This window comes from Parus major, chromosome 10 (genome assembly GCF_001522545.3).
Source record: "Parus major isolate Abel chromosome 10, Parus_major1.1, whole genome shotgun sequence".
Classification (NCBI taxonomy): Eukaryota; Metazoa; Chordata; class Aves; order Passeriformes; family Paridae; genus Parus; species Parus major.
The window spans coordinates 9,054,026-9,126,114 of record NC_031779.1 but is presented as its reverse complement, the minus strand read 5'-3'; the positions used below and the strand labels follow the sequence as shown (position 1 = coordinate 9,126,114).

The window sequence follows — 72,089 nt, the reverse complement described above, 5'->3', positions numbered from 1 at the left end:
AGGCCCTAAATCAGTTTTAATGGTGAAGAGGTTTTTCAGGATAGTACATACCCAGGCATCCCTGTGAGTGCTATAGTGATCCTATGGATCCTATGTGATTGGATCCCTATGGATCACTGAGACTGCCAGCCCAGCACAGACCCCATCGACTCCTGGTTGGACACTCTCCCCATGGGAGAAACAGAGTCCCAGTGGTGAGATAGTGCAGAATCCACAGGAATTTTATTGGTTTCATGAAACTGTAAGTCCTGTAGAGTAAGACAGAAATTAGTGAGAAGTTATACTGTATAGTGGTTGATTGCTGGGGCTGGCTGTGGAAAGTGATTTTGAAGTTATGTAATATTTGTTGTCAAAGAAAGGTTAAGGCACAGGGAATTTAATAATATTTTCTGAAGTGATAGATCACAGAGATAGAATATAAAATTATTATATATACAGGAATATGCTATATTTCTATACATATACAACATCAGCAAAGAATTTGTGATTAATGAGTAGGCTCAGTTTTTCTCTCTACAATTACTGATAAAGAGTAAGTAATGACAAAGAATCACACAATCAGTTCAATCAATGGCAAACTAAATTTTATAAATATAATTTACACTACGAATTATTTCCCAAGCTACTCATAGGATTAATAGTAGCTTACAAAGTATTTAGTACAGGTACACAGAAACACCACAGAATGAACTTCTCAGCTTCAGCTAAAATTTGCACTTTGATAAGTGAATAACACCATAAACCTATATGGTTATTATTGTTGTTGCTATTGTCTAAACAACTACAAGTTGTTGCTTTGGAATGTGTTGTACTAAGTAACAAACTTTCACTGAGGATAATATTTATGTGTGCAGGGGTTGGTATTTATTTGTGTGCAGAATGTGATTTCACATGAAAATGCCACATAAGATGAGCTGATATTCACCTCTTCTAGTGAATTTCCATTGATAAGGGTAACAGCAACAGTAACCTGAGCTTGGACAACTAATTTGTGTGGTCATTCTAGCCTGGAAAAGGGCTGAGACCTGCAAATCAAAGATTGATATTTAAAGTCTTCTTTTTGTCCCCGGGAGAGCTGTAGCTGTACTTGAGATCTTGAGGTCTTGCCCTCAGTTAGCTTGCCTGAGAAATTATCCTTGGATTACCTTGGATCATTGATTCCACTAATGTATGGGCAGTAGACATTACCTACTGCCAGATTTAAGATTTAACTGAACAGTTACAAGCAAGTCTGAGTCTTGCAAATGGCCATACAACATTCTTTAATGAGTAGCTAATATTTCTGTTGAGCAGGAAATGTAGATTACTCTTCTCAAAGAGAGACTGCTAAAAACTTTACATTTTCTGCTAAGTCTTTCTTCTAAAGCAGATGTATTCATGTTTAAGATTGGTAATATAATCCTAGATAAAAAATAGTACCCTTAGAGGATCTGTTTCTCCTTAACAGCTTTTTAAAAATCTAGTATTGGTTGTATTAATCTGCACAAAAGGTTTAAAAACAGCCTACTGCAGGCTCTGCTTTTGTGTGCTTGGCAGAATGAATTACGAATGATTGCATCATTTACATTCTAAGTTTAGTTTTCAAGTATGGTTGATTTTGCTTAAATGAGAATCCTGTAGCTATTTAGTAATTAGGACTGATAGTTCTATGAAGTTTTTAATTGGTCCCCAAACAGGTGTTTCCTTTCTTCTAAAAAAAACTAGGTGTATTTTTGCCCCTGCTGCATGTAAGCTCATGGAAATTTCCTGAATATAAAAGCATGCAATGTTTATAACAACTTTTTATCATAAAATAAAAAAATATCCTATGTACCTGCTCTGCTAATGCATTGGATTTGAAGTTCAGTCAGGCATAATTTTGTAACAGTGCTCTGCACCCTTGACCATGACACAGTCACCAAAAACTGCAATTGCTCACTACAGATGGTCTGATAATATTTTATGGCAGTCTCCATAATAAGTGTTCTACATAATAATTATGAGCAAGTTAGATATATAATGCTGTTTTTCAATATAGATGGTGTCTACTAAATATAGAGAGAAGGTTTTGGATGTATTGAAAATAAACCTGTTACTGCCTATAAAAATCAGGTATCATTTACACTGACTGAGTGTCAGGGATGACACAATACTTGAAGGGGTTGCTCCTTTGAAGTTCCTATAAATTGTCTTAGCTGTATTATCTCAGCTCTTTGTCTCTACTTTGAAAATGGCAGCAGCTGGCAATCATTTATCATATTTGATTGTTCTCCAATGATTCCAGCTCAGAGAAGTTACCTTATCATCAGTGTAGGCAATTTTTATGTAAAGTACCAGTATTGACTACAAGAGATCTGATGGCAGTTTTAAAACATTTCTGCATTAACAGCCTTCTCACTGCATTTAAGCATCCTGTCTCTTAGATGCTGTGATGAATGTGACACTGCTACTATATGTTCTAAATACCCACTTTTAATGGTGACAACATCTATTCTTCAAAATGGTAATTGCCTAGTGCTAACTATCTTTGCAGCTTATGACCACCTTGGGAAAAATTCTCCTCTAAAATTGCACAAGTGTTTGGTTAGAAATACATAATTAACCTGTTACCTTGCTGGAATTAAATTAGGATAGAACCATGGAATCATAGAGTTGTTTATGTTGGAAAAGACCTCTGAGATCATTGAGTCTGTCCATTAACTCAGCACTGCCAAGGCCTCAACTGAACCACGTCCCTAAGTGACACATGTACATGACATTTTTATACCTTCAGGGATGGTAACTCCACCACTTGCCTGGACAGCCTGTTCAAATGCTTGACAACCCTTTCAGTGAAGAATGTTTTCCCTAATGTCCCATCTGAGCCTCTCCTGGTGCAGTTTTAGGCCATTTCATCTCATCCTATCACTTGTTACTTGGGAAAAGAGACCCACCCCCACCTCTCAGGTGGTTGTAGAGTGAAAAGGTCTCCCCTGAGCCTCCTGGGCTGAGCCCCTCAGCTCTCTCAGCCACTCCTCATTCACCACAGAGAATACTGAGACATGGAAACTCACAGAGGAAAAAAGAGTAGAGGGTGAACTCAGAGAATTAGAAACTGGTGCTAAAAAAGCTAAAAACCACAGGCCTTTTTATCCTTAAGAAGGAGAAAGAATTGATGAAATCTAGTCACTTTACATGAATCAAACTCATCTTTCTTGTAAAGTGGTTTTTTGAAGAGGTTTGTCAGCACAATACTGCGCCACCTCAGAATTTAAATGAACAAGAGAATTTGGCATAACTGTTAGATTATGTTTCATTATTTACAATCCTTTTAATTGGTGAGTAACAGTTTCAGAAAAGCATGTAGGAAGCAGTTACTTTCTATGAAAAAAACAGCTTACTGCCCTAAAAATGGCGGTTCCTTTTTCACTTGTTTTATTTGAAATTTGAGTGCTTTGGATTAAAAAATAGATTTAAAAATCAAATTTTGCTGCGGATAATTTTGATTTGTTGAAGTCAATTTAACAGTCACATATGGCCTTCTCTAAAATCCTTCACAGTCCCCAGAGAGGCTCCAGAGATGATTAAACTCCATCTATCTATGCTCAGCCTTGAGTGCCACACTGCTTTTCTCCAGTATTTTTTTTTCTGTGTTTGTGATCAATTGTTAACTAAATTGTTGATACCTTCTCGATCCAGGCAGAATGGTATTTGAGGCACAAATGTCTTATAGCTCTTAATATGACAAATACTTTGCTGAAACAGTATAGAAAGAGTTTGGAATATTTTGATGGAGCAGAAGGTAGCAACATTTTTTTAAACATGATTTGTGCATTATTGAGAGATAGAGAGTGAAAGAGTGAAGAATGAAAACTCCAGATTTCCAAATTTATCAACAAGCCTTTAAACCATCACAACAGATCCTGCTGATTTTGCAGAGCTGGAGGTAGAGTACACTCTCTTAGTCTCTGCTAAGGCCAACATGTGTCAAACTCCAAATCCTCTGGGAGAAATACATACATAAATGCTGGAAGCAATATTGCCCAACCCATCTGCAAGAGGATCAGCTCCATGGTACCAACACTAAAGCCAAAAGAGTTGAGAAGAGTTGACCTGAGAGGAAGTGCACAATGCTACAAAGGAGCTGTCACTCCAAAACTGAGTGTGAGTGATTGCAGGATTTCTTGGCTTTATGATCACATTATGACACTACACACCCCCTCCCTTTCCAAATCATGAAAATGCTCCTATTAAACATACACAAAGTCCTAATGGGCCACTGAGGATTTTGGTGAAGATTTCAATATGTGGTTCTATAAGGATTTATTATGTAAATGAGTGTATACAAGCCAAATTAATTAGATATTTCATGCATTTTATGAGAAAAAAGAAACTTCTTTTTCATTTTCAGAAGAAAACAGGTGGTAGGTGGTTTACAACATGTCTCTCCACATGCAATAGCAAGAAAAGAACTTATATCATACCAGGCAGTCATTCTCTATTTCCTTATAATATTTGTGAAGGAAAACCAAACCAGGCAAGGCTGCAAGCAGAGAAATTGCCCACAAGATGTTTTACCAGTTGAAGGAGGAAAAGCTTTGGAAAGGGGAGCAAAATACAGGAGAGCAAAAACAATTAGATATGCAGCACACTGAATTCAGAAGTGCCAGCAGGTGATGTGCAGTTCTGCAGAGCTATGGGAAAACACATTTGTCAGGTTTATTTATTTATTTACCTCACAGGTTAATTTTTTCCAAAGTAAAATTGCTTAGTAAACCTTTTAAAACCAACTGAGCCTTTCACTAATAGCTTTATGTACATCTAATGAAGAAACTGAAAATATGTTTGATGACAGAGATGAAGGGCACTCAAATTCAAAGAAAGTGCTCTCTTTTGTGATTACAGCCTCTGTGTTCTCTTTATAAGCTGGGATCAGGTGCCCAAAGCATTAGCAAGTGCATGACATCCATCCTGCTGAAGCCAATGATCTTTACACCACCCCCTTGCCACAGCTTCCCCAACAGCTCCTCTTATCCCTCCAGCTTTCAAAACGTGAAAGAGGAAGGTAATATTTTGTATTTTTCATATAGATTGCTGGTGTCTCAAAGCCATGATGAGAAATTCGCTTCAAAATATTCAAAGCAAGCTAACTGGGACACACTGAACCCTGGCTCTTCCCTGCTCATCTGCTGTATACAGCTAAAGCATTCAGGGTTTGACAAATTCTGTTCTCTGTCGAAAAAAACCATACAAATGATGCAGATATTAGCTAGATTTGATTAGATGCAAGTGAAGCCAGAGACTTCAAAGTTTTAGTAGAAGATTCTGCTCATTTGAGTTCATCAAGAAATCAGCTATTTTGACCTAAGGATGTGGTCACTTTTAATGATTGTTCCCTTTGCCTTAATAACTCCTTGCCAATGGAAGTGAATGGGTGAGAAAACAGTCTTTTCTATTCCTGCCATTTGCTGCTGTGTCCAAGTGCCCTACAGAGCTGTGGCTGCCTTGCCAACACCTCCTGCTTGCTAATGGGTTTTCCTTAGGCTTTCTTGCACAGCCTCTTTTCGTGACACTGGTCAGTCTGCATTTGGCACCTCTGGGTGAGTGTTGGTGTCCCGACACCTGACGTACACACTCTGCATCTATCAAGTGTGCTCTTCATACTGATGGAGACAGACTGCTGGCTAGTGATTTTGATTTCTCATCTCTTCATGTTGATTAAAGGTATATTTATCCAGAACCAGAATCTCTTCTAGACATTTAGTCTCTAGGGTGTCTGATTTTACATTTTGAGTAGCTCCAGCTCTCCAGACATATGTTAGCTGAGACAAGCAAGATTGCACTGGAGTTTAAAACTCTAACTCTTGTTGTACTGCTCTATGACTTTCACTTTTAAATATTTTGCTACATTTCTGTTTTCTGCTACAAACATATTTCCTATTTTTAATATGATTCCTCTTGAATTCTTACTAGTATGCTAACATGCTAAGGCCTGTTGCCTTCTAATGTGACTATTTTGCTCATGCTCTTTTGCTCAATGCTCATCTAAGCTTGAAGGATTTTGATTTGGCATCAGTGATTTCAAGTTACTTGACTGCCCTTTTTGACTGATTTTGTGTGACTTCCCTCACAAACTGACCTAGAGGTTGATAGTGGTTTAATGTCCACAATCAGTTTCTTATAAAAGTTTGGGCCCACAATTGCTCTGGGCAAGAGAAACATTGGGTTTTCTTTAATCTGATGAAAAAACTCAGATGTAACAGTATTTGGGACTTGAAGATAGGCACTCAGGCTGGACTCTGAGCAGACACTGCAGAGAGCCCATGAAGAGACTGTTAAGGATATGCAGTTAGCTGCATGTGCTTTCTTTCTGAGCTTTCAGACCTCACTCCTAGCCAGCTGTCTCTTCTGGGAAGAAATGTCAAAACTGCTGAGAAACTGTCAAAACCTGCATACAACTGTGCACTCTGCTTACCTGAATTCAACTGTTTTCTGGCATTCTCCCATTTGGGAGATATGTATACTGGCCAGAAAAACCATTTAAACAACAAATCACCATATACATTGGCAGTGGAAATACAGTGTATAATGCCAGCTTCCCAGGACTGAAGAGCATCTCTTGTGCTCATCCCATGTACTTAGACCTCACCAGCTTCATGCCAACATAGACAAGGATCCCTTCTTCATGAACAAACCTCATGTTTTAGTTCCCTGATAGACATTTTTTTCTGCAAGAAGTCAATCTACTCCAGCCAGTCTTTTGTTAGTCTGTCATGGGATTTTCCATTAACACAAAGTGAGTTTTGTAGGTTCACAGCCACAGCAAAATATAGCAAAATTTATAGTTTGATATTGACCTTTAACTCAGCTTTGCAAAGAGATGACAATCATGAGTTGTTCTTTTCCTTCAGATTCAGACATCTCACTACTAATCTAACTGTACCCTGCACACAGTCAACATGGCCAGTCTCAAATTCTCACTGGGTGACTCCATATTTGCTGAAATATTTTCACAATACGCAACATGTTCTTCCTCAGTTCATTACAAATCTGTAATGTGTCCTTACAGCTGTCCTTAACAAATATAAGGACACATCAGAGCTTTTTACTTTCCACTGCCTGCTCAGGGAGTCCTAGCACTGATCTTTACACCAGAGGATGCAGATTGGGCCTGGATCAGTCTCTGGCAGCAGAAGGCTCCTTGCTTGCTGTCCTGCTCATACATAGCAAACTGACCCTGCCTGTCTTACATCTTCCTGTGGCTTAGTTTCACCTACAGTTTCAATATAGGATTCAACACAGTTGTACATTTAAAAAAGTGGTGGTGAAAAACCAGCCAAATATTATAAAACAGAAGGAGGGAAAAAAATGAGCTTGAATACTTGACTCGTAACTAATAGGATTCTTCACCCATTGTATTTAGAGTAATTATCTTTGAAATGCCTGGGGAATTGAAGGAAGATTTTTTTCACCTGATATGACAGATGATGTGGTAGGTGCTATAATGCTTTTTCTATAAGCTACACATTTCTGAGATCTCCCACAGATATTCTACCAATCATTCCTCAGTCTATTTAACCTTCATTAGTGCAGTCATGACCGCTCCAGAAAGTAGAAGAGATACAAAAAAATTGTTTAATCTTAATTTTATGAATGAATTTAGTTGTGGAATCTTTTATCAGACAAGAATACTTTTTTGTGAAGGGCACTGCCAGGCAGTGCTGGCACCATAAAAGAATATTATGCTGTGTTTTCAATTTTATTAGTGATTCTCTGTGAATCAGTACTTTATACTGGAAAATTAGTTTAAAAACCTGTGAAAGGTATCAACATTAGCATCTGTTGGTGAATAACATATAGAATTTTTTGGTTTCTAATAACTTGTAAAAGGAACATGTAGAGTTTTATAGTGAGATCAGTATCTGTTGCATTAATCAAACTTAGTCAAAATGCAAATCTAGAATTCTGCAATGATTGCCATAAATTACCTCAGATGTATCCAGCTGTAAATCAGAACAGAATCAGTTTATTATATATTATTCCTTCTTTGTTACATAATTTTCAAACATTTTTCAAGCTCTTCTTTATAAATCTTTGTATATCCTTGGTACCTGTCAGCTCCTGACTGTAGTGTGTCCCTTGGGCATCTAAATACAACAAATGATTTACCAATTTCTAGTAAGTAGAAGTCTGTACAACATTTTGTCAGGCTACACACATACATATAGAAAGCTCTTCTGTATTCCAGATGTTTAAGCATATGGGAAAAAAGACTTGGTGAATTGGAATCTTTTGATGCAATTTTACTGTGACAAGCTCTCCAGCTGTCTACTTCACTGAGGATTTTCTGCCTTCCTGATCTGTCATTCAGTTCTGAACACGAGGTTTCTGAAATTGGGAGGAATAGGCTGGGGAATGATCTGTGTGCTTGTGCTGCATCTTACCCTGCTGGTGGGCAGCCTATAAATGTTGGGAACTCCCATTCTGAGAACACAGCAGAGAGAGAATTGTCTGTGCTCTATTTTTGAAGTAACATTATGTTTTGAAATTTAAAGTTTTTATTTGATTCATGAGCCTTTTCTGATGTTCTAGGTAATGTTGGGTAGAAGGTTATTCTCAGTAGTATAACTTTTATGCCTAGCTTCATCAATATTATTTCAGATCTATACCTGATTTTCTGGTACTTATTATCCATAGTAATAATATTATTACCAATACTGATAGCAACAATTCTATACACAGCAGGTTTCCTACAAGTATGACTGTCCATTTTATCAAGATATATAAAAATTTTCTTTAGAAAATTAAAAAGATTATATTAGAATTTTTCTTTTATGCTTCCTAGAGAAATCTCCTCTAGTTTCTCTCTTGCACATTTCTTTTCTGGACCCTCATGTATTTCATGAGACTTTAGATGTCCTCGAGAGCCATGTTATCAAAACTGATACAGACAGATTTTATAAGTTGAGTATTTTTAGAGAAGGTTTTTGAGATAGCTTGAGTTCTTCCATCTCTGTAATTTTCTCTTCATTACTGAATCCTTTCTTTTACTCTGCCTAGAGCAAGATTTTAGCTGAAAATGGTGTTTTGAAATACAGGCTGTCTTGCTGTTTCTTTTGAATACAATACTACTGGGATTCATATTTGAAAAAAAGAACCCATGCCAAACTTGCTAGAACTCATGTGAAAATGCCACCTTCCTCAGAATTGACAGCCAAGCCATTGATTGATTCAGCATATCCTTGCCTAGCAGACAATGCACAAAACTGGCTCCTCCTCTCCTCCAGACTGTTCTGGGCAGGTTCCTTTCTCCCTTCTGAAATGAAGTCTTTCCTTGTGAATGGTGCCTGACTGACAGCCCTGAAAGCTCCATTTTTCTGTACATAGACACCAAACTTGCAGTCAAAGTTTTCAGTGTGAGATTTCCCTTAGGGACCCAGTCTGCACTGGGTCAGCAGCACTCTCCAGTCTGGACCAAGCACTGCTTCAGTTTGCAAATCACTATTTCCCTGATGAATCTGACAGCTGAAATGGAGCAGGTATAAATGCCATTAATTTTTATGATATGACAAGAGTACCCCAGGAACTATGCTGAAACTACCAGTTTATTCACAGAGAGCTGGGGATGGCTTCTCTGTTATGCTTAAAATCCTTTGAATCTAAGCCTGATCTTTGGCATATTATTTCTATGTGAGTAATCCCCCAGAACACAAGAAACACCATTTACCATCTCTTTGTTCTAGGCAACCAAAAAACACATTTTTACTCTATTTTCATGATTATGATACAGATTTGTATCTCAAATTAGGGCATTTATGCATTCACAGCAATTCTGGGCTCATATGGACTCATTTTCTTTTCTCTCCTCAAAGGCTGTTATACAGCCAGAAGCTCATTTTAGACCCCTGGTAGAACAGAGTTCCTATAACCAAGTATCACATCCCCTTTAAAACTGGTGGTTTTCAGGTACCTCTGTGTGCACTAGATGCCCCAGGTTTAATTCATGTCTTTGGAGATCTACACAACCAGTCCTTACCTGACAGGTACCTTTCTTCCACAGAGTGAGAGCACCTGTGAGATTCAGTAAAAACAAAAAGAAAAACAGACATCCAAACCTCAGCAGTGAGGCAAAGCAGAAAAGCTTTGGCAAAAAATTTTAAAAAAAAGAAGTGCTGAAAACAACTGGAACTGTGCTAAAACTTCACCAGGTCACAGCAAGAGGCATTATGAACTTTTATTGTGTTCTGTTAACAATGAACTAAATTTGTGACTGTTTCCTACCTGCTCCTGCTGTCTCCCTGCTGGAAGGGAGGGCCAGGATCTATGAGCCCCTGGCCAGCTCCTGTGGTACCTGTGGCCTGGATCTCAGCCTGTGTCTACAGACAGTAAGAAATTGTATGCTGTCATATTCGATTTACTGAGTTACCAAATCCTTAAGTAAAAATCTATACAACAGAAGTGGATTTATTATTAAATATAATGAATGGCATTATCTCATAAACTGCACAAGGAAAAATTTAAATCTCATTTTTCTGTATCCAGCTTTTCATTACCATTTCGGGAAGAGTTAAAAGCTACAAGTCTCCTACTGCCTGTTGTCTTTTAATACTCTAATTCCCACGTCACTCACTATAGCATCAAAATAACATAAACCTAATGCTGTGAGTTTTATGTCCTTGCAGTAACAAATCCTAAAAGCTGGAGGCACACTTGTTGCTCACACATCCCCCTTAAGCTTTGTCTCAAGCCTGTTCTCCTATTCCTAAATGCAGTGTAGCTGGTGTAGCTCCTCACCTTCCCACTGTTAAACTCAGTACAAGGTGGGGCACATGGCTGCAAAATTCAACTATATTACAAAGAAAATATGTGTACTGTAGCCACAGAGAGAGGAAAAGCAATATTAAAACTATCAATTTCATTTATTCACTCAGTTTTGGATTAAGATGAGGTTTATGAATTCAAATTAGGCTCCTGAGACAATTCAAACAGTATGGAGTCTTTAAGGTGCTATGGGTGTGCAGGGTTGTTTGAACCCCTTGGGTTGAGAACAATTACTGCAGAATGCTATTAGTTTTGTAGTGTGCTTTATGCTGAATTCCATATGTCATAAAAAAAGAACTTGAGATAAACAGCTTTCTTTTTTGGGGGGAGGCACAGTGCAAGGCAAAGCAGCTCCCCTAGGATGCCAGTGTAGCTGGGGTGTACTTTAAAACAACTGATTGTAACTGCCCCATACAAAGTCCTGAGAATGCATCTCCTCAAATTTACTTACTGTTTCTTCCTTCTCCTGCTGTAACTACCCCCCAGCATCCACATCCCTGCAAACAGAATATGGAGCAGATCAGAAAAAGTTGTACAATGAGACATTTCCCAGAGCACCAGGCTTGGTGCAGAACTTTGCACTGATTGGCAAACAAATCACTGAAGACAATGTAAAGAAGAGAGCACTGTACTTCCTTCATAGTTAAACATTGCATGAAGATATAACAAACCAGCCTCGGGTAACTTCTCCCTTTAAACAATCCCAAAGGATAAAAGCAAGAAGTACAATATTTATCAATGTACACAGATGTGGTGAGGGAGGAGGAAGCTGCAACCATCAAAATTCTGTTATTCAGCTGGAATCAAGGTGAGATCCGGGCTATGAGACATGGAGGTCAGAAAGGAGAAAGTGGTACTAGATCATTCAGAAGCTGTTGGAAAACAAATACCTTAAAGTTATCCTGAAGGATTGTTAGGCTAGATGGGGAGTACCAGCTTTTAAAGAAACATTACCTTTTGAGGCAAAAATAGATACCTTGTGAGAAATGAAGGCACATTCTACTATGGTTCTCTCTCCAGTGCTTTTTTCACTCTGACTGCCCAATATTCTGCCTCCCTACAGCAATTCTCCATGGTCAGCTGGGTCACTTTCTGTCCCACATGACTGCGAAGTGTTCCTGCCTGGCATCACTTTAAGTTCCAAATCAATTGCATTTTAGTACCAAGGAAACAAAGACCATCACCTTAGCTTACTTTTTCCCCCCTGATACCTACAGAAATGATGTGGTTATTATTATCTTTGAATACACTCCATTTTCCTTATTTTCCTAAATGTGAATTTCTTCCAAATTAAAAAAAAAAGGTAATTCATAATGCATAAAGATTATTTTAATGGTCACTCCTGAGCATATTTTAATAAGCCAATTTAGTCACTAGGCAGTATTATGATTATATTTCAGAGGCAATTACTAATTTACTGACCTTTTCTGTCATTAGAAAATCTTCAGATTGATCATGATTTCCATTAATTTTTTCTATTAGCTTTACTCAAAAAATATCTTCTGCAACTTACAAAGAGCACCCTATGTCTATATGACAAATTTCCTTGAGAATATTTAACATTCCATATCCAAAACAGGCTGGGTGAAGAAGCATCATTGCTGCTCTGAATAATTTATTTTAAATCAGGAAGAAGGGTTAAAGAAGTGACTGGGTGGTTTCTGTTAGAAATAAGATAAGCAAAATTGAAGGAACAACAGATGACATTAAAATTTTTCCTTTCTGAGTTGCAGAAACATCATCCATATTCCTCAGAAGAAAGCAGGATACTGCAAAGTTTATTGGCTTTCTGAAGATTTTAAAGTTAGTTCATCTTATGATAGTCATAAAACATAACTCCAAAAGGACTAAAAAGGTAAATAGAGAGTTTGGATTTAAATCCTTCTCTCTTTTCTTTGCCTTTATAGTTTGACTTTAAAGCAACTGGCTTGGCAACTCCATCTCCCTTTGCTGATCTTTGAAAACAATTCTGGTTTAAATATCCAAACACAAAGCCAGGCACTGAGTTCTCAGACTCACTGTGGGAGTTGAACTCAGAAATATTTGGTCAAATCAAGCACAAACATATGTTAAAGCAACAACATAAAACTCAGAAAATATTTGATATTATTTACCTAGCTCCCTGTTCCAAATGGAACAGAGCAAAATTATAAGCTGGTATCTTCAGAATATTAGAAAAGTTACGAATTATTGAGCTCCCAGTATAAGTGGTTGTTAATTTTTTAACTTGTACTCTATGCATTCTCATGCCCCAAGCAAGGAAAGAATGATGCAGTCAGAACAAAAATTCCCAAACATATGTTGATCATAAAAACTAAACCAAAAATCTCTTCAGTCAGATTCATAATTTTGTAACACAATTTCCCACCCCTTTTGAATTTCATTCATATATAGCCATCCTTTTTTAAAAGGAAGAATAAGCAGGTAGACATCCCAGGCAGGAGCGGCACAGTGTACAAATCTGCACTTTTACCTCTTTGCTCTTAGCCACTTGTTTGATCTTTATTATTTTTTTACCACCTGCTCTAAATACCGTATTAAATAATTAGCTAGGAAAAAAAATCACTCTTTTTTTCCTCTTTGCACGTTTTAAGCTCCTAATGAAAATCTAGCAGAACAGAGAACAAGGTACTACAATTGCATGTTCATATCTTTTCTGTAACAGACATCCCATTCTTCCCTTGCATCCCACTACTAGCAGTTCATCTGAGCATAAAGGAATGGCATACATTTCTCTGTTTGTCAAAGGAGCTCCATTTACATTTCCATGGTGACATACACAGCTCTGTTCTTTGTTACTCAGGAGTAAAATGTGCAGGATCTCTGCCACATACTAGAAATGCCAGTACATGCAATTTTAATTGCAAAAAGTCCTTCTCTCCTTTAATTCTATTATTTCGGTTTTGCTCACTTGCCAACTGTCTTGGCATTAGTGACTGTTTCACAACACCCAACTTCTAACTGAGAGGGCAGGAAGCACAGCCTTTCCTAAGCATTTGGTACAGGTCCAAATCCTGCCATTCTCCCTTTTTACTAAATTCTTGTTCTCACACAATTCCCATTAACTGATGTGAGAATTTTGACCGCATAAACACGGAGCCGGGTTGTTCAGCCCCAGCCCAGCATCTGTAAAGTGCAGAGCTCCAGCTCTCATCAATAGGTCTGTGTAACCGAGCAGGAATCCCTGCACCTGAGCACTGCCTGCAGAATCAGCCTTCAGCACTTCAATCCCTGCCTTCCTCCGGAAAGAAAATGTTCCATCCTTTCACCTGACATGTTCGATTATGCAGACCTATGGAGTGGAAATAGGAGAGACATTGCAAATACAGAATAGATTTCTGCTTCTCAATAAGAAATGATAATATTTCTCCATTGAGGCGGTGAGATCTATGGACAATAAAATGTTGGTGGCTTGATTTTTCATGTCTCCCTCAAGTTACAGACTACAGAAAAAAATTCTTGGGCCAGATTCTCACCTTACAGACCCAGTACATCCAATAAAGAATTCAGCCTATTCTTTTTCAAATTCCATCATGATAATTCTTTTCAGTACAACTTTTCTTCTTCCTTACAAGGCAAATGCAATAGTCCCTTTCTCTAATAATGCTCCATCACTTTTCTGCAGTTTCAGAGGAAGTGAAACCTGGCTCCTGTTGCCTGTCTCAAAAACCAAATCAATCACATGCACGTTTTAAAATGAGTTTTGAAGAAATGCCCCAGGGCAAAAGCAGAAAGAATGTAAAATACCATAAAATAAATATTTAAAAAGCTAAATAAGACAAATGGATTTTTCATTTTGCCCTAAAAATAGTAAACATTTTACATTTTTGTAAAATGTAAAAAGAATCACATTTCACAGCTGTGGAGACTGATGAATAAATGGGTAGGGTCCATTAGGTACTGTCCATACATGTGGATGAGCTAAAAGCCTTTTAGAAGCTGAAAAATGTCTCTTGTTTAAGCGTTCAAAAGGCAGAACCAAGAGATGTAAACTCTTGTAAGCTGGGATCAAACTTTAAAGTCAAATCTTTTATTATACCAGGTCAATTAGGTTCTTTTCAAACCAGGCTAATACAATAGAAAAAATTTTCATCTGTGAAGCTATTTTCAGGACCTGATAAGGCTCTGCTCAAAGGTAACATCAAAGGCTGGATGTTGGAATATTCACAAATAAAAGAAACCCAGACACAATCAAATCAAGATTAAAGTTTCAGCAACTACTTTGAAAAAAGTCATCTGCTTTACAGAAACTGAAATATAGCAATGTGGTTTTTTTTTTAAATATAAAAAAGATAATTTCCACAGACTCTGCATAACTCTCATCTTCTCCCTACTGTCCCTGAAGAATCAGTTCTTATCCCACAGCCTCTCCCAGAATGGGGTTTGTTCTCCCTTTTCAAAAGTTTAGATTTATTTTCCCCCAAATTATGTTAAAATTATGGTCTCCTGGTTATGTTACTGGAAGTGTCTATATTAGCCAGTAAAAACAGTAAAAAAGCTGTATAAATCCAGCTTTATAATAAATAATATCCCAGGTAATGCAGATAAATCCTGGATTACAAAGTTACATTTAAAATCTCCTGTATTCCTTCTCTCTGGAGCTGTGTCAGTAGTGTGGAGAAGGGATCAGTAATGTTCTTAAAGCACAGTTTATTTAGCAATAGTGCACAGGCACTTAGGGAGAAATACCATGCAAACATAACAAGGAGTTTATAATAATGGCTGCCTTTTCCTGGGCTTGTTTAAACCACCTGAGTCTACCCAAGAGGCAAAAAACATCAAAATGAATAGTCTTGAGGTTATTTTTTACTGTTTTGCAAGTAACTGTAAAGATGCATTTATTCCCAACCATTCATTTTGGTTTTTTTTTTGTTGTTGTTGTTTTTGCTTTCCTTTTTTTTTTCTGAAAATGAAAGCAAAACTTTCAGCAGGTTCACTACACACAAATGTATGTGGTTTAAAATGAGAGCCGGATTTTTTGTGCTCATGACCTTATAGGGATTTTTTTTAACAATTTCTATTTGCTATAGTATTATTTAAATTTATTTCCATTTCTGTGGGATAAGGAACTTCTTCCTTTCTTTTCAGGCATCAAACGTGTTGCTACTCCTGTCTGTTCAGCCTGTGCCTCCTGGTTCCTGCTTTTGCCTCTGGCTTAGTCCTGTGATTCCTGTGTCCATCACTATATCAATCCTTAGAGCTGTTAAATCTCTACAGAAAGTGCCAGGTCCCAAAGCAGGCCCTCTCATACAAATCACAAACCGTGCTGAACAGCTTCATTCTTTCTGTGATATCTCTGCCACAATTTTCACTGTCATCCAAAATATGTTAACAAAGTTCTTCACCGGAGAATTTCCTAACAATTCCTAAAAAGGATATGTCAGTATTATGAAATTTCCTTTCTTCCTGAATCTGTAAAAGGCAAAAAAATTTTAAACTTCCCATGTATTAAAGAAATTCACAAGAATGTTTTAGAGAAATGTCAAATTATTTTGTAGGAACAGTTCATCTCAATGAAATGAATGTTGCTTTTAAAGCTAAATTTTTCTATTATGATTGCAATTACTGATAAAGCAAACAGATTACTCTTAAATGCTCCAATAAACTTTAATCCAATAAAATTTTGCGGTGGTAAAATGCTGCATCACATATTTCCTTTTTTCACCCAGTTTTAATCTTGATCAGGCGTAGTGCTGTGCTAGAATTGAGAGATATCTGATGGATGTTCTCAATTATATGCAATACCTGTGGCTACAACAGGCCATACTGACAGTCAGGAATAATCAGCAGATTAAAGATGCCTGGATGTAGGAAAGAAATGCATTACACCTTCTGAAGCACACGATGGATGATTCTCCTTGTTCTTCCTTATTGCAGGGACCCTCAAGAGTCTGCTTAAACAGGAGTCACACAAAGCCACCTTTGTTTTGGGTATTGCAAATATAAGCTCTCTGCATGGACATGAATAGACTAAATATTGCAGTACCTTAGATTTTATGACTTGGCAAGAAGCTAAGTAGAGTGGAAAGCTGTAAAAATAAAAACTTTCAGCTCCACTAAGTTGAAAACTGGTATCTAAGATATCAGAAATATAGCTGCTGGTTCACATAACTGAAAAACTCACCCTGCCAAAGGGTTCTTCCACCTCTCCCCACCCTGACTTGACTAAAGCTGATATGATGCCAAGGGAGGTGACTGTTAGGGATGTGTGTTATCAGTCCTCTAAAGTGACTCAGCTCTACATCTTTTAATCAAACCTCAATTTTTTCAATCTCCAATTTCTTCCAGAAAAGACTCTGAACAGCAGGTCAGAGCCTCAGGCCCATTGAAGGTAGGATAGAAATAATGACTGTAGGAAAAGAACTTCTGTAGGGATTTATCAAGGCTTGCAATTACTCTCATCATGCGAGACATGCCCGTTTGCAATGGTAGAAGGGTTCCTGAATATTCAGGCACTGTTGTGACTGAAGGTTAAACCTGGTCAAGGATATTTCCTAGGTTATATTTTCACTAGAATAATTTCTGAAGTTTGTTGTTGAATGCTTGCCCTGGAAGAAATAGCAGGAAAGACCCAAGTAGTAAATAGCTGTGTGGCTGAGACACTGAGATGAGACCCAGACCATGCCTCTGCTTTGGATGACGTAGAGTAGGGATAATATTCCATGTAAGTACCCTAATCAGACACATGGGACAGTTGCCAATCTTTTAGTTTATAAATATTTATTAGTTCAGAGAAAGAAGGATGGACACAATAGGTGGTGGTTAGTGCAGAATTAAGTCTGGGAATCAAATGAAACCCCTGGTCTCTGAAAGTATTTTTTTCTCCAGTCAGAACTAATGCAAACTGTGATCACCACAGCCAAAGAATGACCTGAAATGGAGCAAAACTAAAACCTGTATAGGTTTGACAGTGCAGGAAATCTATAGAATGGACATAACACCTGGTCTTGGCTGAGTCCCATAAACATTGCAACACAGAAAATCCAGTAGAGACAAAGCCAGGATAGATGGATTCCCCACCTGCAAACAGATGTGCACTGGGAATGACAGAGACCAGCAGAGACAGGACCCCAGAGGCCTCCACACTGGCTACTGATCCTCCTGGAAATTAGGGAAGAGAGCTTTGTCCTGCTTTGTCTGCAGAGAACTTGGGATGTCAGGAGTTGCAACACTCTGCTTTGCTACTCTACCTGCTAAGCCAAGTGGAATTAATAAATATAAATAACTAGTCTAACAAGTTTTGAAAGTGTCCTATGTGAAAACTGGATTTAAAAAAGAAGGAAGTAAAGGGATTTGATTATTGAGTAATGCAAGTTCTGTGTAATCTAGAAAGTTTTAAATAGAGGAAAAATATTTCAAGGCCATTTTTCAGTTATCAGAAAAGTAGAAAATGTGAAGCCACCTACAGAAAACCTATAACAGTAGTTATCAGAACAGTTTATTTTGCACAACAATTTTAAATGAGTCTCTAACATTATTTAAGCCATAAAGGAAAGAGAGCTTCTAACATCAGATAGTTGACAGCAATAGAAGTAATAAAAAGCAGAGTCAGAAGATCATTACTGATATAAAAAAGGGTACTTTTCAAGACTGATTCTATAGCTTTTTTATTCTCTTTTTTTTTTTTATGAACATTTAAGATAGGCTAACTCCAGCTGTATAATGAATATATCCCTTCAATTGAAAAGTCAATATTTAACATCTATTATGTTCTGCTTTTTAGGACATGTTCTATTCAGATAATAGTGTTTTAAATCAAATTAGCCACAGAACTATATGGAAGAAACACTGAATATGTGTCATGAATCAAAACCACATATTTTACAATACTAGAGTTACAAAAACACTCATGTCTGCAGACTTAAGAGCAGTGTATTTTCTCATTGGGTGTATCTTAAAAAGAGTGACATAAGTTCCTTTGCAATAACCCAGAAAAGCTTTTTTTTTATTATCTAGCAAACATTTTGAAGACTGTAATTTAATAGTTCCAGGCTATTTAATGCTTTGTCAGTATGACAGGGTTTGCATTTGTTAGTTGATAATAATTCAGCAACTGCTTAAGCTCACATTTGTCCCATCATCCCTTCTCAAATTATGGACAACAGTGGCTCCATATTTTTATTTTGTAAATTTAACCCCCTAATTGAAATTAACTATGATTTGAGTTAGGATTATTAGGCCTCTAATAATACCATAGAGTCTAATTCTGCCATTTCCCATGCGTAGCTTTTACACTGGATTTAGACCAACAGTACAAAACATTTTATTGCTGAGACAATGAAAGCATGTTAATTGAGATCTGTGACACCATATTGAGGAAGAAAATATTTTCATTCCTGTTTACACAAGAGCAAACAGACATGGACAGACAAAAACACTCCTTGAGTTGGTCTCAGTTTTGTTCAAGTTGTTTAAAAATAAAGAAGTTATCATTAAGTTCTTCCAGAAAACATATTCAGTATGGACATTTATTACTGATTTTATGCAATTATCCTGCAACTCCCATTTTGCTTGTCAATATGGTGTATTAAAGCACAGACACATTTGATCAGCATATATCCATGCAAAATGTTTCTGTGATTTTTTTTCTGAATAAAATTGTATCTTTAAAATCGCTAGAAGGTCCTCTGAACTTAAATGTTCTTTATAATAGAAACATGGAGAGCTTTGACCTCACTGAACGGGGGAGGAAAGAGACAAGGCAGTGGTAAGGTACACACTGAAGTTTTAGTCAATGCTTTCGATACTATGTGTCTAAAATAAGAGTTAGAAATAGTCATTGTGTGGTGGACTGACCTTGGTTGGATGCCAGGTACCCACCTAGCCACTCTATCACTCCCCTCCTCAGCAGGACTGGGGGGAGAAAATAATATGGAAAAAAAACCCCTTGTGAGTCAAGATAAAGGCAGTTTAATAAAGCAAAAGCAAAGGTCATGTGTGGAAGCAAATGAAAACAAAAGATTTATTCTCTACTTCCCATCAGCAGGCAGTGTCCAGCCACTTCCCGGGAATCAGGGCTTCAGTATGCACTAAATCCAAGTGATCATGAACACTGTACAGAAATTAGGGGGAGTAAAAGAATATGAAGCCATCTATCTGTAAGTATCTATCAGATAATTATGCAAAGCATCAATTATTTTTCAAGACTGTGAAGCCTGGAAAGTGTATTTATGTATTTTCTGCATGTCAATGATGCCACAGATAATGTATATGAATAATGTTACTATGGTGTTTTGACCACAAATGGCGTTCAGCAGTTGCAATAATAATTTCTCAGAGAAATGGCATGAGCTAAATATTAACAGAAGACAGGAAATCAAAATTTGATAAACCAGTCCAAATCCCAGGTGAGGAGGAAAAGACCACAGATACCTGAATCATGAAAAAGGAAGTTTGGTAAATGGGAAAAGAGAGATGTCAGGTAGAGCAATTGTCTGGCTGCCCACTACCAGCTACTCTGTGAGTTGGTGCAAAATGAGACAATCCATTAAATTTTACCCAGCCTGCACCAGATTTACACAACTGAACTCTCATGAATTCAAAGCAATCAAAAGAAGTAACCAGGCACATGAAGCCCTCCCATGTGTATAAGTTTTTGCCCAAAAAATTCCTGCTTTGCAGTATATTTGTATTGCAAGAGTGATCCCATGATCCCAAAGAGAGAGTCCCTGCCTGCCAGCAGGTGAAGTAAATCCATACATCCATAGTGCAGGTGTGAGATGTGATTCCATCAGCCTGGGAGACAATCCCCACCTGCCATCAGCTGATGTATATGGCTCCCTCTGTACCTCCTCCAATAAATCTCTTGGTGCCGGTGACACTGCCAGACAATGGCTGCATTCCAGTTACTTTCCACTGCGGCTGAGCTTCCAAAACCCTGCAGAAAGCCAGATAACCTTTAAAGAAGCATTATCTGCACCAGACCCCCAGAGCCAAGCTGAACTTACTTATGACATAGGGATAAATTAAACTCACTAGATTTAGAGAATTACTTCTGAGCTTTTCCAATGAGCAATCAGATGTGGGAACTAAGACATACTGATAAAATCAAATATATGAAGTTGCGGCTAAGGCTATTTCACTACCACCTTTTCAACTGCCAGTGAAATAAAAGGAATTGTATAGATTGGATTAAGAATCACTGCATTTGACCAGACTAGCCAAGCTTTCTTAATTCCAAAAGTAATTGCAGGTATGTTCCAGCAAGCTGGGAACTGACCTTGAGTGCAAAGAAATACTCAGCAGAGGCTGATAGCCTCAGGAATGGATACAGTGTACTGAAAACAAGGCAAATCACCGAAAGACAGCAAAGCAGACCTTTTTTATTTACAGAAACACAAAGAAGTAAATCTTAATTTTGTGGGGGGAGGGGAAAAAAAGCAATAAATATCATTGTAAGCACTGTGTGCTTGACAGTATATCGAACCAAATGAATTAAGGGAAAAGAAATTTGAGCAGGAATCCCATATTGCTGAGGGAAGAAGGAGACACAGAGGAGACAAACAGAGGGGAGAAAGAAGGGCCTGAGAGGGGGCTTTGGCTGGCTCTGAGAGCTGTCTTCATGCAGGGTCATTGATTTAAACGTACCACTGAGCCCTGGGCACCTGGAAAATACCAGAGGTCAATCAAGAAAAGGGAGAAAAATCTTCAGTTTCACAATGAGGAAACAAATACAAAGGAAAAAAGAATAGTATATTACTGTGATGAAGATTAAGTAACCTACTCAATTCTAATGTATGGCCCATTCTGCAAGAAGGAAAATTAACATAATGTGATAAACTGAGGAGATTCAACAAATCATTAAACCTCTGTAAGAGTGGATGTTTCAAAGTATCAGAATAAATTTCAAAATCATCCATAATGAGAAGTATTAATAAGGGAAGAATCAAATCAGGAATCAGCTTAGGTCATTCAGTAACAAATCAGGATGAATAGTTGGTTGTGATAGAAAACCCAAAGGGCATGAGCTGAAAAGTATGCCAAAGGAATAACAGTTTAAAATCAAAAGGGTGAAAAAAGCAGTAGCCAAAGCAGTTCAGACAAACAGAGGAGGAGCATTAAATTTGAGCAGACAGATCTCCTCAGAGAGCATACATCACGAGGAGTGTCTCTTTTAGCTGGAACATACAGTGCTAATTTCTTTGTACTTGGAACGGGGATGGAAAATTCAATTAAATTGGCTGAAAATTGGATGTGTCTTTAGTAGTGCTTCCAGGTTGTTCCTGTTATTTCATGTACTTCAGTGACAACATTGCAGGTGTCAGACATTAGGGGAATACTCCAAAGAAATTACTTTTTGGTTTGAATAATGGTAAAAAACAATCCTGGAGATTAAGTTATCCTCTTTATCACTGGGATTTTATTAAAATACAATTTGTCCTGGACCCTTGGCCACTTCCAACAGCAGAGGCCTGCTGTGGCAGCCCCAGTCTGGCTGGGACTGGTGCCCTTGAGCACCAACAACCTGCACTGCTAGTGATGGTGGACCCCAAAGTAAATGGATAATCACAAATATCTCTGAGATGGATGAAATATCGTACAGATCTGACATTTTTCATACTCCACAGAAAATCCCCTCCTGAACGATTAAGGACCAAATCTGCCATCTTGTTCCTAGAAGGAATATCAATCTACTGTGCTCTATCCACACCATGAGATGAATCCCCTTCCAAAAGATACAATTATATTTCCACATCCAGGGAGCTACATTTGCCTCACGCACTGCACTAACAATGCAGATCCATGAGACTGCTTCAAAAGAGCATGTATTTTGAAAAAGAAAAGATAAATATTTTGGTTTCAGAATTTTCCAAACTTTTAAATTTCTTTAATTTTGATAAATTTAGAGATAAAGAAGGAGCCCTTGAAAAGCTAAAGAGGTTTTGTTTGATCATCACCAAAATTAAAGTCAGTAGCAGCAGCTTCAGGTGCATTATTTTACTGGATAATTTTACTCAGAAGTAGTTGACTGATTCAGGTTCATACAATGTTCATAGTTGAAGTAGTGAGTCTGGAGGTATCTTAACCAGGGCTCTCAGTGACTACAGAGTTTTTAACAATACTGGCAGATTTGGATAAGTAATTGGACAGTTTTGCCTGTGTTTGAGTAGGTGCATTTGGAACTGCTAACAAAAGTAGTAAAAATCTCTCTCCTAAATATTGCTTCCGTTTTCAGCTTGATCTACTGTGGAAAAATAGATTATTCTAAAATAATCCAACCCTCTACAATTGAGTCTACAGAAAAACAGAGTACTACATGGGAGAAGAGAAAGACTATAGATCTGTTTAGAAGCAGCATTTCAAAAGCCATTTTTAAATGATATTTTTTTGTAGTAAGTGTTGGTATTTGGTAACAAAGCCTTGCTCCAAGTGATAAAAGGTTCCCTAAGAGTATTTTAATTGAAACTTTTTATCTTATTGTTGCCTGAATCTTTGCTAAATGCTACTTTCTTGCTTCAATTCAAATTTTCTTAATCTTCATTTTCACGTTGAATATTGGTACACTGTCTGCCTCATTATGCTAAAGAAAGATGAAGTGAGCTATTAACATTCTGAACAGCCTACGAGATGTTATGATATAGAATGTCATTCATTTTTATGAGTTGGCTGTCAGTGTGTGCTGCAATAAAGTTATAATTTCTCACTGACAATATGTGATGTCTGGAGTCGCTGCACAATCCTTATTAAAATTTCAATAATTGTAAATCAAAGGAAAGCAAATACGACTTTTATGAAACGGTCGCTTCTGAAAGTCAAGGAGTACAAAGTGGTGGAATACAAACCCAGAAGATTTTTCCTGTGTTGTTCCAAGCCATCACCATCATCCTACAGTTTTCCTCGTCTTGCACAAGGCAGGGTGTGCTGGGCATACAACGTAACATTCTCAGAGGTGGCACATGCTGGATTATCGTGATGGTGAAGCACTGCTTGTTTGTTGCTCTTAATTGACTCTAACTTTATATGGCTCTGAGTGTCATCATGTTTATTGGAACAATTTATTATTATAGCTCTTCATCAGGAAAGTCAGGTGTCTTTGGAAGCAGTTACAAGTTATAATTGCCTGACAGTGAGGAAAGCTAGAAGAGATTTATGTGCATACATGGGTAAGCAAAGGTTTCAAAGCCTGTTTTCTTGTAACTTTAAGCAGTTGTGAAAAATACCAGGGATACATGTATGGTCTTTAAAATGCTTAAACTGTCTAGGACAGTACACAGGGAAATGAATCCTCAATTCAAAATAAATGTTATATATATATATATATATATATATATATTTCTGTGTAACAACTATGTCTTTATTTCTACTGAAGTTAGTATTGCTTCAAATGAGAAATGTAAGAAGTTTCTATCACTGTTCAAAACCTGCTGATCTTTCATTTTGAGCTTGACATCAGCTGGATGATCAGAATTTGTAACAAATGCCCCCAGAACAATAGCTTTTTTGAGTTATTAGATGCAAACCAAAATATTCCAGTCACTGAACCAATGTTGCTGGGCATTTGGAAGTACTCTAGCACTTCTCCCTGATATTTTCAGTTCCTTTCAAAGTCATTATTACTTGCAAATCACTACATGACATCCTGAATAAATGCATTAATTTAATGTATGTAATCACTGTACATGGGATAGATAATTATATGGGTAGGTTGTGGAGTTTTCTTCAGCAGTTTTTAAGTACTGAGAGTCAGTCAGACTCCTGGGGCTAGATATAGTTATGCTACAAAGGTTGTGTGCCCAGGAATGATAGCACAATGCAGTGATTATGCCAACAGGCAAACCCAGACTTAGATACTCCAATACATCACTCTATTTCTATTACTTAAACTATTTTTCATTATTCAAAAGTTAAGTCAAACATATTCATCTCATGATTGCATCTGGCATGTTTAGTAAATTTTAACTAATAACTTTATTTCTAACTCCACTCCTCTTCTAAACTGACTGACTGCTGAAATTTACAGCACAACAGCAACACTCACACATCACATATGATGGATATCCTCCAGTGTCAGAGTTCCAGTGTAGCAACATCTCAGATGTACCTCCTCAACACAGAGCACTCAGCAAATGTTCATGCACAAACAAAAGCAAAGCTCTGCTTAAACATGAAGCTCGGTCTTTGTTCCTACACAGAAATACTTGTGCACAATTCAAGCCATTGTATTTGAAAAGGTGTCCCTCCATGTCAGTAGCACACAAACACACCAAATCATGCATGCCAATTCTCCTAAACTTGATTTATCACCACAAGTGTCTTCCCTTCACTAGAAATAGTTTATAGCTAGTAGTCTAAGTCAAAAACCAGCTGTCCACATCCATCAGAAAGCTCCCTGCTGGAAAAAAATAATGATTGACAACTGAGCCATGGGAAATAACCTCTACAAGTATTTACTTATTGTTACATCTCCTCATACACCCAGAGTAGCATGCAGTGGGATTCTGGCCCACACACCAAGACAAAGTGAGAAAGAGGGATACAGAATGTTGTAGTGGGACCAGACCTCCACCTAAAGGGATGAGGTACATGACTTGGGATGACTCAGTAGTGGTGAGAAATACTCTGTTTTAAAGAGGTCAGCTGAAGACAACTGGTCTAATGAAGGATAAGGCAACTCCAGCCTGCAGAAATACTTCAGCTGATGCAGTAATGTTTGCAGATGTCTTTAGAAGGACAGGTTTCAGTGGCAGTCAAAGGATCAAACATCCACCTAAAACAGCTGGGAAGTTAAAACATATGCTCTGATGTTGTCTGATAAATCATCATGTGAAGCAATAGGCCTGAAAGCCCACTGTAATCACCAGTGATCCAGTGAATGAGCAGACAATCTCTAATGCAGAATGATGCACTGGTGATTGTACCAACTGATATTTTGATATCCAGCTACACAGAGATGTCCAAAACATCTGATACAGAATAGCAAATAGTCTCAGGATTTCTGTTTATGCTGGTATGAAAAATGTTTTCAGACAATATTGTAGAAACTTTACTGTTATCATAGTATTGTTTGTCACTTTTCAAATAGATTTGCTTATTTACTGTGCAAAGATATCAGTAATAACAATTTTTTAAGACTATAAAAAAAATCTGAAATATTTTTCCTCTTTATTAGCCTGTAATTATTTTGGGGTCTAATATTTTGTGAATAGCCAAGATTAGAAAGACATGCTTCTACCTAGTGCATACTTCAGAACATGGAACTGGAATCCTGTAATTCCAGCTGTGTTATGGAATATTGGAAGTGTGTCAAACCCAGGTGTTAGTCAGGTTATTCAATTTAGGATCTGTCACAATTCTGGAAAAGGGAAAGATGTGTCTGTCTTAGACGATTGGCATTAATAATTTGGTGGAGAAAATTATGTATTTTCATGTCATGGTAGGTACTGTTTCATGATTGTATCACTTGTATGGGAATTTGAAATATTAGCCATGAAAGCAGCCAAGTCAGAGGGTTTAAGGGGGAAGATTTTGTTCCAGGTCTCCATACATAATGTCACGACTATTTGAATTAAGGCAATTATATCTGGGAAACATATTTATAATATATATGCATTGATTTATTAATTTAACCAAAAGATTTCCTGTCTGCCTTCAAAACTGGTCACAACTTTACAGTAGAATTTGGTGTATGATGACTTATTTAACAGCAAAGTTACTTGGGCACAATGCAGACACTTTACATTCACTTTGGTAAATGCTATCAGTTTGTACAGATGCACAAAGTTGCACACACCTAAGCAGGGAGGAAGTTTTTGCTTTCTAATTCTGCAGTTCTCTGAGTCCTTCCCCTGTGCCTCTCTGCTCCCTGCACAAGCTATCTACCAGCCAAAGCTTGAAGAGATGTGAGTGAACACCTCAGAAAACACTACAGGAACTGAAAGTGACACCAAGAACATGGCACTGTGTAATTTTTCTTTGTTCCTCAACTTATTTTGTCATAGTTTATTTGATTGTCAATCTGTAAATGTTTGTATATCAAAGTTTAACTTTTAAACAAAGCACGTGATGATGTGAATAAAAGCAGATCTAATGTACTGTACTTAAAGTGATATGTACATTTTGTGACTGTTCAGTTCAGTAAAAAAAGAGTATTTTCCAAGATGTATCAGCATTTTTAGTTTTGTCTCTTAAGAGAGCACACTATATCCTTGTGTGGTCCTTAGCATTTAAGCTATTCAGAAGAAATTGCATAAACAGCAGCCAAATCTTTTAAGAGTGAAGTACTTAGTATTCTTCCATTTAGCAGCAAGTTATGAAGTTTCATTTAAAAAGGCTAATTCTACCAATTAGCTCATCGTGCTCAAACACACATATACTGTTGGGAAATATAAAAATGGTTTATTAAATCAAAAGATATGACTGCACTTCAACTAGCACATGGGCATTAGGGATCAAGTATTCCCTATAGATTAATCCCTATGGCATCACAGGCTGATTTGGCTTGCCAGTATTACATTAGTAAACCATCTAATCCAATTTAGAGCAGACAGGAATGTTCCATCCATTATGGTATTTCTAGTGTCATTAGAAGCAGACTGATTGAATAAGCATCCTAAATCAGCCTGCAGCATGCAAGTAAATCACTTGTGACTTGTACTGCAAAATCTTTTCTTTTTTTTTTTCCAATAAAAATTAAGGGGAAAGAAAGAAAGAAAAAGCTCCATGTAATAAGATGGAAGCTCTCTGTGTGATTGTGATTTCTGAACTCTTGTGGACAGCAAAATTTCTTTGTACTTCAGTATGTAAGATTCTTCTCTCTCTAAGGTAGCAGTGCAGAACCCAGTGGATTTACGGATGTGAGAAGCTCCTTATTTGTGCCAAGTTTGTCTTCATGGAAAACAGTGGAACATCATCCCCTCCCTCCCCCCAGTAAACAATAATAAACAAAGTAGGCTGAATGAGGGCAGAGCAGGATGTTACTCTCACAAATAAAATCTGCTGTGTAAAATTGGAGTAACCATAGTAATAAAATCTATCAATCAAATATATTACAGAGGTTGCAATAGAAAGGATGAAAAGAGAGTCCAAACTTTGTATTCGCCCAAAATGAAAAATGCTCAAGTAATTACAAAAATAGTATTTTCATTCCAAACAGGCACACCTGAAAGAAAAACAATTCCTCAATAAAGAAGTAAATATATGAATAAAATGTTGGTGACAGTTCTTTGAGATGACACAGCTCTCAGAATGATTTCAGCAAAGGGCTAGGCTGCAGCTTTGAAAAGCTGGGAATCAAACAAAATAAAATCATCAAAATGGCACATAACCTTTGCTGCCCTCCGAGACCTATCACATTGCACCAGCAGGACCATGCAGGTCTCAGCTGCACTATTTAAGCAATCAGCCATAAAAAGGAAACACTGCACCAGTGCACAAGCCCTGAGTGGCTGCTTCTCCTCGATGGGAGAAGAGCGCTCATGCACGTGAAGGATTCACATTTGTTTAATGGCAAAGTTGCTCTGCTGTCAGTCAAACAGCTCTTAACCTTGTCCAGACTCTGTGTAATAACTGAGTTAGAAAGGAAGTTATTGATTCTTTGTGTCCCAACTGCTGAAAAAGTGAACAGCGACCCAGAAGTGCAGATATGGACCTGGCAGGAATTATTTTCACTGCAAATAGGAATATACCTGAACCAAAGTTTGCAATAGAGGAAAACATTCAGGGGAACTTGCTTGAAACATGCACAGATATCAGAGGTTTGTGTAAATTCCTTTCTTGAATCTTCCTCCTCACCTCCTTGAAAATACTTTAAGTTTGAACAACTAAAGTTTGATTATTGGGGGGGTGGGGGGGATTTTACAACCAAAGGAAATATTTTAAGTTCACAGGTTTTAATTTTTCTAGTGAAAACAAACTTTACTTTTGAAGAAAAACAAACACCTTGTATGAAGACAAAAAAACCAACACCATAACAACCATAACCTTAACAGATGCTTCATTTACTTCAAGAAAACATTGAAGAGAATAGTTTCAACACAATTTATTCTGAATCCTACCCAAATTTAACTTCAAAAATGAAATTTTTTTTGTAGCACTACTCTAAAAAGCTCAATCTTAAATTGAATCCATCTGAGAGAAATTAAATGAAAGAAGGCCTGTCAAACCCCACCATTCTTTCTTAAACAAAATTACAAACTTGCACAAGACTCTGCTCTTGTTTTTCCATGTCCTTTTGATCCCAACAAGCCTGTTTCTGGCAAATTCTTCTCATCAGGACATGGAAAGCCACACTGAGCCAGCTAGAGCTTAGGAAATCTGTTCTATCCTTTGCTTAAACTGTCTATACTGGTGCCAAACATTATTATTGTTATTAATAGCACAAACCCAGACTGCAGCAGTAAATCACATTCATCCCAGAACAGATTACTTGTTAAATATTTATCATCAATGTAAATGACAAATGTACCCGATTAGCAAAATCCAAAACCTTGTTTTGAGGTAAAAAAGACTCAGCCTTGCAATTTTTCTAATAAACTTCCCTTCTGGTCCACAGTAGAACATATCAGATCTACCAAATCAAATTTCTGAATGAAAGTTCAAATGCTTTGTAGAGCTAATGAGGGAGCACTAGATTGAACTATAGACACATGTTGCTTCTCTATGAAACAGCGGGTTGAAGAATTACACTTCCCTTTTGCAAGGTGTAGAATATTTTACTTCTTTAATTTTCCCTTTGTTCTGGCTCAGCTGGGTTGGAAGGACATTAGGTGAGGATAATGAGGAGAAGGAGACAATCCTTTCTTGTTCTTTGCTGAAGAGGCAAGTATAGACTCACTGTTGCCCTGTCCACCAGAGATAGTCTAGCCTGTGTTCCTCCTTGTGTTTCTTTGCCACAAATCTGGTTTCCCTGACACACTGTGAATGGGAAGTCTTCTCATTAGTATTAGGCCTTAGCCTGAGCTGCCAGCATGGAGGAGGAGAGGGAATGGGGGAGAGAGGTTCCTGTGACTGACAATCCTGCCTGCCACACTAACCTTCCCTAGAGCTGCGACTTGCTGAACAATTAACTTGATAGCTCCAGTAAATGCCCAGAGTGTTAGAGGGGTGAGCTCAGATACAAATGTTCAGCCTTTAATCATTCAACTGATGGGGGAACAGCCTGTAGTTTGGAGTCTTGGCACTACCAGGACACAATAGAAACTCAATTTCTGAGTGCTCACCCATCAGATGTGTTCTCCCTCCCAAGTCCATCCAGCTGTCGGTGAAGTTCACAGGACTGTCCTGGCCCTTGGCAGCTTCAAAATTCAGTTGCAATGTGGCACAAGGTGAGTATCTGCCAAGGGAAAAACACAAATCCACTGATCAGCTTTGTGAAGAAGGAAAGTTATTTCTGGCACAGAAACAAATAACTCTTAGCCAACTTTATACAATGACCACAGTTCTAGGAAAAAAAAAAAAAAAAAAGAAAAAAGAAAAAAAAAGAAAAAAGAAGACAAGAGAGAGATAAAATTAAATTTTCTTCTGATGTGACTTCAACTAAACAAAAGAAATAATAAAAGGAAAGGATTTGATCTCATGTCCACAGTACCAAGAAAATTCTCACTCACTAGCGATTTTATACACAGCAGGTTGAAAGGGAAACTAAATGTTACCATGACTGAGCTTGCATTTCCTGATATCTCAAAAGGCATTTGTTTCCCAAAGGAGAGCATTAAACAAAGAGGCAAAGGTTATGTTCCTACACACACCCTAAATGCTGAATCTTAGTTGCAATGAAGAATATTTTTGCTTACTACAAGTGCAGCATTTCTAATGAGTCAAGGTGCACCAGCGGAGTGTTTCAACTGTTTGTCTACAATTTTGCTATCTCCTGAATATTGAAGCTAGTTGCTGTCCTGAAAAGACTAAGCTACATATGTGCAAGGGGAGCACACACAGACACTTTTTAATCAGCAAGGCAATTTCCTGGGGCAATGTGCTGATCAACACACTGAGCTGAAACATCTGCAGGATAAAGGATTGTGTCTGAAAACCCTGTGTTTGATGCCCATAATTGTGACAAAGTCATTGCATATTCTGCTCAATGCTTTTTCTGTTTCAGCACTTTCTCACTGTACAAAGAAGCTCCAGCAGCCTCTTAAATGTGGTTGGTAACTCAAAGTACATTTGGGAAATCAGCCAGAGAGAAAGGCTTTTCTTCTGTATGTTTTGCTGCTTTTCTATGAAGTGATGGAAAAGATACACATTTTCCATGTTTGCAGGGCTTCCCCTTACAAAAAAGAAAAAAAAAAGAAAAAGGAAAGAACTTGAAATAAATTTTCTTTTAGTATTTGTATTGTATACTTTAGATAGGCTTAAAGCCGCTTAAAATCTGTCATGTTACTATCTAGGTAGGCAGGGTTTAAACCGTATGCTATTAACTTTTTAAACTGCAGCAATGTATTGTATCTCAAGACTGTGTTTGCAGAGCTGTCAAAGATGCTTTTTCTCTGTGCTAAACATGATTGGAAAAACGTTGCAAGTCCAAGCATTTGCTGTTATTCACAAAGCATTATTTGCCAGAGACCACACAGGCGAGAAAGACCCAGAGGCAGTTAACCCTGGCAGCAGAATTCCCTAATCACAGCTATAAAGGGAATTCCCTTTCTGGAGACAGAAAAGTGAGGTGCAACACACCTAAGGGAGGAAATAGAGTTTGCTAAATAAAGAATTGTTTCTGAAGCCTTGCTTTTCTTTATGAATATCTATTCCATGGAAGGAGAAAGCACCACCCAAGTCCACCTGCAATAAACTGCTCTGCTGAGAAGCATCATTGCTGTTTTGCTCTGGGTACCTGAGCTGCTCTCAGCAGGGTGAGTGTTCTGCTCACATACACCACATTATTTACCCCTGCTTTTCTGGGTCTAATCTTATGAATGGTGTCCATGCACTGGCCCAGATCTTCCCCAAGGGGTGAAGGGCACCTCAGCTTTCGACAGAGCCCAGGTGTGGGTGCTGACAGTGTTTCTGCAACAATGAGGCTTTGATCCTCCTCAGCTTGAAAACAGCACGGGAAACAGTCTCACACTTTCTAGAGCAATGCTTTACACGAGGGTTGGGAGCAGCCATACCAGTATCAGAACACACCAGCACATCACACCTGAGTTTGGTGCTGTCAGTGTGTGCTCATGTGTTCTGTTTATGTCTTCATTTTGGTCACCTTGGATGTCTTTCCAGACTGGCTGCGGGGGAAACAAGTGCTCAGCTCAACCCAAACAGGCAGACTGCCTTTCAAAACGGGGGGCAGGGCTCCCCAGCCTCTGAAGAGGTTGGGCAGGGGTTTTTTTTTGTGATGCAGTCACTTGTGTTTCCATGTCCTAGCACAGAATTCTTTTTGATGGACTTAAAACACTTCCAAAAGGAATGAGCTAACTTTCCAGGTAACCTGCCAGGCATTTTCCCTGGCAGCACAATCGCCCTCAGCTCTGCAGACAATGTGCAGCATCCAGGATGGTTCTGCCTTGCCTTTGCAAACTGGGTCACAATACATTTAAGTTTGGAAGGCGTAGTGAGTAAAAGGCCTTGATTTTTCATCCTGCTTACACGTCTCAGATGCCAAAGTAGAGTCTGCTTCTCCTCAGAATATAAGGGCAGGTGGTTGCCAGTACACAGTAAATGGAGAGTAAAAGCCACTTATGCACATAGGTGAAAATACCTGCCAAAGGACCACAGACTGCTTAGCCTTTAGCAGTTTTCAAGATTTCATTTTGAAAATAGTAATTTAAAGCACTTGTGAGAGCCAAACAATCTCTAATCTCTTAATTACAGTGATCATGTAAGCTTTAGTTTATTGGTAATTTTTTTTATAGTAGAACATATTTAATGATGCAGCTGGAGCCACACCACCATAGAAAATTTTAAAAAAAATAGGATAGAATTTTAAAACCTGATCCAGAGCCTCTGGAAATTATTAGAAAGCATTCCACTGACTTCAGCACACTTTCCTATCAGAAAATGTTGCCCAGAACATACTTTATAGCTAAATTAGAGAGCTCTGAATCACAGTCTTGTAATACAGAGTTCAAAAGATTTTATTACGGCTAAAAATATACTGTTACAAACCTATTGATCTTTTTACCTTTCTGATCAAGAGGTACTAATGAGAGAAAAAAATAGCAAGGGATGCTCTATCAGTGAAAGGAAGACCCAGAGCTCCCTTATGGAAGGCCACATGTACTAATCCTGTTTGTCTCGGTTGCAAAAGAATTCTTCCAAGTTAAAGCACCCTACGGATTTATCAAGCACTTTTCAGCCTTCAACTGGATTTAGCAAGGAAGGCAGCTCCAAAGCCTGTAGATTAGTACTGCACAATCAGGCTCATGTAAATGGCACAACAAGGCTCAGCTTGATCTTTCAGGCAGTGACACTTTACACGTTTCTGAAGACAAAGGTGCCATTCCACTTGCAAACCAGAGATGACACTTCAGTGAATTGCTTAGGAGGGTTTGCCCTGTTGGCTGTTGTCAGATGACTCCTGCTGCACAGTGTTCCTCACAATGGTGTTAACAGGATTGGCAATGCTCACCAGGCTCTTCACACCTTGGATAATGGTTTGTTGAATAGTCAGCTTTTAAAAGTTTGTAAAGAAAACCCGCATGTCTACGGCTTTGGGGCATATTTATCATAAAAATAGATTGGTGAACTCTGCTATTACCAGTAGGGGCAACTGACTTTCCTGGAGCCTTCAGTGGGGCTAGGACTCCACGGCGGGATCTGTGAGTGCCAGAGATTTTCTGTTAGCAAGAGAAGCTGAAAGAAGCTCCTGAAGCCCAGTTACCACTGCTATTATTTGTAGCCTCTATTAAATCTTGTGTTCTCTTGCCTTTGGCAGAGTAACTGAAATCACAGTAGAATGGAATAATACAAAATTTTGGATTTTTTTTCTTTAAACTTTCAAATTTGGAAAACAAGAGTGTCATAATTAATCAAAGAGGTTGGGGAAGAAGCACTGACAAAAAAGGTTGACAATTTTCTTCAGTTCGATTATTTTTTCCTACATTTTCCTACATTTTCCTACATTCATGGAAAGTTCAACCAGCTCTGCTTGTTACCTGACATAAGAATATTAAAGTCCTGCTGCTAATTGAGCCAAGTGAACCTTGAGCTATGACAGTAACAGCTTGCTTTCAGTGAGTAGAATCTCAAAGAACACCAGGGGAGAAGCACTGAGACTGTCAACAATACAGGAAGAAGAATATTAATGTCTATTTCAATAAATATTTCTTTAAGGAAGCAAGAAATCCTCTGGTTTCAGTGGGACAGTGAAGTGTGATATTCCTGCATATTTCCAGTATTATTTATCACATACATGGCACTGGAGCCAAACTGTCCATGAGTCTGTGGGCCTGAGTTCAGCCCTGCTGTTCAGCACACACAAGAGTGATAAAATGGTTCACCCTCACTGGGTGTGCTGTTTACATCTATCCAGTCACCTTACCATTTATGCTTCTAAACATTAACAGGTTGCTAATGTGAATTGTACATGTTTTGTCGTCACTTTTCTACAGCTCTTGAGGTTCAAAATTCATCTTTAATCTGAAAGAAACACCACAGTGAAAATACTGTCATTTTAAAGATGGAAATGATCCTACTCCAGTATTATAACACAGTGTAGCTTAACTACAATAGTTCACTGATTAGCAATCAGTTTCTTTTTTACAGGACATTTTTATGAGTGTATAAGAACACTTGACCTGTGGTTTAAGCTGATAGTTTACAGGAACAATGATGTGGAAGAAGCCAAGTTACTAAAGATGGGGAGGTTCCTGGTGCCATGAGGAATCCTTCACCTGTTTCAACAGTAAAGACTGGTAAAATTTCCAGTTATGTAGAAAGAACTGGGCTTTGTGGGTTACTCCATTTTTGGGAAGGCAGTTAGCTGAAACACATGCTGAAATATTAAATTATTTCTACCCTTGCATACCTTATAAATAAAGTAGCTTGGGATTATGAAGTCAGACTGACAGAAATACCAGTATGAGTGAAGCTTTTTTTCTTTGGTTATACTTCTGCAATCAGCTTGATGCCAGTAGAAGTGCTGGAGTGTAATGTGAATTTTCATAGTAACACAGATCTTAGTGTATGTTTGAACCAAAGCAGGCATTGATACCTTACCAGTACCTGTTTGTATTTGCTCACAGTGTTACTCTGAGTCTTTGAAGAGCTGAGCTGACTGGCCTGTCTTAGTTGGGAGATTCACAGTTGCAACCACATAAGAAATAATATGATAAAAATTTGCCATCAACATTTTTTTTAAAACAATCAGGTGGATTTTATATGTCATTCTGAGTGGAAGGCATGAGAGAATATCACTTTTTCCAATTTCAAATAAAGGCTCTAGTTTTAGGTAATGTTATAAACTTACAGTGAACTAGGACAATGTAATAATACGGCATGTCAAATTTCTTTCTAGCTGTAGGCAAAGAAAAACAAAGAAACAAGGATAGTTTCAACATGGTATTACAGCACAATAAAAATTTGCTCATTAAGTTTCATAAAATCCATTACAAAGTTTAATGCATGTGTTTACATCACTAACACAGACTGAAGCCTATGCCATGAGGCTTTCAGTTGGAAATTGCTTCACTTCACAAATTTTCATCTAAAGCCCTTTAAACAATTATGTCAAAGTAAATGCACTAAACCAAGCACTCACAACGTTTTCCCAGCTTCCTCAGCATATCCTTATTATTGGTACTATGGTTTGTAAAACATCAAAATCAGATTGTCACACAAAGATTAAGGCTGGGATTTTCAGCAGGAGCTAAGGGAGTTAGGCACTCAGCTCCTGGTGAATTTCAATGAGTCAGGAGCAGACATTTCCCTTAGGCTCCTTTGAAAATCTCGGCATAAATATTAATAACTAACTTTTAACAAGCATTTGGTCATTGATTTCAATTATCTCAAATATGCCAATGGCTATATCCTTTTCCCCAAAAAGATCTTCTTCCATGTGCAAGTTTTTGGTGATACTCTTATATGCGCAGTATTACAGAAAGGATCTTACAAGTTTCTCCTGCTATGGAGGCCCAGCAGAGTTTACATGTGATAGTTATTGCTGAGATCTTTTGTGCTGCCTTTTGCATCTGCTTGAGATGCTATGTACTAACAGCAACCTCTGATCACATCTTGTAGTCTGAAATTACTCAGAGGAAAAAAATAACAGGAAATAAAACTCAGAAGAACAAGTATAGATATTCTATTCACTCAATAAAGACATATATCTTGCAAATGTCAAATGCTGACACTTGACAAAAGTATTTAAATAACCTCTAGTTTCACTCTAATTATATTCAAGAACTACATTTTTTATACCTTTCATTTTTAATTCCAACATTACTGCTAACCCTTACATGTTGGAATGTGTGTGACTTCACATAGCACTTGATGCAGAGATTTATGGATTTTTATTAGAAGCCACCTTGGGCTGTGCCTAGGTGACAAGGTGACCTGACAAGGTGCTCTGTGCAGGTGTGCAGTGCTACATTCAGGTTGTCATGCAGTTATGAAAAGTCAAATAAAATAAAAAAAAAATAAACTTTCATGGATATTATGCAAACACAAATTATGTGTCCAATCTGCCTTTTGAGAGAGAAGGAACTTACTGTCAGAGTTAATTTAGTCTCAATACAGAATTCATGCCAGGTGAAATGCAACAGCTTTGCAAATCTAATTCTAATGTAGCCTGCTCCATCATCATCTCCTTTTTTACCTGTCCCTCCTCTGTCTTTCTCAGAGGCACAGTTTTCTGCAAGGCATTGATACCACTGAGAGTGCTCAGATTTATAACTGGGATGATGAAACCATACTCAAATATCAGCTCCTCTGGCGGAGCCCTCTAGCCTCAGGTTTCACCCTTTGCTGGGTGAAGGATTAGTATCTGATCTGTGGTAAAAAAAAGTTCATCCTGGTTTCTGCTGAATTATGTTCCTGTTTGCTATTATTCTTCCTGTCACCCCATCAATCTATAAATTTTGAGTTGTAATTCTGTTTATCCCAATATTTCTTCCTTTTGGTTGACCTTGTGGGTTGCAGTCACAGCTTGAAGCTTTCACATGTGTCTTGTTAAACATGAAACTCTTTATCCACCCCACATTCTGGAACACCCTGCAGTGCTGATGCTCTACAAATTGGTTCATGATTGGTTCATGTTTGCTTGATTGATCTTGCAAACAGAAATCAGGTACCTCATATTAACCTAACAGCCTCAGTTTATGTTCTATTATGACAACATTAACATAGAAAAACATATATGTGCCCTTAAATATGCTTTATATTTTCCCTGAGTATTACTGGCAGGAGATTTATGACTGCTACACATCCAGAACCAATACTGCAATGAAAAGCCAGCCCAGACTCATGATAACTCTGCATATCCTCATTAATTCAAAAAAATTCTATCTGCTCACATTGGGGACTAATTTTGTATTCTAGAAGCTACACAGAAATCAAATATTTGCTTTGATATTTGATTCTTCTATAGGTTTTGTTTTTATCCTGTTTAAACTTGTACCTGTGACAATATCAAAATGTAATAAAAAATAAAATGTAGCATTATGGAGGATTGTGCAGTGAAAAGTGAGAAAAGCTGATCAAACATATTTTAGGTTAATAACAGAATCAATAGATAATTTCACATTCTGTCAGTTCCAAAATTGAACAAGCTATTCTCTGTCCCCAACATGCTTAAAACACATTTCAAGGGAAATTGTGTAAATATTGAGGAACACCTTGCCTGGACATGAGACAGCAATCTGTCACTACATTCACTATTTCCACAGAGAGGAAGATAATAAACTTCTCAGCTTTTCCACTAGGACAGGACAGGACAGAAAATAAACAGCTTATAATGCAACAGTTATTTAGAGCACACAAGCAAACCCTTCCCTGCTACCAGGACACTGAAAGAACTGCATAGGAGGGCTGCAGAGTTTTTAAGAACAGATAAGGCAAAAATCTGTCAGAAGCACCTCAATTTTTATTTCTGTCCCTGCAGGGGTTTGGTTAGGATGACTCTCCACATCCTCACTAGCCATGATTCTGTGATCAATAAACAGATCACAAACTAACGAGGTGTGTTACAGGAGGAAACTGCAAAAATGCAACAGAACTAAGTTAAAAATTCTGCTTTTATACTGAGGCATGTGGAAGTCCCCCAAAGAAAACAGAATTTTCGTTGCCTGTAGAAGTAGAGCAGCTCTGCAGGGAAGGCTTGTCCCCAGTGCTGTCCCTGAGCTGTGGTGGCAGCAGTGTGTGGGCTGAGCCTGCCACTCCACGGCCTGGCAGATCCACAGAGCTGCCCTGGAGCAGGGACATCCTGCTCTGCGGCTCTGAGAGTCCTCAGAGGGCTGGAATTGGGCATGTGAAACCTCTGCTGCAGAATCCTTACAACCTCCCCCGTTCTACTGTAGCAAAACTGTGTGAGGGAATTATTCAGGGACCTCCTGAACTAACAGGGAGAATCAACCACGAGCAGAAGTCAGATGTCTTAAATGCCAAAAAAAAAGAATAAGATCTCAGAGAAAAAGGAGGATGTAAAAGGTTAGAGAATATTTATATAACTAAGGTGATTCAAACAGTCTAGACCTGATGATTTTCATCATAAAATATGCAGAGAACAAGCTGAAAAAATCCCAGGGGATTGGGAACTTGAAGAGAGAAGGGTTTGCTAGAATGATAAATCTAGTCCTAATACAAAAATGGATGAAAAGAGTAGCTTGAAAATTTTATTGGATAGATAGAAAGATAACTCCAGCTCCAGGGTGGGAGGGGTGGGGGGAAAGAGGAATGAATAAAGTTATTTGTAAGCACCTGAAAGAAAACAATAAAGTAGGTAACAGATGACATGGATTTTGCAAGAATAAATTGTTTCAAAAAATTGTCTATCTCCTTCAACAACAGGAAGAAGGGAAGAAGCTGAGCTCTATCCTAGGTCTGACTCTATTCAAGGTTTTTTTCAGGGGGAAATGCAGATGACACCTAAGCAGGAAGGCCTGCAAGTATGCTAGAGAACAGGAACAGAAATCAAAATTATTTTGCCTAACTGAAGCACTAGTGTGGAAAAAAAAATAAAGATAAAACTAATTAAGGCCAAAGATAAGGACTTGTTCTTGCTTATACAGAAATAGAAGGAGAAATGCAGGTCTGAGGAGAGCAAAAAATTGAGATAACAGATTACAAAATGAGCACCAACGAACTGTATCATGCAGCAAAAAAGTAAAAAGCAACTGCTACTTGGATTATACCAGAAATCCACACAGGGAACATAACCTACAAATTGAGTTTGGGAGGGCAAACCCACAGACAGAAATGATGAGGGAAGAGGGTGTTTGACATAGAGAACAGTCTTGAAGAACATGAATGACAGTTGCCAGGAAGAACACAAAACAAAGTTTGGGTCCAGATAAACTGGGTGTATAATTGTGGGTAATTATAGGAAGGAGGATTTTTTTTTCCTTGGTATGACAGATAATAAAGCTTGGAAATAGCTTTTTCTGGAGGACCACAAGGGCCTTACTTTTGGAAATCCAGAGCATGAAGTTAGGTAGATAAACATTTGCCAGGACTGGCAGAAGCATCCTGCACATCCCGCTTTGAAGCACGAAGATGCTTTAATGAACTAAAAGATGTATCGAGGTACTTTTTAGCTTTTTTCTGTAATTTAAGAAACTCTCTTGATGGGTACAAGATTTCCTAAACCTCTAAACTTTGTTTTCCTGTACATTTTCTGCACATCCTCTACATTTGTGAATAGCCCCCTTTTCCCCCTTTACAGTTTAAATATATTTCAAATCTAGAGAAAAAAGTATCTATTTCTTCCTTCTGAATGAGCTGTGGGTTCTACACTCTAAATCTGACAGAATTTTTGTGATTGCATTAACATAAAGCATTTCAAGCTGTTCACAGATTGAATTTAATCCTCCTTTCAATAATCCAAGTTTAAATCCTCATTTCAATTATCTCTACATTTTGTAGAATCCCTCAAATGATTCAGCACTAAAGTACTGAGTGTGTTATAATTTAAAAGCCAAAAGTTATGAATGGAGGCAGATTATATCTTATTAAAATATTAATTCCAAGTCCTTCGAGATAATTGTGACTAAAAGCATTGGTTAATGTGCCAGAAATAAACACAGTCAAAAATAATTGAACAAAAAGAAGCATAAGACATCACTCCCTGTCTTCAGAGGAACAGGGAGGAAGAATTATAGGAGTGATTTTCAGAAGTGTGAGTACAGGGAAAGACCTAATATAAGTTCCAATAAGCAATCCTTTTGCTACCTTCTTTATATATGTACTTTTAAAACTCCCAGCTTAATTTTCCTTCTCTATTGAACAATAAAACATTAATAATGCTGAGTGATGTAGAAATGCCATTTCCAAGTTACTTTACTGTGATGGTACAACTGGAACAGCAAAAGAAGAATCCAGAGCTGGAATAACCCCCAAGCAATTACTTGACCAGCTCTGCTTTAAGATGATAACCAGAGCAGAATATTTGGTGAAGGATTTGAGCCTGTCCAGGATTATCTCCTTACAAGTAAACTTGAAAATTATTTGTAAAAGAGCTCAAATTTACTCTTAATGGTATTCTAGTCAGACAAAATAAGAAAGAAAAGTATGCTGAGATATGCAAGAGACAAGGTCTATTTCTCTGAAGTTGTATTATTCTTCAACATCTACATTCAGGCTTATTGGAGCTATTTCCATTCAACATGGCATCAAATCAGGATCTTATTCTCCTGAGCAGATGTGCTGCCATCAATTACATTACTCATGTGAGTAAGCAGAGGAGAAGCTGACCTTTAGAGAGATAACAACAGATACTTCCCAATTAATGTGAAAGTAGGAGTATATAAATCAATCCCAAAAAGCACTTTAGATAATATAATATTAACTCTTCACGATACAAATCAAATCAAATGGAATTCCTCATAGAGAGGTCTGAGGTACTGCACCATTAGTGATCAAAAATCTGGTCACTCCTCCTGGGATTCGTTCAGCTGTCTGTCTTCTATCAACAAGCAAGTCAATGAGTCAATAGCTAAAGCAAAATGCAAGGGTGAAAATACATTATTGTGATGCATGCCAGCATGTGAGCAGGAGCACTGAAAAGTCAACCAGAATATAAAACCCTTTCTCCTCCAGTATCAAAGTTCACTATTTAGAAATCCACACAGTACTATTCCTCCTCAACCCTTGTTTTATTTTAGCATATATTTCTGCTCAAAATCTACAGTTATAAAGACAGACACACACACTGTTGTGCCTTTTCCCACTAGAAAGATAACCTTCAGAATGTAAATCAATGCACTCTTGCCCTGGTAATCCAGTCTTGCAGAAAGCTGTCTCCAGCTAAACAATATCAGCAGAAAAAGGCACAGAAGCATTCACTCTTCAGCACTGCATTCACCCCAGTGAAGTGTTTATTTCAAATCCAAGCTGCAATAATTTTAAATGCTGCTGCTCAGGGTTGTGGTTTATCCCCACATGACAATGAAGTACCACACAGCCATTGTCTGGCTTCCTCCTGCAGTGGGGTGGGGGAGAGAATCAGAGGAGCTAAAAAAAATAACTCCTGGGTTGAGGTAAAAGAACAGTTTAATAACAGAAACAAAGTAAAATACAATGATCCCAACAATACTAATAAATAATCCCAAAATAACAATAACAATAATTGTAATGAACAAGACAGAGAGAGAAAAAAAATAAACCCCAGGAAAAACAAGTGATGCACAATAGTTGATCTCCACCCCTTGACCAATGCCAATCCCATTGCCAAGCAGCCATCAGCTGCTCCTAGACAGCTCCTCCCAGTTCATATTCCCAGCATGGAACATCCCCTTGGCCAGTTGGGGTCAGCTGTCTTGGCTGTGCTCCCTCCCCATTTATTGTGCAGCCCCTCACAGGCAGAGCACGAGACACCAGAACATCTGGGGCTCAGAGTAAACACTACCCAGCAGCAGCAAAATATCACTGTGTTACCAACGTTATCCTCGTGAATCCCAAACACAGCACTGTACCAGCTACCGAGAACAGAATGAGCTCTATGCCAGTGAAACCAGGACACTCAGTCAAACTAAGAAACATCTCGGTCCCTTCAGCTCCCATGGAAATTGGGAACATGTCAGTGAAGCTGTACCATTATGCCAGTGCTAAATATCAAGCCTTTAACAAAGGCATTAAAACGTCTGGGTACTTTTGCCAACAGAGTAGTTCTTCCTCGTGTCTCATTGCAGAGTACTAAGGCTAGTGGCAATGTCCACGTGGGGATTTGGAAGCACTGCACATTGGTGAAATGTGTATGATGGAAGAGATTACAGCAGAGCAAAAGGTGTGCTCATCCCGTCACCTCTGGTTAAAGTGAGCCACTATAGAACATGCAGCATTCCTCAGTTTGCACTCACATGAGGCCAGAAAAGGATTGAATATGGGAACATTGCTTCTCTGGCACACAATGTTTTGGTAGTCAGCTTAAGAAATGGTCACTGAGTTATCACCTTGATCAAAAGCATATCTTAAAAGTTACATTTTAGAAATAATATGTAACAAACTCATATGTCAACAGTGAGGATTAGCCATCCTAATAAGCATCCTGAGAGGATGTGGCTCTGAAAAAGGATAAGGGGCTCATGTACTTTCAAGGTCAATTGAATTCCTGCCATATTGTGAAACATTTGATTCCCATCCCAAGCAAAGGATTTGCTACTCTTCCTATCCAATTCTGTCTCTTGAAATGCAAAAGCTTATTCTCTTCCACCTATAGTACACTGTGACACCCTCAGGGATTTAATAATTGATTCCTTTGTGCTTACTGTGATCAAATCTGTTTTATATCTGATTTCATTTATGTTACAGGGTTTGAAATGGCAGTCAGTCCACATGCTCTAGTCCCGTAAGCATGAAGCAGTGATGACTCCATCTGATTTACCTGAAAGAAAACTCAGTTTTCATTTTTAAAACTTCATATAAAGCAAGTGAACTTTTCAAAATTACATTATCATACGAGAGCAGTGAATCCTAATACAGGAAGACAAGGATTCCTGAGGTCAGAAACATCAGTTTTACAAAAATGTCCTGAGGGATGCCTGAATGTATTATCTTGAGACCTTTAACCTCTGACTTAGGCCTTACTGCCCATCACTCCACCTCCAATCCATTTCTAACATTTTACTTGTCTATGAACTTCTTGGAATGACAAGAGGATGATTCATAATGTATAGTAAGGCTTCCAGGAAGCTTTTCCATTCAAAGCTACAGGGTAAGTGAATCAGCCTTTTGCTTTCTCCCAGGAACTACTTATCTTCAATCTTTCAATTAAAGGTCAAAAAATGAAAGAAGGCAGCCCAGTCATCTATTGTTTTTTCCCCTGTTCCTATTGTAAGAGGCTCTGCTTTCTGTACAGTTGTCTCAATCAGTCTGATACTGTTTTCATTGGCAGAAATTTGAAAAACAAGTTTGCAAATTTAAACAAAAGGAAAACTGCAGATGATGACAGCAATTTCTCTAGTGTACCTTTTGGTCATTAGTAATTTAGATCCTCCTGAAAGAACCAAATCCCCAGCTTTTATCATAAGTTAGTAAACAGTATTTTAAGTGTCAAACTGAGAACAGGTTTAAAGGTAAGTATATCTCTCATTCCTACTTCGTTAGGAAGGAAAACACAAAAACAGAACCATGCAATAGCAGCATAGCTATTTTGTTTGAATTTCAGGGTAGCAAAAAGCTGGGTTTGGATTTTATCTGCAATGCACATGGTGAAAGGTGGCAGAGGATGTGGATTAGCATCTTATGCCTATTTCATCGTTGCCCTAAGGCCCTGTTGTAGCAGCTCAGTCAGAGCACAGATGGGTCACCAGGCAGACATAAGTCTCATTAAAGAATACCCATGGCATCAAAAATCTCTGTGCAGGTCAGAGAACCAGCTCTGCTTGCTCTGTGCCAACTCCAGGCAAAAACCTAATACAAACTTGGAGTGAATTTAAGGAAAGAGTCGCTAAAGAGGAAAGCATGTGAACAAAAACCAAAAACAACGAACTAAACCAAAGATAAGAGAAAAGAAAAGCTGTCAAAATGCGATCAGTTCAAAACAATTTCAGATTTCATTTTAGGCCATTTTTTAAATGAAAAAATGCAAGATTCGATGTAAATTTTTAAAAAATAACATTTTGAGGTAGAAAAATAATATTTGTTTCAGTTTACCCAGCCAGTTTGCTTCTTCTTTTGTTAACAGAGGTTTGTGTTACTGTAAAAAAGTGTTTCACCAATAAAGGTGAAAAGGTGCTCTTGGAAAAAGAAAAAAATAGGTGACCTTTAAAAAAAATTACTCATCTTGTCCCCAGTTTTATTTTTAGACCTCAGAAATTCTGTTCATTGCTAAAATAAAAGAAAATCCACGCTGCTGTAACATTATACCCCCTCAGTCAGCCGCTTCCAAGAGGGCAGAAGCTGGTAAAGCCCTCCAGGCTGGAGGCCTTGCTGCACACAGCTCCCAGCAGGTGAAGCTGGCTTTGATTTCCACACCAGACTCGCTTCACCCTGGCAAGCTCCCTGGCAGCCCCAGCCACATTTGGAGAGAAAAGTGTCCTGTGCCAGCGCTACTGTGCATGTGAGGTCAGGGAGAAATCAACCCCTGTTGCTGCCTGCAATAATGGGGATCAAAACCCTGCTTGTTTTCATGACCACTTTTACCTGTCCTGCCCTGGAAGAGCCACCTCTGCCCGTATCTCTGGGCCTTTGCCTGGATGGAAGGCCCCTGCCTGCTCCGGTCCCTCTCCCAGCGAGCAGTGGCTGGGGAAGGCTGTGAGCTAATTCCTGTTTGGTACAGATTTGGGGGAGCCGATTTTCTGCAGCATTTGCAGTCAGTTTGACGGAGTTGAGCACTGAGGGAACGGCCAGCTCGGTGCAGCTCTGGGCCCGGCACAGCCATTGCCAGCGCTCGCTCTGCCCACAGGCCCGGCCCAGCGCCTACAGCCACACTCAGTGCACAGCAATATCTGTGCAGGGAAAAATGATTAATGGATAAGTCTGAATCAAACTGCAAACGCGAGATTAAATTTCCTTCGTGAATGACAGTGTGAGTTAGTGTTAGTAGCTCTGCCACAAAGCAGCTCCTTTTCTCTTGCTCATGATGAGGCCGATAATGGGACTAACGGAGCATGTGCAACAAACATTTGCTCTCTGCAGCTCCCGGCACGGGCTCAGCTCTGCGTGTGCCTTTAACAACAGGGGTGCTCAGGCACAGGCTGCCTGTTTGTCACCTGGCTACCCCTGCACACCACCACACCTACAGAGATGAAACACAGCTGCTGTTTGCTCCCTTTCAAAGAGGGAAATGTTCTTTTAAATTAATCCTTGGCACGGTGAAAGGAAAAGGTCTTCACAAAGAAAATCAGTCCTCTCCTGACCTGAAAAAGAACCTTATTCCTCTAGTCTAGCTCCTCTTGTTCCCCAGAACTGCACCTCCAGTGCAAAAGGGGCCTGAGTGAAGAGCAGGGCCCTGGTGAACTTCCAGTATGCACAGCAGATCTAGCCACCACCTATCTGATGCTTAAGGATTCATTTTCACAGTTAGCCTCAGTCACTGCCTTAAAGCTATGTGCTTATGGTTTGCATAGGTTTCACTGTGAGTTTTGTATGCTGATATGGCTTTTTAGGGGTTAAATTGATTAAAATAATTTGTTGATTATTTCCTATCAGATTTCTTCATGCAGCACAAGCCTGTTGTGCTCTCCTGAAACAGTGGAACAGCAGATTTACATCACATAAGCCTCTGGCTCCTTGACAAAAACAGTCATCTCTGAATTCTACAATTAGTCAAAGTTCAGACTACCGAGCTTTTCAAAGCTCGTAACAACACTTGACTGATACTCACATTTCATGGAAAGGGAACCAGAAGCAGCATTTTGGTCCTACGTTCTTTTGCTTCTGCATATTATAGGAACGAACCACAAAGCTCCTATTTTCTGCAGCAGTGCTGGACTGATCCCATGCAATTTTGTGGTGTTCTCCAAGCGTGACTTGACCTCATACTCAATGGAGGCACTATCTCCACCACTCCACAAGGGTCTGTGCAGGGTTGAAATGCTGCAATTTCCATTGTGTCCTATGATCTGAAACACATCTTCCTGTACCTCATTCTGCAAAATCAAAACATTAATGTTTTTTGCCTACAAATCACTGCTCCCAAAACTAGAGAAATTACCTGAGAACTTATGTTTGCAAGAGCTACTAAGGACCAAAACCAGTTGGGAGGAAGGAGAAGCAACATTCAGATCAGCCTTTCTAAAATGCTCAAAATCTGAAAGCACAAGAACGGTAAAGGGAGACCTGTTTGTTCTTTCTTGTTCCCAGCTAGTAACTTGGGCTCATCTTGACAATATTCTATAAGTAACATCTTCATGAGACAAAAGGAGTTTTAAAAGCCATGACTCATATTTCCCTAAGAGACACACTGAAGAGAAGAGAGCCAACCCTTTCTCTGATGAGACCCTGTGGATGTCAAAGAAATGAATGCAATAAATATATCTTAAGGATAAATTATTTTGAAATTTCAAAGGAAATACTGCCTTGAATGAGTAAAAAATCTCAAAGATGCACAAATATCTCAGAGAATTCATGGCAGATTGGCCACAATTAGGCCCAGCTACAACAATACAATAGACTTTACTGAGTTAAGAAACAATAAAAAGATAAATGAGGGACCAAGACTATGGAAGGAAAAAGTATGAACAGTCTTGCTGTCTCTCTGGAGCCCCTTTTTTAGTAACTTGCTTTTTTATATATACTGAATATACTGGCAAACAGCCACACACTTTACATATATCATCCACAGAAGAGCTTACCAGCCTATCATTCTCAAAATGCATTGAAAAACAGTAAATGCTCTCCCTTGTGTTCTGAAACTCTTCCAGGTCCAGGCTATCACTTAAGCTGAAGTTTATATGATGGTTGAGGAATGGAACATTTCCAAAACAAACATTCTGAGAAAAATGTGCAGACTGCAGATGCATTATCAGCTGTAACAATGCTGAGAGGATCTGGGGAGGAGAACAGGGTGACATTCTATCGTAGGATATTATTGACATTTTAATATGGGCATAAAAATGACCGTGGGTCAGACACACCACTGTCTGGAGCTGTTTGTAATTACACCAGCAATTATCTTGTTCCTAATGTAATCCAAATCCAGACTCAGCAATTGTTGCAGTTTTCCATATGGCATTAATTTATCACATTTTTGCTAAAACATTTTATTCTTTTTGATAACGAACACCAACAATAAATACAGAAGTTCCAAAGTGTACTGTGAGTCCTTTATGCTAATAGCTGACACAGATCCTTTAGGCTTCTTGTCAACTTTCAGAGCCCTTAAAACTAGAGAAAGGCAAGGCTGCTCCAAGAGGCAGCCTCTATTCACAGGGAAGGAACTAGCAGCATGTTTTAAGAAAGGTTTGTCTTTGTGGGAAGAACTTCCCGTTCACTTGCAACTGCAAAGTTGTCTCTGTAGCACTTCAGTGCTCTGCAGATGACAAGCACTGAGCCTTCCTCTGAGTGCACATTTATACGGCAGGAGGCACTGGGAGGGAGCAGGAACCACAGCACTGTGGAGTGACTCACTTTCCCAAATATGAAGTGGAAAACTCTTTGATCAGACATTTCCTGCTTTGCCATTCCATTCTGAGAACACAGCAAGAACTACTTGTAGCAGCATGAGCAAGCAAGGCTTTCACTGAGTTTTAATGAATTAGCGTCTTTTGCTGAACAGCTTTGAATCTTGGCTCTAGTGCAAGATATGAATGGCAGGGACAGCTTAGTATACACTTCCCCAGATCCTGAACATTTTGAGGGGACAAAAAAATGATTTGTGGAAAGCACAAGAAGAAAAATATTGAATCCCAGGGCTGGATTTTCATGTGTGCTTGTGTCTTCCCTTAAACATAAAAAGGGTAGATGAAGACCTTTAGTTACACTTTGTACCAGCAAGCACAAAGCAGCCCAGGCAACTGCCCTGAGATGGTTCCTTGATGTTTCCTGTGATGTAAGAGTCTTTTTGGGAAGTATAACCAGAGCCAGCTGTGCATCATCTGCCCCCTACCTGCCCGAGCTGGGGAACCCGCTGGTACCGGGGGGCACTGGTGTTCCAGGCAGCCCCAGCGTGCCAGAGGAGACCCTGCAGGGCTCATTAGCTGGCAGCACTTCCAGCAGCTCCTTCAATGGCTTCTCCCCGTGCTGATGTTGGAAGCCTGGAAGCACATGCAAGCTGAACTCCCTCCGCATCTCCGTGAGCTGCCCTGAGATTCTGACTCACCTCACTGCATTTTTAAAACATCGGTGACCTCTTTTCTCCTTTTCCCTCTTGCCGTGAGGGAGTTGCACAAGGGGTGCGAGAGGAATGCTGTGCCCTGGAAGCTGTGTAGGGCTGTTTCCAGGTTCTGTGTTTCAGCACACATTTGTCATCATACACTACCATTTCAGTACAGCTTTCCTGCTTTCCACTTTAATTAACTTCTGCTACTAACACTTCATATACTGCTCTGAGTTTGAGGGTATGATAGGCAAACATTACAATTGTTAAGCAGGTGAAAAATATCAACAATAAGCAGGGGATTTATTGTAATCAGTCAATATGCCCAGCCTTGCAACTGCTCAGTACTTTATGCTCCATAATTATATGGTTGCCACAGTGTAACCATTCAACAGTGTTATAATTAGTGAGTAATTAACTGAAGCATTTGATGACATGCTGCAGAGCACAAAGCATGTGTGCTGTTGATAGCAAAAGGATACGTAAATTGTCTTTGTAACAATTTTCTGAAACCATCACAACCTCAATTGTTCCTTGCTTGTGGTGATTTTCACAACTTTTCAGGTGCTGCACAAGATCAGAAGCATTTACATCTGATTTTGATGCTTACCACAGCATTTAGGCACTGGGCTTCTATTGAAAGCTTTGATATTTAGTTGCTTTTGTGGATCGCAACCTTACACCTCTTGGGGTACCTCAATAGAACCACACAATCAGAGCTATGCATCTCCCTCTATCAGTATATTAAAAAAAAATAAAATAGAATAAAATAAAATAAAAAAATAGAAATGTTGCTTATTCCTGTAGGGTAATGATTAAATTCCTGCTAATACAACTGAACCCCCACTAAGTAGTGTATTAAAATAGCTATTCTGTTAGGAAACACAGCCCTAATTAAGAGACAATTGGAATGGTTTAACATTGTTCAGATCAGCTTTGGGTAGTTCCTGTGTTTTAAAAAATTATTGATGTTTGTCACCATACCTAATGAAGATACAGAGACAGAAATTCAGTGCAGCACTGAGTGGGAAAGGTGTATGTAAAGGTGTGATGAGGTGTGCCTGCAAGGAAAGGAAGGATGTACAGATGTAGGGGGACAGCATCTGCAATTTTTATACCAGATAAGGAAAAAAATCTGCATGAGAAAATTTGAGTGCCACCCTGAAAGCTGCTTTGTGCTCCTTGCATCAAAACTTGGCCTCTCCACAGGACCAGTGACATGTTTCACTCTGATATTTTCAACCCATTGTTTTTTTTAAAAAACAATTTGTTTGGGTTTGTTTGTTTGTTTTCAGCTTTTCAGCTTATCCAAGTATTGCAGGCTATTTAAAGGCCCTTTATTTTCCCTTTGTTAGAACAGCAGCACTGCTAGCTGTGCATGTCCATACATAATCTCTAGTAACTTCTGCCAGCGCAGAGCTGGAACACCTTCCAGTTTTTTTGTCTTTTAAGTGAATTATTTTACATTTTCTGGTTGTGGTGGCTGAAACATTTGGTCATAAATACACAGAAAATATGGATGTTTCTTATAGAGTGACCATGTCCACTTGAATTTCATAAAACAAGCCAATATAAGCTATTTGCTCTCCTGAACTGAAAAAAAAAATAATCCTAAGTAAGCTCTGAAACACTGCACAGCATCTACACGCCTAAACACAACAGTCTGTAATTTCCTAGTGAGTGCTGGCTACTGAACAGTGTAGGCAGTTCTAAAATCTACCCCTGCTTTTGTAGTGAAGTTCATGTTACTGCAGCCTTAAGTTTGGATTAGCAAAAGGTAACTTTGTGAAATGTACAGTCAGGTGAAGGGAATGTGATGTGCACAGTTGTGATATGGTCAGAGTTCCCTGACTGCACACGCTGTGCATTTAAACCAGAGCTGCATCTGCCTCTGCTGTGGGTGTGCATCTTCAACTTGTAGGAGAAATGACTTTGAGCATTCTTGTAGAACAGGTGGGAATATGTGAGAGAACAACAAAATCAACAAAATTTCTTACACTTAAACAGCAAGTGACCCTGGTATGTGTGAGGGGTAGCAGTGGGACACTGTGATAAGTAGATGTCACTGTTTATTTGCAAAGCAGAATCTGCAGTAAGACAAGCTGCCCTCCTGCTGCCTAGTGATGTGCCTTAGCTTCACCTTCACGATAACCCAGCACAGAGACAGATTTAAGCCTCAAGCTCGTTCACTCCTTTTCAATCTCTGCTTCTTTGCATTGGCTGCTGAGAGGAGAACCAGCCTGGTAGCACTTAGCAGGATTTCCTCGTCCATTAGATACCAGAATGAGACCAAAACCTTCTGGAAAGCTGTTGCACAGCAATGACTTGTCTGTTCTACAGGACCTGAATCGTGTTTTCACCAGTGGCCCAATACCAAAACTCCCCTCAGCCATGCAGCTCCCCATCTGCCATTTACTGGAGGAGGGTGAAAAATGCTTAGCTGTTGTTTTCAGTGGTGACAGAACAGTTTTCAGTAACTTCAGGGAGAGAAATGCCAAGTGCTTTTGAGGCCCCTATTTGAAATGCCCACACAGACTGAAACCCCCCTCAAACAATACAATATATATCACAGCTTTTCCACAAAGCTACTGTCATGTGCTACCTGGCTCATCAGCCAGCTATGCAGATGACCCTAATTTTTACAGATACTCCAAAATGAAGGGTAAAAAATTCAGCTTAGACTATTCTGTTAGCGAGGTAATCAAACTAGAGCAGAGACTCTAATCACACTGGTGTTCAGCAAGGAGGAGCAGCCTGCCGTGTCTAATGCTTCATTTTTGGGGACACGGTATATAAATGCCATAGCATATCAATAATAGGTAAATCAATTGATACAGAATTAGATGGCATGTACAGCAACTCGGATGTTATTGCTTTTCCAATATAGTTCATCTTCTGCTCTCTTCATTTCTATTAAATAATTCTTGGGAATGGAGCCCTTTTACAGTTTCTCTATTTAAAAGGTGGACTTTAATTGTACAGGGGGTTTTTGTTGTTCTTTACGAGAGAGTCCAGAACATCCATCTATGTTTATTACTTTGGGTAGTAAAACATTTAGGGAAAAAAATGCAGGAGATGCTACTTTAATAAAACTTGATCACACTGAAATCCTGAGACAACACCAGTAGGATGCAGATAAAGTTCCTCTGAGGCATTTGACACCTCTGCCACGTTCAGACCAAGTGCAATGACTACCGATAGCAAAGAGGCACTTCTGAAAGGTTGCTGGCATGGAACTGGCAATGCCACTTTCATTTTTGCTGGGATAACTCATCCCCCAGTGTGAAATGTAGCACATGTGTGTTTTGGGACAAGAGGTGCCTTTCCATTGCTTTCAGATAGACCAGAAATTGTGCCCTGTTCTTCTAAATCTGGATAAGAGTTGTAGTGAGCTTGGCCCCTGGGCCCTGTTTTTCTGTCCTGTTGGTGTCTTATAGGTGCAGGTTTTCTGTCCTAAGCACACCATTTTATCCTGTAGTTGATGCTGGTACAGGGTAGATCTAGACAGTCCAAGAATGTCAGACATGCACTGCAGTGGCTGCTTTTCCCTCAAAAGCTCAGTTGAACAAATATGCCATCTCACATCTCTGAGTTAGCCATGTCCCTTGTCTCTGCAATGGTATTCCTGGAACTCAGAATTTTGATTTCTGCACTGTGTCCCCAAAACAGGCAGTATTATAACCCCAGAGTTTAGCACAGCCTTGAGAAGATGTCAAAGTAGCATTACTGAAAGTAAAAGGGCAGTGGCCCTGGGGACATGTGGGCCTTGAGCTGTGCTGCAGTGAGGGAACAAAGGGAAAAGGGTTTGTCCCATGCAGAGCACTGAGGTGACATGCTGCTCTCAGCTGATGTGCTGATGTGACTCCGGGGGAAGAAGGCTGACTTACACCTTCATTCCTGGGGGGAGCTGGCCATCTCGGAGAAGCATCCTTCATCAGTTCATCAGTTCCTATGCCAGGTTTTTTTGTTTGACAGATAAAGATTTTTTTGTCATAAGGGACCTTTTCTCTGTAAAACAGTTAAAGAACCCTAAAAGAAGCAGCAGAACAAACCAAACACTGGATGTCCTATCTCCACACATTTCTGTTCTCACCCACACCCAATTAAGTGAGGTCAAAATAGTTCAGTAACATTAGTAGCCCCTATAGTTTGGTCTATGGACTGCTTACACTTCTCCTTGCCAAAAGAAAAATGAAAAGAAATGGTATTAAGTAACCCCTGTTAAGTAACTCAATTAATTTCTTACACAGAGATTCTCTAGCTAAATAAAACTAGAGATGCCACAATACTCTACAAATTTTCCTCCCCAATCTGGAAGGATTTGAGTAAGAATAACCACCAGACATCAGCTGAAATCCATTACACTCTCAAGATATTTTCTGTGGTTTCACAGGGATATGGTGCCCTATCCTAATTAAAAATACTATGGCAATTATTAAAACAAAACTCACAGCATACCCGTGGAGGGCCCTGACTCTAGTCCAGCTATCTGGTCTCCTGCAACACTGCAACTCTGTGCATCTTCATAATCCCATTATGGAAATGACAAAGGGGGAAAAACCATCCCTCTGCTGAAGTCAATGATGATCTGTGGTGACAGCTTTTCAGCAGAGCCACTTTGTCTAGGCCTGGCAAACAGAGAAGAGTTATAGGACAAGGACATGTCCTCTAAGAAAGGACACTACATAAGCAACCAGAATGACTGCACTCATTTTGCCACTTAAATAGAAATCTGAGCTGCAACCAAAGGATTTTCAAGGACTAAAAATACTTGAAGAAACACAACTGAAAGTTTCTATGTATGAGGCAACCTGTGAAACTTACTGAAATGCAACTCATGCTATTTGAATAGGATCTAATCATTTCACCTTTCCATGTGGATTTGTACTGTGGTTGCTAATCCAACTAAAAGGCCAAATAAAGAAAAGAGCAATGTGCTGTTCATTGCAGACCAGAAAGACATGGGTGAAATTGCATTTAAATGTGCTAGATCTCATCTGAAAGCTCTTGAATACTTAACATGTGCTTGAACCCATATGTGAAACAATTAATTTCTCCCTATTTTTCAGTGAAATATTTATGAATACACTGAATGATTAAAGACAGGGGTACCTGTGAAGTCTCTTTTCAGACTTTTAGACTGGAAACATCTTTTCCTTTTTTAACAATCTCCTTCAAAAGAAATATAGCACCAGGTACAGAGAAGAAACTAAATATCTGCTGAAAATACCATGAGCCATCTGTCCTGGCTCTTTTGACTAACTTGCATGCAGCAAAGTAAATCAGATGGATATCCCACCCAAGACAGCCAAAAAGGGCATTTTTTGAACGATATGAACAGTTCAAATGAGTTACAAAATGGTGAGTGAGAATTGTAAAATGATATTAGAAAATAATGGGATTTCTGTGCCTACCATACCTCAGAAGAAGGAAGCTCCTGTACTTCATTTCTTTGCCATTCATTTTATCTTAAGCAATCCCTGAACCCTTTCCAATGTTCTGTTAGGTAGGAGCTGATCTCATTTAGTCATATTAGCTGTCAGAGCACTGGCAGTGGTGGAGCTCCAACTCTGTGCATTCCCTCTGCATACTTACTTCAGGACAGTTGTAAAAATAATTTATTTCAGCTCAAGCTCATTATTTTCCTTTCTCTTAGAAAGTGATGCAACCTAGTGAGACTCTTTCCTCCCCCTCTAGATCCTCAAAAGGTCATTGCTCATTTGCTTCTATCTGATCTGGAAGCAAATCTAAAAGTTCACATAAGCAAATTGCACTTTCAGTGCCAGCTATATATGCATACCACGTTTAATATCTTAGCTGTGAGCCCTACATGCTCTATATGATGACATATTCAAGAGCAGACAACTTTGTAACTCGTCAGAAAACGGCACAGATTGCAATTAGGATTACTGTATTACTCCATGGCCTGGCCTGGTCTCTGATCCAAGGATGCTATCTGCTCTCAGATTGCTGACTCATCACAGCAGCTCTTCCAAGAATGCTGACCTGAGATCAGCAAGCAATTGTATTTTTTTATCTCTGTACTGATTGCAAAAACACTGCCTTTGAAATGAGAACAGTGAGAAGTACATGTACGACTGTTCTGCAAGATCCAAGGACAGTGGTACTCGGTGGTGCATGCATTACTTTGAGATGGCAGCTGGCTGCAGGCAACTCTTGCAGGCAGATCTGGCATAGACACTACTTAACAGAGCTAAGAGAAATTGCATGTTTTCATTGCTCATAGCACTGTTCTGTTGGTCAGCATCAGTGCTGTATAGATGCTTGTACACACAGTATGCACTAAAGACACATGGCAACTGTCGTAAACGTGCCCAGAGCAGAAAAGGAAACAATCTTGCTTGTAACAAATGAAATTTCACCACAGATCATTTCTCATAGATTCCATTTCTGCAGCTTCAACATTTGAAAGACATTAGTATCAACAATGTCTATCACCTGTGGCAAGACACTTGTATGCAAATGACACCCAGTAATGACACAGCTGGGTGTGAGAACTATTGGCACTTGCAACACAGAAACAAAACCACCACAGGAGATTATCACTAACCTGGGAATGGCTTTATGCTTCCAATCGTGATACCAAGGTAATTTGTTATACAGGAAAAGCACGTCCCTGGGTTCTACTGAAAAAGGTCTCTACACACACATGCCTGTGCTGACAAGGTGTGTCCTCTCAAGGAGCCTACAGGGACACTATTCTACTCCTCCACTGCCAGTCACACGTCCTGTGTGCCACCCAACGCAGACTTCACGTGTGTATCGAGGACAGTCCCATCTGAGTCTTACCTCTGATCTGTTTGTTCACAAGGGACTTTGTCACTGTGCAAAGTAAATTCTGCTAAAAAGATTGATTGGGAAAAAAAAGCCCAAACTACTTACTGCTCCCTGATGTAGTCTGGATCAGGAGAAGCTGCCTGGAGAAGGGGATAACAGAATACCTTACTGAAGCAAAATTAGGAATACATGTCTTTGGAGATCCTTCTGGAGAACAGGGCAGGCTAGGCTATGAAAGGAAAAGAACCAATATACAGTAAACCCTGAGTATAAGAAAGACTCAGACTGCTACTAGGAAACTCTGACAGGACTGCTAGACACAGCCCCAGAAGTGCCTGGAAAAGTCACTGATAGACAGAAACTTCCTGAGGCATCCAAAGGTCTACAAAGGTCTCTCCGAAGAGATGTCAGGATTTTTGCAATCCAGAAAAAAAATCAGAGGCAAAAAAAAAGGATGGAGGAGAGGGCTCACTCTTTTGTCCTCAGCAAGGATACATCAGGCTCAGAGTAAGCTTTGCCTGCAAGCTTTTCATTGAATCTCTCACCAGGCACATCTGAGTTTTCTCTGCTAAAGGCATTTCCTTGTTGCCACATGTTGCTTTGGTTTTCTAATAATTTTCAGCTTTAAAGCCTGAGAATCCTTTTGGACATTCTCAGTTCCAATAAACAGTTGGGTAGGACCACCTCCATGCTCTGTCCGTCCTGTCAGAACTGGCATGGTTTGTTCTGAACTCTGAGCAAGCTGAGATGAACTGAAGGAGACTCTGACCAAGATCACGTGGCTGTGGCTGTGCTTTGGCTCACTCTAAAACACTTATTTTGAACACTGCAGCTCTCATACCCTGCTACTAATGGAAATTTGCTTGACTAACACTGTGTTGCTTCAAACCTTTTGAGGCCTAATCCAGTGCCCACTGTGATGAGATAATGCCCACTGATTTCAATGGGCTGTGAATTATATCCTGTATTTCTGACTTAAGAACTCTTTTAATGTCCTTCCCTCTCTTTATGGCAAGGTTTCATTCTGCATTTCCCCTTCCCCCTCCAAATTACAAATTCTGCAGCCACTGTACATCCCTCAGCTGGATTCCTGTTCTGAGGAGCAGCACCCACAGCAGCCACTCTGAACACCCACCCAGCCACTCCTCATCACTCCTCCCCCACTATCTCTTTCACTAATAAAAACTGGCCTTTCACTTTGCAGTTGTAATATACCTCACCAGCTACTTATTGCACATACAGAATAGCAAACGTGGCAACCTCTGACTGCTGCTCCACAGTGTGGGCTTTCCTTACAATAAGACATTTTGCTATTCTTTCCAAACATGAGTATGCTGAACCTATTTCACATCCTCTTGAGCATACTAATTCCAAGAGGGCTTTATTAGTATGCAGAAGTGAAATCTCAGGAAAGATCAGCAGATGACATGATCAGTAATGTGTTATCAATGCTTCACTTTTTGCCCTGAATTTGATTAAGTAGTATATAGCTCAACAAAAAAAGGAGTTTATTAAAAAAAAGAAATCTCAATAGTATATGTAACAGTACCATAGTGATTCTCTGTTCCAGGGCACGTTTGGTAGTTCTGATGTTCTGCATTCCAAAATCCATGTTGCCTCAATTACCAGGTTTCTGGGAATGCATACCCAGGTCCTGCAAAAAATACAACAACATGCTCAGACTTCTGTTATAGTAATAAAATATGTACAGAATAAAAAGTCTGAAAAAGACATATCAAAGCCACAAGAACTTCCCTCACAGGCAATGAAATCTGACTCAAAATCTGCACAGCCCTACGCCCATTCTGAGTTCTGCTCAGACTCCCAGGGCTGAATCTGTGGGTGCTCCCTGGACCCTGACTGGGGGTACCAAAGCAAGAATGGGATGGAGGTCTGTGACACCCCCTTACAGTTTCCCCACTGGTGCTGACAGTAGCAGAAGCACTGGAAGTATTTCCCAGGTGGGAAGGGCTACTGTGGCCATTTCCCAGAAAGAAGACTGGCTGCCAGCGTAGGCTGTGCTGAGGGGCAGAGAGCAAACCCCAACAGGGCCAATGCTGCAGCCACAGGAATGGGATGGGGAAAAGGAGGAATCATAGCAAACCATGCTCTTGCCTTTAGCCAAATACAGATTTTTAGGGACAGGTCTGTGTGGCCTCACAATGGGAGGTTTGTCTCCCTGTGTATATTTTCTGATCGCCAGAATTACTGCACAGTAAAACCTGAAGCTTGGCTTAGTTTCAACCCAAACCAAAGACTTTGCCAAGCTTCCAGGTCCACCTAAGCCAATAAATTAACTCAGGTTCACCTGAAATTTGACTGAGCACTTTGTTTTTTGGTGTTTGGTGGTATATTTTCTTTTTTTTTTTTTTTTGGGGGGGGGGTGGTGGGGAGGAGGGTTGGTTGGGGGAAAGGCTGTGTGGCAGTGTCTTTAACAGTCACTGTACTTCAGGTGTTGCAGTCCCCAGCTGCAATGAGCTTAATCACTTCAAGTGACTCTACTGGCCTGAGCTGCCAAAGCAAACCCTTTCTGAAAACCCCTCTTGTCTTGCAGCAGCTAGCAGTATGCACTGGCAAAATCCCAGAGCCCCTAAAACCCATGATATTTTAAAAACCCAAAAATGTTAACAAAGCTGCACAAAAAAAAAATAAAAAAAAAATTAAGAAGGGATATGGGACCCCAATATTCAATATCATTTGAAAAAAGAAAATAAATCTATACTTCTATTTTTCTAATGTAATAAAAAGAACTAGGATTGTTACAAGACTCTCACCCTCCAGAGTGGAGTACCTGGGGCTGTAACACTCCATGGGCTCCTGAGTGTCCCAGGGGAATCAGCCAGACCTCACTGTGTGTCTGTATTCCTCTCAGCAGAGCATGAGTGCAGACTGCCACATTTCCTTGCTTGCTGCCTTCAGATTGATGCTACCCTCTTTCTGCTGCCTTTCAAGGGCCATCATCTGAGTGCACTGAATCAATGTCAACCAGTAAACTGCATTACGTGTTTGGACCCAGCCACACTCAGGTTTTGTTTTCTACATTCTTTCAAATCCATACACTGCATTTAAGCAATGAGCTACACCAGGCAGTGGTGATTGAGTGATTACTATACTCTTCAGGTGTCATTATGCCATGGGAATTTGGAAACCAGAGCACTCTACCACCTGAGAAGTGCTGTAATCCTGTAGAAATGCACAGAGTAGGAAATCTTCTAAAACAGAATTTATGATCATAAATAAAACAAGCAGAGAACATTTGATATGGGTAGAATGTCACTGTCAGCCAGAATTGCCACTCTTAAGTACTTGTCACAACATAAAAGTAAGTCCAGATAATTATGAGACTATTGTGCAAAGTTTGTCAGTGGAGCTCAAACTGTTAATAAAGCAACCACAGAGTGCAGCATCGACAGAGATCGTTTGACCATCCTGAAGCTGGAGAAAATAGTCCAGAGTGGTGGTAGTGGCTGGCTCTCCATGCTTCTGCAAGTAAGTCACTGACCACCAGGAACAGATAGTTAAGTTCCTGTCCTTCTCCTTTGCCCATTACAGTCTTATAAGAAGAATAGATACGCAAAGACAACAGGAGTTTCCAGCCAGGATCCAGCTTGGCTTGACATCAAACGTGACAGAGTGCCTGCTGCTGTCAGAGAAACCCTGGCCTCTCAGCACGCAACACAGGCCTGTTGGCAGGCAGCTGTTTGCAACAGCTTTGGTGGTCTTCTGCATCATATGTGGCGAATTAAACAGTACAGTTCTTCCCATTTTGTCTTTAAATTATACAGATAATTCCTTGGGCAACTTATTTTATCAATGGTCAAAATAAGAAGCATTCATTTTCCAGTGTTGGCTAAGACTCAGTGAATCAGACTAGCACTGTCTGAATCACACTGTGTACACTTCAATATCTTTCTTTATCTCAAGTACCTTCTAATCAATAGAATTCAGAGAAATAATAGCTAACTTAGCTGGTTATCTAAATCCTTGCATTTGCAGCTATTACTATCAACAGTCCAAATCCAGTGTGAGAACTAGAAACATTTGAAAATTTGCATTTGATATCTAATTGAAAGTGCAGCTCCAGCCCACAGGTATCCTATGAATCCAGGAGGTGCTTGTGAAAACAGGGCCTTAGGTCTAGCTGATTTAGAGATGTGTCCAAAAGATGCTCCTGCTTTTTTTGGCGGCTCAGGGCAGAAGGAGTCTGTTTAATTTAATGGAGTACCTTGACAATCCTGCTACACAACAGAGAGGGGAATTTACCCCAGTAAACAGTTCACAAAGCTGAGAGGCATGGTTTGTCATTTTTGCATCACATCTTTTAGCAGTCTCCTCGTCCTTACTGAAAGTCAAAGATGCAGAATCTCTAATGCTAAGCTACCACTCTGTTTCTGAGCTCAGTTTTAGCTCCTGCCAATACGTACAGGTTGAACAGATGCTGATTTTCCTAAGTCCAAATTAGTACAGACAGTAATACAAGCACCATGTCCTCATTCCCTTTTTCCCCCAAGATTACTAATAAAGAGTCTATTGCTTGGCTACTGATTGTACCACGTGCTCTAATTACTTGTTTCAATGATGGCAAACACATTAAACAAGTATTAAACAGCATTTAAATCAGTGCTCTTTGAAGAGGGAAAGACAAGCAATGGAGGCATTTATTAATCACTAAATTAGTATCCAAATTAGCATGACTTTTGAGAATTTTCATTTTGCAAAAATGTCCTCCTGGGTTAAAATAAAACCTCAGAACAGCTTTTAGAGCATTGAGTTCTAAACGGGTCTGTTTACATCCCCTAGAGCCCAGGGGACTTTTAAGGGGAAAGCTAATGTGAGAAGCATTGACTGTAATGACCCAAGAAAAACATAGATCTTCCTGCCCCGTGGGCTGACACATAAGTACACATGGAAGCATCCAATATAAACTGGTTTACTTTTTTTCAAATGCCACCGTGAAATACATTGGTGCCATACAGCACATTACATCAAACATATAAATGTCACAGGATTAAAGCCTTGTCCCAAATAGCCAAGAAACAACAAGCACAGCGTTTGCATGACCTGCCCCATGTGTGCCAGTGGCCTGACCCATGGGAGCACTGCTGAGCCTTCTGTAGGAACTGGCGGCCAAAAGCCCAGGCCCTTTCTCTCTGCGAGACAATTCCCCCCACAGAGCAACACAGGCAGCTTTTATCTCGTCCTGCTAATAGAGATGATAACCTGCGACTCACTCCTGACAATGTGCCGGTGGGAATAGCAGTGAAATAAAACACCTTCAGTTTGCACAGTGCCCACAGGTTTTTGCTGCCCCTGCTGTGCCCGAGGACACAGGGCCAGCCAGCTCCCTGTGACCACTGACAAAGGGTGATGCTAACAGGGACATGCCACCCACGTTCCCATGTGGACCGAGCAGTATGACATAAAGGATTTTATATTACATTTAATGCTATATCCAAATCAAAGAATGAGGGATTTGCAACCCCTCGAGACCTGCCACTTTTGCTCTAAAATCATTTACTTCAGGAAAATACAACATATACAACATCGCACTTGTAATCTTGTTACCAAATCCTGACACAGCAGAGCACGCACACAATAGGGTGCATTAGAAACGTGGCAGCCTGCCTCCTAATTAGTAAACAGTGTCAGTCATTTGTCAATTAAGGGGTTTTATTTTCTTGTGGGAAGGAAATTTCTAGAATACCGTGAAGCACACACACTCCCTCCATTGTTCTCAGCTGATAGAGGTAGATTTGGATGATTGCTTTTTTCCTGTTGCCTCTTAACATTGCAAATCAAACTGCAATCAGAATAATGAGGTGTCAGTGGTTGAAACCATAGCTGGTACTACATATTGTCAAAGATTGTTCACACTAATCAACTAATAATGACATCGCTTCCTCCACCACACTAAATAAAGTTCCCCTGGTTTTGCAACACAATTACTAATAACCATAGAAACCTTAGTATGTTTAAGGAGACTATTTCAGAGATTATCTGGAGACTTATTTTAAAATGAACTGGGAAGACAGATCTTCCAGGTGGAGCTTATTTTAGAGTAATTAAGTAGATGTAGTTCCTGTGGGTGTATAGCATTTTCCAGTAGAATTAAGTATTTTTTCTGCTAATGATGCATATGAATTAAAATAGTAGCTATTATGCTGATGAAGAATGTATTAAATATTTAAACAATTTAATAAATACATTACAGTAATAGCCATTCTTTAGTGTGAGAAAGAAAACCATAGGAAATTATACCAAATAAACAATTTTTAAAAAAAGATTTACTATTAAAGAAGGGATGATGAATACATATTTCTTTTAAAACAATAATGCATTGATTCCTCAAGAGAGAGATATCTCCTGATCATCAAGTTTTTTTAAAAACTATGGTGGCATAAATGCTGGAAATATTTTGTGTTCTCTAAGTCAGTGACTAAGTCACTTTGAAGGCTTAAGAAATTATTTGCTTATTGAGCTAAATTTCATCCAGATGCAGCAACATTTTTAAACAGAGATGACAAGTAAGAAGACAAAATTGTTGCGACACAAACATTGTTTTGAAAACATTAATCAGAAGGGAAAAAGAAAAGAGCAAGATCTGAAAGAGGAAGTGGAAGTCTCAAGGTTAAATAAAGATACCCAACATTAAAAACATAGGAAAAAGGAAAATTCAACTCTTTGTTAAAGCAAAAAAAAAACAAAAAAAAAAAACAAAAAAAACAAAAAAATAATCCCAGTGATGTGACTGGCAGTTTTATTCCTGAGTTTATAAATGCAGGATACCTAGAGCACAATTTTATCACCTTGTCAAGTTGTTACCTTCAGATTTATTCAAAAAGACTGAAAACAACAAAGAACAGAGCATATCCCAGTAGCACCCTGACTCATTACACTAAAACTGCATCATGAAGAAGGCAGATTTGAGAGGAGATTGATGAATACTTTGATAAAAATAAGAGCCATACTAAAAGAAAACACTGGCCCAGATTCTTCAATCCAAAGATATTTGAGAGGTTTCTTACAACAATACAGAGCATCAACATTGTACAAGTTGCATTTAAAATTCAACCCAGAATGCAATTTATTTTTTCATAAAAATCCCACAAAAACTCAAACAAAATTAATGTATTTTATGTAACTACATTTCTTCCCTGATATATATGAGGGGAAACTGAGATTGGATATTCAGACTGCATTACATAGCAACCTGGGCATTTGTGGAGAAAAACTCATAAGCACCTGATTAAGCCTCTTTCTTATTGGCAAAACAAATAAAACTGTGCTTAAGTTGAAATATTTTGCTGAATATGGTGTTTTGCTGAATCAGAGCTTTCCCAAATGCAAACTTTTTAACAGCATCAACTGCAGGCCTCCAGATTTTGCTGGTTTATCTGAACTGAAACCCAGCTGAAAGCCTTCCAAGTTTGCCCATTTCCTAATGCTTTGTGAGTTGTGCCAGTGACTCCTGGGATCCAGTTTTGGAATGCATTTTGAATATTTTAAATCACAAATTTCCCCTTAAAGAAAACAGATGTATGCACGTATTCACTTGAGTTCTTTATAATTTGAAACAGTATCATTTTAAACCAATCTCATTAGATACAGATGAACAAGTTTGTTTTTATCCTGGCAAACTGCTGTTTCTATTATTCTTCTAGAAATATTTTGCATAGCATTTTTTTTTTCTTGCAGTGAGTAATTACTCTTACTCTGCCATCTTGAGACAGACCCAGAAAACAGGCCCATTACTGCATCTAAATGAACCTTTTAAATATAAGGCAGGCACTGTAAACAATAGACTCCCGATGGCTGGCACTCATTTACATGTTTTCTTTTAGATGTGACTACAGGTATCTAATTCCATTATCCTCAGTACTTCACAGACTTGCCTCCTTTTTTCTTTACTCGCTGCCTCCCTTATCAAACTCGGGATGAATAATCTTCATGAAATGTAAGATGGCTTGAGGTGCTTTGTGCAGCATAAAACCAGGCCGTTTTAATAGTAATTTATTCCCACATCTGGAGGAATGCTTGGAAGCATTTTCAGATGCTGATGTATTCTCCTTGCAATTGCAGGAACTGCGTATAACACTGGACCAGAATCGATGATCGCCACCGATGCACAGATGAATGCCCATAGCAAACTAAGCCTTCAAATTCTCAGCTTGCAGAGCACTTGTTCATTTTCTTTGGTGTCTGTCTGCAGTTAACATCTGTTTCCAGTTATGGCACTACCAAAGGCTTCTCCTTTGACTATTATTAACACACAGGCTCATGGTGCACTGGGGTGCACTTCTGTGCAATAGCTGGAAAGGGAAGTCTGACAGGGCTGTCACAGGAAAGACAGTTTAAGTTGCATCTACCTATTTACCCAGTTGAATTTACCTTTATAAAGCTTCAGGCTGATGAACTGAAAGCACAAGCACTTTTCTACAAAACTTTGAGAACAGGAACATCCCACAAAAAGAAAAAAAATTATCATGTGAAAAATACCCCCTCGCCAAACTTGAGAGAATTCATTGTGGAATTAAGAGTTTGGGTACTGAAACTGCTAATTCCCAAGGATGTCAACAGTTCCCAAATGCCTAGAGGCTTCTAAAAACCTGTGTCCCAGCACAGTCTTAACATCACTGATCACAGGTTATCTTTCTCTTGATTTCTAACCACTCAGATTTGTTTTAATGTTCTTTTATTTTCCATCTTCCTAAAATGTCTGTCATCATGCTGGGATCTTAAACAGTAGGGAAAGAGCCAGCTTTTTTCATGTCCAATAATGACAAATGCAACTAAGGATTTATCCCAACAGAGACAGGATAACAACAGTGGAGAAGAAAAGGTTCTACTCAGCACCCAGGAATCCTGTGCTTCTTTCAGATGCACTGCAAGTGATGCACCACTGATCTGCTGGAAAGGAATATTACAGAAGAGAAAATGGAGAAGGGAAATCCTGTTCTCATGGGACATGTTCACAACCACACAGCTGCCTGCTCCATTCCCAGAACTGCTACATGTGCCCTGTGGGATTCTGACTGTGTTCCTACCAGTTACAGCAGCATTTGGTAATCTCTTTACAACATATCTGCAACATCTCAGAGACCCCCCCGACATGAAGAAAGCTGAGCAGATGAAGCCCACACCATTTCCCCCCCTAATCTTTTACCCTTTTTCTTAGATTGATTCAGTAAGTTGTCAGTGACACCAATAATGCAGGTTTATCAACCATATCGGCTGAATGACTCCTCTGTTCTCTGGTTTCCAACAGCATTGCAATGCTTGAAAAAATGAATTCTAATGAGGTGTCACAATGACAGGACATTAATGGCAGCCTATACTGAATTAGAAAGTGGAGAACCATCACAAACTACACACCCAAACATTTGGAATGAAACAAGTGAACCAAGAGTTTTATTTTCATTCCTGAGAGAACGCATTAGTTGGACAGCAGAAGACAGTGGTGAGGAAAGTGAAAATAAGTGCACTTATATGTCCATGGCTGCATTTCGAGACCATTTTGATGAAAGTACTGCATAGACTTGTATTTTTGTAACAAAACTGGCAGAGAGACCAAGGACAGAGACAAATTCTGGGCAGTAGTAGTAGAGTTAACAATGCACAAACAAGGCATCTGAGCGGAAGAAGATGCTATATCTACATAAGGGAATAAAGAGGATGAGAAGAATGGGAAGTGGAAATAGGGTGGCATTAAACAGAATCTGTGTAATTAAAAATGCTAATAGCCTCTTGGAGGCTGTTTCCAAAACAAGCTATTTCCTTTAGACAATCAAAACATCATCAAGTTAACTATGTGCAGAGCCTGATTTCTCCTTATTGCAGAAAATGGACTAGAACGCTCCTGCCTCAGGGTGAATGGCAGACAAGAAAAAGGAGTTTCTTGTTCCTCTCCAATTCTGACATTAGAGTCAATGATGAAGAATTTAGACTTTGAAACAAAAAATACATCTCCAGGTTCTTCCTTATTCAGTTTGGTCCCATGACAGTCTTAGCAAAGACCCAACTTTAACTTGCATAAATGAGTCTGTCACTATTATGTATTGGGACCTGGTTCTGACCCCTTTTTCACCAATGTAAAATTGATGCCACATTTCAGAGAATTAAGGTCAACATAAACTTTTGCTGCTGAGCAGATAAGCTTTTATTTTATTTTATTTTTTTTACATCGTCCCATTTTACATAGGTTTTTTTTATTGTTGTTTTTTTCCTCACAGTCCCAGAGAGATGTACAAGTTAATTTTAATTTCAAGTAGTCTTTCAGATCCATGAGTCTCTACCATGAATATGACACTCTGTGCATGCACTGTCTGCAGCTTCCATGAAAAACCACATGGTAGGATGGATCTTTCTGTTAGATTAGATGTTGGTGAAAATACCACATCAACAGCAGTGTAACCTCAAGGACCTGCTCCAAATGAGATGGCAGCATCATCTCTAAATCATATTGCTTCACTTGAATGGATGGCAATGGTGTCTGAAAGTAGAGACTGGAACTGGATGATTTTGAACTTTAGCATTAAATCAAAGGACTTGTTTTATTTCAGTGATAGCTCTTATGATTACTCCATTCAGTGAAGTGTTATGAGTGCTAGGAAAGAAAGAATTGCAAAAAATAATTTTGACTGCTACACAAATGCTAAACAAAACTACATTGTATTTTTGAAATATTTGGGTAAGCTGATACAAGCACATTACACCCAACACAGCAGAGGTCTGTGTTCCAATGAAAACAGTAACTTTTCTGTCATCTAGGAAAAAAGGTGGAATTATTTTTTACAATTTCATTGTTCTTTTCTCATTTGTATAACTCAGGCCTTAGTCTCATTCTGCCCAAGGTTTTGTCCAGGTACCATTTATAACTCTCTGGGCTTCTCAGACAGATGTATAACTGTGCCCCTCAGAGAAGCCTGGCTGCATTTTCTTTCCTCTTCAAGCTGTTTCCTTGTCAGACATTTTCCAGCTCTGACTATATCTAGTTATCAAAAGACAACAAATTAAAAATTCCTGGATGTTTTTTCTCCCACCAAAAATTTTATATTTTTGCTCCATTCTTTATGCTGCCTAGAAGAACAGAAGTACAATATGTAGCTTTTAATACCTCACTGTTATAATCAAAATAAGATAATTGGGTGAGCTTCTTTATGTATCTGCTGGCATAACACCAATATGGATGGTCTGGTTTAAATACAGTTGCCTCTAAAATGTGATTAAAAAAAGTACCTGGTCTGAAGAAACTATAAACTAGTCTAATACATGTAACTGTGAAAAGCACCCATGTATTTTCATGAATTAACTTTAAAAAGTAATCATTCATTTCATCAAAACAGAAAATAGTCCGACATAAATAATGGCACTATGAGAACTCATGAGTCAGTGAGTTCTGTCAATCTATCAAAACATAAGCTGTGCTTTTAGTTAAATCCATGAAAACTTGCAGTCATTCATTATGAAATATACAGTATAGTTCCATTTCAGACACTTGTCCATCACCAGGAGTATTTAAATATTCTCACTCAGATTGTTCTGTACACATATCATTTAAACTGACTGAGCTTTTGAACCACCAGGAAAGTTTTATTGGGCAAACCTACCCTTGCCACACCTGCTCTCTTCCAGATTCATGTACATCTTGATAAAACATTCTGAGGGGAAAATAAAGGCTGGTGACTTGTAGAAAAAGGGTTCTTGTAGAAAAAGGGAGAAACATTTTGCATAACATAGACATTAAATAGATTTCTTTCAAAATTAGTTTCATGGGAAACCTGGCTTTTGCCCTGAATCAAAATTCAGCATGTTTGGAGATACCAAGAGCCCTAATGCAGCCTAGAAAATACGTTTTTTCTTCATTTGAGTCATTTCTCCTTAGGCAATTAGCAGTCATTATGGAGACTACGAGAAATTTTGGGAGCCCCATTTGTGCACAGAGAGGTACTGCAGCAGGTACTGTACAAACACAGGACATGAGGAAGTTTCTTGCCACTTCAACTTTGCAGAACAATCATCTGCAGTGTTTGTTCTGACTCTGAGGGCAAGACTTCACCTGGCAAATTTGCTTTCAGCAGTGGATGATGTAGACAGTGCTGGTGTTACTCTGAGAGAGAAGCACAAGGCAGCCCTAGCTCTGGAGTGCACAAACTAAAACTAAAATAGGTAATGAGCTTACTCTAATAGAGCCATAGTAAAACAATAATCTCCCCAAATACAGGATAGAACTATTAGTAAGAAAGCTTTTAATCTTCGCTTGATCTTGTTGCTCTGATTCAAATTAGGAGCAATTTCAGGGATGTCAATGGAGTTACTCAGGTAGAAATCTGGATTGAGAGCACAATCTGGTTTACCATTCAAGCATATTTAATAGAAATAGAGGAAAATTGTCAAATGCTGTTCATAATGTTCTTTTAATTGAATTAATACTGTAATTCACCTTGCTCAAAATGAAGAGTTTTTTCATGTTTTGATACTGAACTAAACCCCTGCTTATTACCAATGCTTATCTACCTTATTACTGAGAAAAAAACCCCTGCAATTGACTTTTCTAGCTGTAAAGATTCTCTCACAAATACAAGAATCTGCATCTGGTGCCTGGTGTACCCTGTTTGAGCAATCCAAACAACTGAAAATGTTCACATGTTGCATAAGTAAAGACTAGTCAGATAAACAGGAACTGACAGACTAAAGAGATTTTTAATTCTACCACACAGGATCAAAGTCTTTACCATACCAGAGCTTTACTCCCAACACATGAAATGTGTTTATAAGAATTCAGTCAAAGTCACTTCCATTAGAAACCTTTTAAAAGAAGCTTAAAAATCACCTTTCATACACCTTTTTTTCTCCTTTCACCTGCATTTTATACTCCCTTGTCAATTACACCAATGCAAATCCGAACTCATTTAGCAGAATGTACAGAATAATTTGAGATTTGAAAGAGGAATTGGGACCATTTTTATCTGTCTGAATTTATGTTCTACTCCAAAGTTTAGGAAATGGGCCATGTATGACTTTTATATCTTCCTTGTCCTCAGCAGAACTTTGAGCATCGTTAAATCATCTTGACTATTTTTATGGGAAAAGAGGACCACAATACTTATTTTCAGAGATGCTGACTCTATGGTATTAATGCCTTGAAAACATGCCAGGAAACTGGATTCTATAGAGTCTTGGTAGTGCTCAGGAGTGTAGAAAGCTGGTGGAATTTTAATGCTCATACATCACTCTGTGAGGGTTATAATCCTGGCATGAGTAAGCTCTGTGAGGGCATCTCATTAAAGATCAGTCCCTGCTCTCAAAGGGGGAATTCTGATTTTCTTGTCTGGGAGTGGCTTGCCGTGGCATCTTTTCCTCATCCTCCTCTGCTACATATTTATTAATATTGACATATGGTTATTTAAACAAAGCAACTTAATTTGTTCCACATGAGAAGATTGGGAAATAATGCAGGGATTTCAGAAATGGCATTTGCTGATTTCATTGAGCTAAAGCTCCCTCTGAAGTCAGACTGACCCTCAGAGGAAGAACAATGGCATGTGAAAAGGCAAAAGCAGCTGACTCTGGGTAAATAAAACTAAACACAATGAAGGCTCTGCAAATGGACCCTCCTCAAGGATTACCTGGGTATTCTGTGCACATACTGTGATTGTAGGAAGCTATTGAATGAGTCTGATATGGAAATCAACTCCTTCAATCCACAGCCTAATTTCCCCAGCTTCTGCATTTTCTGTGAAGTTCTTTTAGCTGATGTTCCAGTATCTACCAAGGTTCCATAGACCAAGAATCCAATGCAATCAAAATGGTGAAAATCCTGGAAACTTTCTATCCCATCATGAATGCTCAGCTTTAAATATTCTTTCCTGCATTTTCAGGTATGTAGTATCTTCTCTGGCCAGTTATTCTTTCCTCTCTGGAACCCACCCAAAGACAGGATATTCATAGCCAGAGAATGTCATAATCCAAGTTAGCATGACAGTTGTAGGTACTGCACATCCACAGTCTTTCAGACTTTTCAAACAAATCCACTTAGTACTTGCTAAAGTTTGCCTGACCAGGGGAAAACTCAGGAAGAGTTGAACTGGAGGGATTTGCAGTACTTTTGCATTTCTTGGTGACTGCGCACACTTCTAGCTGATATAAGATGTGAAGAAGCTTATGATTTACAACATCATATTTGGGTTCCTAATATATTTAGGCTTTACAGGTTTACTGTCATGTCATCTATTGGGAGTTCCTTCTATCAGTTAAAAGCAGTTTTTCCAGGTAACAATAAGTTCAAATAATACTTTAAGTACATGTCAAAGGAGTCAATATAGTGCCATTGATGTGAACTATACTGTTATGTTGTGTGGTAGAATTCCATGATGTCTTTTACCTAAGTGACAAATGCTGGTTGTCTTGCTGAAGGGAAAAAGAAGAAATAGCATTTTAGCTAAAATTATATTTTGAGCAAATGTGGATATCTTCATAGTCCAAAACCACATTTGACAAGTAAAGATACTGAAGGGAACCTTCCATGTAATTCAGATATGTTCTTGCATACTAATGTTCATTGAACTTTTGCACTGAATAAACTTATATAGCTTTTTCCCAGAAGACAAAACCTAAAAATGTCTGTAATATTACACAAACAATAAGTCAAAACACCAGATGAAAATCCTGTGTCCCCAATTTAAATACATCTCTCTTCAAGGTCCTGTAATTTTCCATAGAGAGATGATGAACTAAGGGAAAAAATATCTTTATACAAGATGTGAACTTGATTATTATGAAGTGCTTTTTAGCTACAGTTATGGAGTACTCATGTTTTGATCTCTGCCTTAGTTAAAATTCAGAGACACTAAATGAAAAACAAAAAACAACATTTTCAGTTGTCAACTAATAAATAAAAGATGTCTTTTGTGTAAAAGATTTTGTACATATTGCTTGAAAATATCTTCCAAAAGTTGCTAAGGGTCAGATTTTCCACCATGATGTTCATATCTTTTGTAAAGTGACCCAAAAGAGAAAGCAGTTCCCAGACGCAATTTTTCTAATGTATTTTGGGCTATTCCTTCCCCAGCTCACTCAGGGTGGCATCACTGAGGCAAATGGAATCTTTACATAAGCTTTTATTCAGTTACAGCAGTAATGAAACAATTTGGAGAAAATTGCAAATGTTATAGTAAAGTTAATGTCTGTAGTTGTTGAAGGAACTGCAAAGATCTTAAAAGGACTGCTAGAAGACAGGAGTAAATCTGGGGTTAACAGGGAAATTTAACAAAACTGGGAACAATCAAGATGTTTGGATTTTAACTTCTGTCTCTCCTCCCATTCTCCAGTGTATGTCATCTGTAGCTAATGTTCTACATCCCTCTAATAAGGGAAGATATTTGTGAGTGATCCAGGCACTGCACTTTCTATGTAGATGACTAAGGGAAGCTGTTCAATCCCATATTATTATTTATCAGTAATATAAAATCATCTAACCACTTCTAGCATGGAACTAAGCTCTTGTGCTGGACAATCCATACAGAATTCATGCACTTCTGCTTCGAGCACCACTCAGAAACAAAGCCAAACTGCCTTAGGTGCTTTATAAGAATGTATTTAAGAGGGTACCCTCCCCAAAAGAGCACACTCATCACACAGATGGATAGGAAAAGACACGTTGCTAGAAATTTCCTATGTAAGAATAAAGTGATCCTGATGTGATAACAGGTAGATAGCATTTACAAATACACTTTATAGCTTCCTAACACAAATCAAACACATGGTGGTCACAGTCCATCAATTCTGTTTAACTTACGTTGCCTTTCCACAGAGCTACAGATGCGTAGAGGATGATGAGCTTTTAGGGTTTTTTTGACAGATTTTTAAAATGCTTTTAGCCACAAACAAAATATGAGAAAATTTAAACAGATGTCAAAATAAATTTCCACTTAAATTCCCTATATAAGCATGATTTATGTACCGCTTAATTTGAATAGCACTTGGGTTGTTGAGAAAAAAATTTAGCTTTAAAGGGAAAAAACCCCAAAACAAATACAGATAATATATAGTGGAAAACCAGAAATATTTTGTTTGCATTCTGTTCCAGAGGAACAGAAAAGAGGGCACAAAGACATGGTATCTTAGCAATGCAACCCAAGCAAATACTTGAAAAAAAGGCAAGTACAATTGGACCACATTGAGCTTGATCATTGCCAAAAAACTCAAGTTTGTTTCAGGAGACTTATGAATGGCATGTATCCCAGCAACTGCAGAATGTGTAATAGGAAAACCAGGTAGTGGTTGTTAAGAGATAGAGCTGTAGGAAGAAAGTGGAAATGACTAGGAGGACAAATGCTTATTCATTTGCATGATACCGTAACTTATATCCAATTTCAGTGCAGTAGGAAGCAAAGGATTAAGCCCTAAATCACCAGAATTTTTTTAATAACCATGCTGAACCAAGTAAGTCAGGGTCTGCTGTCAGGCTGCAAATGAGGTACTTTCTTGGTTTGTACTTTCTGCTGCTAGAAGAGGAGCTGGGAGCAATGCAAACAACACTTTACATCGCTTCTCTTGGGACTGTATGATGCCCAGAGATGACAAAGATACAAACTGTTCCTTGCTTCTGACACAGAGGAGGAAATGCCCATCCCTGAAAAAACCATAAAATGGTGTAGCAGAGAGAATTCCAGCTACAGTACATATGAGCCATGGTAGAAGGAGATGGAGATTCCTCTGAATTACTGAAGTTCAGAGAACTTTTTTTCAGCCTGACAGCTACTCTGAGCATTTGTTGTGAGAGCAGCTTGTTCCAAGATGCTGGGGAGTGCTTAATGGCTACAGCAAGGAGGGACTCTGGGAAGCTAGGAGTCTTCTGCAATATTACTTATGATTGTAGGAAATTAGACTTGATGACTACATTGAACCTTCCAACCTTATGTCTGGGAAGTCTGTGCTTTTCTTTTTCAGTTGTTGCCAAACAGGAAACTTAGCAAGTGAAAAGGATGGAGTGATTTGGCCCTGATGGGTGAATACTGGCTGTTCTCTTCTACAATTGAAGGGAGAAATATTTGAAGGATCTATTACAGTCTGATCAATGGGTTTATCCAGGCTGTGCATTAACTATTATGTGTTTCATAAATTCCCAAGCACTTTGGGGATACAAATGCTATAACCAAATCTAATTTTAATGTAAATATCCATAGGCATAGTCCAATAACATCTGCATTCCAGTAGGATATTTATTTGTACA

At 38.9% G+C, this 72,089-nt stretch overlaps 1 long non-coding RNA gene across 1 annotated transcript; it reads right to left on the bottom strand.

Moving 5' to 3' along the window:
• Positions 1 to 19,870: 19,870 nt before the first annotated feature.
• Positions 19,871 to 56,508, bottom strand: LOC117244951. The gene is made up of 3 exons (XR_004498970.1): positions 56,409 to 56,508; positions 29,937 to 30,049; positions 19,871 to 20,656 (listed from the first exon to the last, which is right to left on the bottom strand). It is a non-coding gene; the product is annotated as an uncharacterized LOC117244951 (long non-coding RNA).
• Positions 56,509 to 72,089: the final 15,581 nt, after the last annotated feature.